Here is a 72,089-nt window from a genome sequence, read left to right on the forward strand (position 1 = left end):
AGAACAGGTGAGGAGAAAGAGTACCTCTACCTGTCCTGCCAGTAAGACCAGCAGGAGATTATTGCCACACAGGGGAAGACGAGCACTTGTGCCCTGGCAAAGAGCTTTCCTGGGAAGAGCAGAAAGTTCACTTGAACAGTTCTGAGAACCTAATTTGGAAAAACCAAGTGGGACTGAGCCGCGCTGCACCGAACCGAGTCGATCACGCAAACGCGATCCAGACTGGGTGGTAAGCAGTGGACTGGGAGGCAAGCAGGGCAAGCCGACCCGAGCCAGTCTTGCAAATGCGACCAGGGGCTGGGCAGGAAGAGCGAGCCAAGCCGATCGCACGAACGCAATCGAAACTGGACAGAGCAGAACTTGTCTACTGTGAGCTAGCACTAATTTCCCAAATGCTGAACTCCTTCAAGGCTGAGGATTCTCGAGAAGAAGGTTTAAAGGGGAATTCTGTGTCTGCTATCCTACATGTTCGAACCCCAAGGTTCAAGACACGAGGATGAAACCTGCCCAAGCAACCAAAGCAGTTGGTGGGCAGTATCAAGACACCTGGGCATCTCGGCAACCAAGACACCTGGGTGTCTCGGCACTTCCTCTCGTCCTGCGCTTCTCGCCAGGAGAGCGCTCATGATTCATAAAATTCAGGTGACCTACAAGACTCCCAGAAATCGGGAGTGGCTGCTTTCAGTTTCCTAAGAAATCGAAAAGAGCCAGGCACAGAACCAGTCTTAGATGCAGACTTCTAAGACTGGCAACGAGGGTGTGGCCACAAGAGGCAGCGCTCTCGAGGCCCCCGAAATGCGAGACCCCAGAGGAGAATGCGAATCGGTTCCCGCCTGAGGGCGGGAACAGCCAACAAGAGAAACTTGTCTCCCAGATGAGTCAGTCCCCTAGAAGTCCCGCAGGACTCCCGAAGGAAATCTCTTCCCTGCATCTTATGGTGTTCGAACTGATAGGATCGAGACACCAGGCTGGGGGAGCACTTGTAGTGCTGGCAAGCTGAGACACCTGGGTGCCTCGGCCCTTTCCCTCACACTGCCCCTGAACTAGGCCGGGGAGACTACTCCAGACCAGATCTGGATACTCGATATTCCACAGAATCTTGAGCACTCACACCAGTTCGCGAATGAGCACCCAAAGCAACACCCATTTTAGAGGCGGAACCTCTAAGACTGGGAACGGGAGCGCAAACCGAGGTCTGCGAACTGGCGGCTCCTGAACCACAAAACCTAAGGCTATGCAAATCAGTTCCCAAACCCGAAGGTCGGGAAGAGCCAATGAGAGACCCACTGCCACCTTGGAAGGAGGCAGTCCCTAGACGTTCAAGGGCATCAAGGGGGAAGAAGCAGACTATCTGGTTCCCGGGACCCCCTCGAACCTCGGGAGAGGAAGGGAAGAGGCAGCAAAAGACAAAATCGAAAATAAGTTGAAGAAGATGGCAGCTACTTCCACAGGGCGACTTCCTCCACCTTCACTCTGACACCTTCTACAGGATGGTGGACACGAAACATTGTAACCTCAGGGCAGTTAGTCAGGATCACAATGGAAGCGGTCCAGGATAAGACCACCAGGAGAAGGAGCAGGCATGATCAGGACACCCGATGCAGGAGCTACGGAAGTGGTTTGGAAGGCAGGGACTACAGCAACAGCCAGGAATGTCAATTGAAAGTCACCAGCAGCGATAGGAATGTTCAGGACGGCTGCGGCAGGAGACCAGGAGGAGCCGCCCAGAGACTGTCGCCGAGTCAACAGGAGCATAACACAGGAAACAGCAGGAGCAGACAAACCACAGATATGCCAGAGGCAGTGCCACAGCATACATGAAGGCCAGCAATGACAGCGATCAATTCACATCGGCAGGAACAGAGTCAGAACGATCCCAACACTGTAAGAACATTGGGACTCCTTCATGCAAAGATATCCCAACTGAGATATCCAGTCAAATACTGCTGTGCCTACTATGCTCACTGTCAACCTGAAAGAAAAAGCAAAGATGAGTAGAAGAAGGAGACTCCTCTTGCTCCGAGGGGAACTGCCCTACACAGTGAGAGGCGGCCCCTGAGAAGAGTTCCCTGACAACGGGCCCCCACCCCGGTCTTTGCCCGACGAGTGAGAGAAGAGGGTGAAGGAGAGATAAGGAAGAACTTACAGGGAGAGAGAAGGAAGGAGGGAAGGGCACAGGGAAGTGAAATTTATTGACGACGCCCGCAACCCCCACCCCCGCAACTCTCCATGGCGCTGGCAGTGAAAACAGCACTCAGCACAAGTAGAAAGGTAGTAGTCATGCCCTTGTACACGGAGGGTGGGAGCCCAAGAAGGGGAGCAAACTTGTTACATCCCGATCATCATAGGGGAGCGAAGATGTTACATCCCAATCTAATATCTCCGACGTACAGGGAAACGCCTTCATTATCTAAATAAAGGGCTACTGGAAGAGAAGCATTACCACTCGTTTATGCCCCTCTAAATAAGCCCTTGGCCGCCAAACCCAAGACACTGACGCAAGGGAACAACAGCTTAAGCAAGGCTATCGCAAATTGTGGGTTTGTATGTTAACAAATATCAAACACGTAATATATACACAAAAATGCAGAAAGATTCCACCGGGATAATGAAGAGCTTAACAACAGTCAGGCAAAGAGATCCGAAAACGCGTCTGCAACGCATGATGGCCAAAAGCAAACTGGAATGTTTACATCCAGGCAGGCGGGTATTCCCCGCCTACCTGACGGTAGTTACTGCCTAACCACCTTGCTCAAGAGTTTAACAGCCATGTCCAGCTTCGTCATAAGTAATTCCTAATGTAAAGGACCGATGGGTTCTATACTGTTTCGGAACAAATTGCCTTTGAAGGCCCTAATTGTGGTTGACAATGCTCCTGCCCATCCTCCAGGCTTGAATTTAATGTTATACTCTACTGTACAGGTAAAGTTCTTGCCCCTTAACATACCTCCTCTCATCCCATCCATGGCCCAGCAGGTCATTTCAAAGTTTAGGAAACCCTAAACCAAAGAACTACTCCAGGGATGCTTTGAAGTGACCTCTGATCAGAGCTAACCCTCAAGAGTGCTGAAAGAGCCATTTCAACATCCTCCACTACATAAGACAAGAAGTCTGCTACATGGCCCTCAACTCTGCCTAGAGAAAACTGTGGCCAGATGCTGTTATGGAGAGAGACTTTAAAGGCTGTGAGGCTGAGCCCTGTTGTGGAGGATACCGTGTCTCTGGGAAAGTCAGTGGGGTTGAAGCTGAGTGATGATGATGTGGAGGAGTTTGTGAAGAAGTACATAGAACTCACCACAGAAGGACTATTGGACCTTCTGAGGGAGCAGCAACAAACATCACTGATCACCCTAACACAGCTTTAGCAAACTCTGATTGGGTTACTTGGGTGGCTTTGCCACCCAAGTAGCCCAATCAGAGGCACTGACAGCCAAAATAAATAATGTGGTTGCGACATAACCCAATTAACCTTAGCTGAATGGCAAAGCTACCTCACTTTAGGAACACTGTAGAATGCAAGCAAAAACATACGTCATTGGACAGGTTTCTAGTGAGAAACACAGGGAGTCTCAAGATGAAAGCAAAAGAAAGACAGAAAAGAGATACAAACCCAGAAGTACAGCTGCCTGCTAATTTATGGAAGGGGACTCCTCTTCCAAACAATAACATCTCTCCTCTTCTTCACTTTCCACTTTCCTCACCACCTTCCTTCCACATACACCAACTCAATTACTGTATAGGTAAAGTGAAAACAAATTTGCATCTATTTTCATCCACTTATTTTATGTTCTTTTTTTTGTATAATTTTTATATGCTAGGCTTGTTATATGTGAGTTAAAATGCTTTTACCTGCTGTATTTTTGGGAGGTCTGAAACAGATAAATCCAATCCCATTATTACTCACAGCAAAAATTTGCTTGGTTAAAGGACAATTCTGGAATAGATTAAGTCTGTTAGCCAAGGTATGACTGTACTGAGAGGTCATTAAGAAAGGAAAGAAAATTAACAATAGCAAGGATGAAGCAGGAAAAGACTGATGAATTAGCTGCCGGTAAAAAAAAAAACCCATACGCAAAATGAACAAAACTCTGTGATGTGTGTATTAGGTCTCTACTCTTCTAAGCAGGTGAGAAATGGGTACTAACAAAAATTAAATGAGATTTTTAACCAGAGTGACATGAATTTGAAGTTCATATCACTAATGAGGAAGCTGCTAAGAAATGTGGTATCCCAGGCATGGAATGCAGAATGATATCTCACAGATTGGGAAAATATGGGCATGTGACATGAAGGGAAGCGGTGCAATCAGTTAGAGAAGAGGTGCAGTCAGTTAGAGAAGTAGAGTAAAAATATAGCAACAAAGCAAAAAACATGTGGGAAGCCCAGAAAATAATGGAAAAAGCATTGATCAAGACTTGGACCAAATGGAAATTCGGGCAAAAAGTGGACAAAACAGAAGAGAGTAGAGAGAAATCATTTCACATCTAACTCTGTAATCAGACCACCTGATAAAAAAACAACAGACCAGTACAGGACACAACCAACTAAACATGCTGTGATTTGGCAACAATAAGCCACTACGGCTGCCTGTACTGCCATAGTCTCATTGCAGATCTTTGATCACGAGTCATGGGATTGATTGCATTAGGAGAGGTTTTAAAAATCAGGGTCTTCCAGATACTCCTAAATTACTGCAATTTGCATCCATTGTTATTTAGGTACAATAAAAATAAGTTTACTTGCTGTATGGATATACTAGTCTATAAACTCTGACCTCAAAAACAAGTACAAAACATTAAAAAAAAATTCCTCTCTTACATTCGTAATTTAGTAACTGAAATGAAAGCAACTGGCTTACCTGATAAATCTACTGAAGATGAATTTGAATGCAAATACCACTGGGTTTAGTAAAGGAGATGATTACTGAACTGTGAAGTGTTGTTCTAGTTGAAGATGAACTATCACATTGACGAACAGGAGAGAATTACAGCAACCACCATACTGCAAGGACAATCTGTTAAATGATATTACATAAACAATGATGAAATAACAATAAAAAAAATCTTGGAATTCCTTGTGCAGTCTTCTAACTTCACTGCTTTTGTTCAAAACTGAAAAATACAGTTGATTCATTATAAAATAAAGCAATCTGCGGCAGCATACAACTTAAAACTTGATGGAGTTTTATTATCTCAAAATTGAACTTTTAACAATATGTTACTTATGCACTAGTATTTGCAGCATGACTGGTTAGTAAAAAAAGATATTCTTGAAAAAGCACCTTGCCATTTCTCCCCTGGAAAGTATCCATACCACAAACCCCTACCCACTACATCATCAAGCAATTTCAGCCACAATGAGAGAGGTTAAGAAGAAAGAATTCACATTAAAATACAGTACAAGAATTGTATTTTAGTAAAATAAAAATAGTTTCCTAAATAATACATTCACATAATCACAACCCTCTTATTTTATGTAATCTACCAAGATGCTATTTAAATGGCAGGCAAGTAGGACTCTGGATCCTTGATGAGGTTAGGTTAGTTCAGTTAAGATGAAGACTTAACCTAGCCTTTGTGATCATGGGTGCTCAAGGCACAATTGGTGTCCAGACTTGTATAATACCATAAGACCATTCAAATTTAGGTAATACAGTACTAGAATGCTATAATTCTCAGTCCACATCAAATTCAATATCCAAAATGGTCAAATGAGGGCCATGTTGATTTTTCCTTATGGAATATAGGAGACGAGTAAATAAAAAGTTATGTATTTATTGTTCAAGTATAAATGCTGGAAGATGATCAGCAATTGTAGTGCTTGCGTTATTCAAAAGTATTTATAGTTGTTTTTTTATTTTTCAGTTAAGTAATAATTACCTACATTTTTCAATCAAGTAAAAATCACTATTTTTGAAAGTAAATTGTATTTTTCCTAATTATACAAACCTGAGGTCCTTTACATTAGGAATTACTTTCAGCGTAGGCTGGAAACAGCTGTTAAACTCTTCAGCAAGGTAGTTAGGCAGTAACTACCGCCAGGTAGGCGGGAATACCTGCCTGCCCAGATGTACTGTAAATATTCCAGTTTACCTTTCGGTCCAGGTTCAGATTGAGGGGTGGCATGAGGTGGGCATAATATGTAATGTAAACAACCTCAGGTTTGCATAGTTAGGAAAAATACAATTTACTTTCAAAAACTGTGATTTGTTCCGACACGATACACAAACCGTCGGTCCTTTACATTAGGAAGACTCACTGGCTGGAGGGAGGAATCTGATTGTCCCCTGAACTGACTGGAGTTCTGCACACCTGGGCTACCCCTACCGGTCGCAAGAGCAAGGAGTACCGTGCCTCTGACATATTGATCGGAGTGTAGGAACTGCAAGATCAAATGTCAGATACTGGACCTTTTCACGAGTGAGGAAACGTACCTCATACGAAATAGGCTGGAAGAATCTAGGGTCAGAGGCAGTAAGGAAAACCCGAGATAGGGTTTCCCTTATTGATAGTCTCTCCTTCCTCCCCTTGCTAGAGGAAGGAGTGGAATTGCTTCTATGATTCTAGAAGAAAAATAGAATGGGTGCTTGATGTGTAGTCGTACCGCATCAGCGCCAGGTCCAGCAAGTATTGGTTCAAGTCCTATTCTCATCCTGGAGGAGAAGTAGAAGGACGGGGATGGAGGAGGAAGAGAGGCCAGTCACTCTCGGTATCCTTCTCACTTCCAGAACCAACATCTTGGGTGAGATGCTACTAGTCCTCTTGAAGGAGCCGGGTAAGAAAACAACTTGTTGAGCAGCCGCCACAGGGCCAAGGAAAAAAGGGTCCAAGGACCTGTGGGCAAGACCATAGGAAGACAAGAGTGTGGTCTATGAGACTACGTCTTGCTTCCAGACCAACAGAAACTTCCAGAATGCGAGGGATGGACCAAGCCATTGACTTTGTGAGCTCTAGGGTGGAAGGTACCGGTATCGTCGTCGTCAGCTGCCGAATACCTCCTTCGATCGTTTCACGAAGCTAGGAGGAAGACGTATCCTTAGACACTTCTTCCTTGGGAGAGAGAGTACTAGCAAAAATGTCGACGACATCCAGGTTAGGAGTCTCGAGCCTTTTTGGAAAGTAACACAGCTCCCTAAAGGACAAAGTAACGAATGATCTGGATCATCAACACAAAGTCCAAGGAGGAGGGAAACAAGAAGGACTCGAACCCGACAACAGATGCCGGAGGATTTGGAGTCCACCTACGATATCCGAGAAGGAGTTGAGGTATTGATCCCCTTCACCTGTTCTTCCATCTTCTATGCCAAGGCTGGAGTGAGATGAGAGATGGTCCTAAGAGGGCACATCTCTATCCAACGACTCTTGTAAGGGTGCATGTAGCATGGGACAGGAACATTAAACGAGAGTCACATGCCAGCCTGGGGACAGTTCCCTGGGATAGCAAGACCGAAGAAGCGTCTCATCCGTAGCTAAATCTTGACTGAGGAAAAGAAGGCTACTTCAGATAGAAGACTAGGTCGCAAGGCCCTAGGTTCTTCACAAATGAAAGGGAGAGAAGCAACCCTCAGAGGAGAAGACGAGGAAGTCCGGACTTGAAGAGTGACTCTGACCCGAGGAGAAATTCCATCAACAACGCCCACCAGAGAAGACGCCGCCATTCCCTGAGAGTGTTGCAGAGGACTTCAAGAGTTATCCAGCTATATCCGCTGCCGCTCGGAGAGAAAGCCTACGCTTGCAAAGGAAGCTGGAAGGTCTCCCAGTCCCGAACACACCGGGATGTACTTTCGGGATGTACTGCCTCAAGAACCGCTTCTTGTGTTGCTGCTACAAGAGGTTGGGTCAAGCAGAACTCTTCTCAATGCCTCGGCTATCAGGTCAGGCGAGAGGCGAAGTCTTCCGGCATCTGTCTGTAACTCGGGGTGAGCAATGCTTGAGAACCCCTAGCGAAACAGGCAAACACAGAGGGAAAAATGTAGATATCAAGTTTCCCAGAAAGACAGAATGCCTCGCCATAGTGGCCATTGGGTCTAGTATGAAAGAGCGAGAAAAACTACCGACTTGTGCAGGGAAGCAACATAAAGGCAGTAGGGATTTCTCAAACGAGCAGTCATGAATCTTTGAGTGAGCAGCATGTTCCGTCCTGATCACTCAAACCTGAGGCCAAGTTCGCCTACTAATACATCCCCACCAGGGATGCATCTGGTTAACTGAGAAGTCAAGTGCACTACAGAAAACTCGAGTACCTGCAAATGCCGACAGATGAAACAGGAGGAAAAAAAACGATTCCCTCTTGTTTGTCGACAAATGCCACTACTGTGGTTTTGTTGTTCAATGAACCACTGAGTGTTGCAAAACTCATCCTGAATTCTCAGAAGGCCAAAAGGCTGCCTTGAGCCCAGGATGGTGATGAGAAGGTACTAATCATCTTGGTCCCACACCTTCAAGACAAGCCTTGAGCCCAGGATGGTGATGAGAAGGTACTAATCATCTTGGTCCCACACCTTCAAGACAAAGTCTTACAGGTGTGTGCCTGTTCCTCGATCAGTGAATCCATAAGCTCACACAGGATGTGAGAATATGCAAGCATAATCGAAGGTTCCTTCAATCAAGCATTAGCCTAACTCTTTCCTCATACTTCAAAGAGGAAAGAAGGATGGAGGAATGGAAGCAGACCTCCATTCTCCACCATGGGGAAGCTTCTGCAAGATGACAGGATACCGAGACAATTAGCTCTAGCCGGGCTGGCATTCCCCGAATCGGGAGCACAGGAGAGGAAGCGGGATGGAAGTTTGATGAAAAGAATTGCTGAGACCTACGGGAAATAGATGCTTCTCCTAAAGGAATCCATTCCCAGGTCTTGGCAGTGTCGCTGCCAGGTCCAGAAACTCGATAAGTATCATTTCATTCAGGAATCTGCAGTAGGAGAACTTTTTCCCGGTTGATACTTCTTTCTCTCTTCCCTTCTTCCCTCCTCCCTTATGGGAAAGAGGGTGGAAAGAGACAGTTATGTGCACTCTCCTAGAAGGGAAGAAGAGGGCTATGTATTTTGCAGTCTTCTACTGAAGCCTGGGACTTCTTAGGAGTTGAGGGGGCGCTGGCTTGAACTCGAGGTCAAGTCGAGATGACTAAGACCCCAAGGTCTTGGCCATTGTCCAAAAGACAAGGCAGTGCCCTAGTACGAACCTTGATTACCGAGGTATCTAGCAAATCTTTGCAAGAGAAAGGCAGAACCAAGTAAAGGTTTGTTCCTAAGGGTCGAACCAACTCGGGACTTACGAAACCGGAAATCCAAATTGGGACAAAGTCCTTCTTCTTAGCACCAGAATTGCCCACAGAACTGCAGTCGGCCAGACCCTCCGAGGCAAGAAGAACTCGTATTCTGTCAGGGCAGGGTAGGAACTTGGTGACTTGACCTGAGTGAACCCCTTGTCTGAAGAAAAGAATTCATCTGGTCGAGAACTCTCTTGGAAGCAAGGACACTCTCAGCCCCTCAGAAACTGCAAGGGTTGCGAGTGATGAAGATTATTCATTGGGGGAGCTGCGGTTCTGTTCCAGGGATCCTCGCACTGACAAATCGGCGCCAAGTTCTCCGAAAAACGAGGGCGACCGCAACTTGAAGAGGAAGACCCTCGCTCCTTCCAAAGTGTGAAACTCCTGTACCTCTCCCCTTGGAGGGAGACCTTGACAGATCCTATGAAACCCTCCTCGGCTACCTGGTTGTACTACGAGGCAATTGGGGGATCGACACCCAAAGCACGCCAGGAAGCCAAAGCACGCCAGGAAGCCAAACTCCGAAGAGCTCTCTCTGTCCGTCTCGCGCCTCTCGGAACAACCGAGAGGAAAAGAGAACAGGTGAGGAGAAAGACTACCCCTACCTGTCCTGCCAGTAAGACCAGCAGGAGAGGCAGACCATGAGCGATAATCAACTGAAGGAGATTACCGCCACACGGGAGAAGGAGAGCGCTTGTGCCGTGGCAAAGCGCTTCCCTGGGAAGAACAGAAAGTTCACTCGAACAGAGCTGAGAACCCAATTCGGAAAAACTGAGTGGGGCCGAGCTGAGCCGCACCGAACCAAGCTGATCATGCGAATGCAATCCAGACTGGGAGGTATGCGGTGGACTGGGAGGCAAGCGGGGCGAGCCAAGCAGAGCCGAGCCAGTCTCGCAAGCGCGACCAGGGCCTGGGTGGGGCGAGCAAGCTGAGTGAGCTGAGCCAGTCTTGCAAGCACGACCAGGGGACGAGCCGAGCTGAGCCGATCGCGAGAACAAAATCGGATCTGGACAGGGCGGAACTTGTCTGCCGTGAACTATTGCTAGTTTCCCGAACTCTAAACTCCTTCAAGGCTGAGGACCCTTGAGAAGAAGGTTCAAAATGGAATTCTGCGTCTGCTATCCTGCAAGCTCGAACCCTAAAGTTCAAGACACAAGGATGAAACCCGGCCAAGCAACCAAAGCAGCTGGCGGGCAGTATCGAGACACCTGGCGTCTCAGCACCTCGATACCCAAATGTCTTAGCACTTTCTCTCGTCCTGTGCCTCTCATCAGGAGAGCACTTGTGATTCATAGAATTGGAGTGACCCACGAGACTCCCAAATTCGGGAGCGGCTGCTTTCAGTTTTCTAAGAAATCGAAAAGAGCCAGGCACGGAACCAATCTTGGACGCAGACTTCTAAGACTGGCAACGAGGGCGTGGCCTCTCGAGGCCGAGCCCTCGCGGCCCCCGAAACGCCAGACCCCACAGGAGAATGCGAATCAGTTCCCACCTGAGGGCGGGAACAGCCAACGAGAAAACTTGTCTCCCGGAAGAGAGTCAGTCCCGCAGGACTCCTGAAGGGAATCTCTTCCCTTCTTCATCTGGTGTTCGAACTGACAGGATCGAGACACCAGACTGGGAACCCAACCGAGCACTGGCAAGCAATCGGGGAGCGCTTATGGTGCTGGCAGGAAGAGCTGAGATACCTGGGTGCCTCGGCCCTTTCTCTCGCACTGCTCCCAAGAGTACTCTCCAGACCAAATCGGGATACTCGATATGCCATAGAATCTCGTCGGAGCGGCTCACGAACGAGCGACCAAAGTAGCCCCTGTCTTAGAAGCGGAACCTCTAGGACTGGGAACGGGATCGCAAACCGAGGTCTGCGCGCCCATGGCTCCCGAAACATAAAACCCAGGGCTATGCGAATCGGTTTACTAACCCAAAGGTTGGGAAAAGCCAACGAGAGACCCACTGCCTCCTTGGAAGGAGACAGTCCCTAGACATCCAAGGGCATCAAAGGTGAAGAAGCAGCCTTCCTCTCCCTCGGCTGACGAAGGTCTGTCCGGATTCCGGGACCCCTTGGACCTCGGGAGAGGAAGGGATGAGGCAGCAGAAGACGAAATCGAAGATAAGTTGAAGAAGATGGCGGCTACTTCCACAGGGCGACTTCCTTCACCTTCACTCCAACATCTTCTATAGGATGGTGGGCACGAAACATTGTAACCTCCAGGGAAGCTAGGCAGGAATGCAATGGAAGCGGCCCACAACACAACCACCAGGAGAAGGAGCAGTCACGATCAGGGCAGCCAATGCAGGAGCTACGGCAGCGGTTCAGAAGGCAGGAGCTACCGCAACGGCCAGGAACGTCACTTCCACAGGGCGACTTCCTTCACCTTCACTCCGACATCTTCTACAGGATGGCGGACATCGTAACCTCCAAGGCAGCTAAGCAGGAACACAACAGAAGTGGCCCCGGGCACGACCACCAGGAGAAGGAGCAGACATGATCAGGACAGCCAATGCAGGAGCTACAGCAGTGGTTCGGAAGGCAGGAGCTACCGCAACGGCTAGGAACGTTGTTTCCACAGGGCGACCTCCTTCACCTTCACTCCGACAACTTCTACAGGATGTCGGACATCAAAACCTCTAGGGCAGCTAGGCAGGAACACAACGGAAGCAGCCCCAGGCACGACCACCAGGAGAAGCAGCAGGCATGATCAGGACACCCGATGCAGGAGCTACGGCAGCGGTTCGGAAGGCAGGAGCTACAGCAATGGCCAGGAATGTCACATGAAAGTCACCAGCAGCAACAGGAATGATCAGGGCGGCTGGGGCAGGAGACCAGGAAGAGCTGCCCAGAGACTGTTGTTGAGTTAACAGGAGCATAACACAGGAAACAGGAGCAGATGGACCACAGATACGCTAAAGGCAGTGCCACGGCATACATGAAGGCCAGCAATGACAGCAATCGATCCACATCGGTGGGAACAGAGTCGGAACGATCCCGACGTGGAACTGTCATTCCAACCAGGTACTGTGGTTGGTCATGAAGCAACCATGAATGAACATCGGGACTCCATCATGCAAGATATCCCTGAGATATCCAGCCAACTACTGCTGTGTCTGCAGTGCTCACTGTCAACCTGAAAGAAAAAGCAAAGATGATTAGTAGAGGGAGACTCCTCTCGCTATGAGGGGAAACTGCGAGAGGAGGCACCTAGAAGAGGTCTCCCAACCGTCGGCAGGCCCCCACCTCCTCCTGGTCTTCGCCCGACGAGCAAGCGAAGAGGGCGAAGGAGAGATAAGGAAGAATCTACAGGGAGAGGGAAGGAAGGAGGGGAGGCCACCAAGGGTGCCGTGGAAGCGGAGCATATACCGACGACGCCTGCAACCTCCCACCCACCACAACTAAGCGCAGGCAGCAAAAACAACACTCAGCACAAGTAGGAAGAAAGTAGTCATGCCCCTTGTACATGGAGGGCAGAAGCCAAAGATGGGAAGCGAATTCTTATGTCCCGATCAATGTAGGGGGGGCCAAGATACTACGTCCCAATCTAATGTCTCCGAACGTACAGGGGAACGCCTTCAGTATCTAAATAAAGGGCTACTGGAAGAGAAGCATTACCACCCAGTTACGCTTCTCTAAATATACCCTTGGCCGTCAAACCCAAGGCACAGCGCAGGGGAACGACGGCTTATGCAAGGTTATCACAAATCTTGGGTTTGTATTAATAAATATCAAACACACGTAATATATACACAAAAATACATTAAGATCCCACCGGAATAATAACAGCTTAACGACAGTCAAGCAGAGAGATCCGAAACCACGTCTGCAATGCATGACGGCCGAAAGCAAACTGGAATGTTTACACCTGGGCAGGCGGGTATTCCTGCCTACCTGGTAGTTACTGCCTAACCACCTTGCTCAAGAGTTTAACGGCCGTTTCCAGCCTACGCTGAAAGTAATTCCTAATGTAAAGGACCGACAGTTTGTATATCGTGTCAGATCAACTATAAATTCCTTGGCTAAAGCACCCAAATGTTTGCAGACTTCAGCCTTTCTTAACAACAGTTTCTTCAGTTTAACAACTTTTGCCCTGTGTGTAAGAAGTGTTGATGGAGACCTCAAGTAACAAATGGTTCTTTATACGTCTGAGCCTATGGTAATCCCCTTCCACCAGTAAAAGCCTCTCCTCCATGTCCCCATTGGCAGTTTAGGACCCAGTGAGGAAGGTCAGGTTAGGATGAATTTCTGCATTTCACTCTTACAATTTATGATGATCTAGGTTGGGTCTACAAATCCAACCCCTCAACCTCCTGACATCATAGGTGGGGTTAGGATAAATTCCAATATTTAAAGCTGTGACTTTTATTATATTCTATGTTATGCTAGGTATGGTCTTGGGCCCCTGGCAGGTAAGGACCTGGTACCCTAGGTTAGGTCAGGTTGACTCTCCTTGCTACATTTTCATGCCTTATAAATTTTTTTGGCAATTGTTCCTGTGATAAGCATGAGTTATGTACTTTTTCAAATGATTGTGCAGTGATTTATGCAATTCCCATCTTTCCAATTGGTTTTTCTCGCCAAAAAAACTTAGTTTCCCCCTGTTGAATAAAAGGAGAAAACAACAACAAATGGTCTGCATCAGAAACAGCGGTTAGACATGCAAAACACACATTATAACCAGTTAAAAAAATATGTTGCTTGGTATTAGGGTCGTCTACATATAAGATCTAGGCAGGGGAGACAAAATCGAGTAGTTTACCACACAGCTTAGGCTGTATGACATTGAAAGAAAATGACTGATATGAAGTCACTGCCTAACTGTCATGGTCTTGAAAAATAAATATTGTTTATATTCCCATTTATAAACGTAACGGAAACACGAATAGCCTAAGCCGAGAGCTAGGCCATTTTGTTTCATTTTCAACAATAACGACGCAACCCAGTTTTCATATTACTAAAGTTCTGAGTGCATAATGCTTGTATAAGTATTTAATGCTTTTATGTTCAAATCCTAACAAACAGCTTTAAGCGAGAGAGATTCGACCATGTTTCAACGCGGAGGTAGTATCAAATCGTGAGATTGTCCTCTGCAACATATCGGCTCAACAGGTTAGACTAAATTACTTTACCTATGAGAGTTGAACATAAAATTATAACCCTGCATTTAAAAAAAATCATACCAAAATGCATACCTTTATTACAGATGTCTCGTGTTGGACAGTCTTATGCACTAAGCATCTGATTGCGATATCATGATGAGCTTGCATGAAGTTAGAGGACAAGGAACGAGCGCTTAAGTCAAAGTCCATTCATCAGCTGATAACGGTAAACATATGACGTAATAACCAAGATAAAAATTATGAGAGGGACGTTTCCTTTGCATAGATCTCCTCATAATCATTGAAAGTCTTACCTGTCTTAAGATCTTGTATTAGAATAAAAGATATTGTCGTAGACTCATAAAAACACATTACTACTTATTTGCTTGCCTACTCATTAGAGTGAAAAAATTAACGATTTCGTAAAGATACAATGGAGTGAATTTAATTTCTTGCAAGAAAATTTTGGTTAAGCAAATACATATAATGATCGATTGGTATCCCCCGCAAAAATAGGAAATAATGAAACCGATATTCGATAACATCTACTACCAGAGAGAGAGAGAGAGAGAGAGAGAGAGAGAGAGAGAGAGAGAGAGAGAGAGAGAGAGAGAGAGAGAGAGAGAGAGAGAGAGAGAAAATTATCTATCCTTTTGACCAAGGACTAATGTTGGATTTATCGTTTTTATTTTTTTGTTCACTATATTCCAACTCAAGAGAACTAGCACGGGATATTATATTATTCATAAATAAGTGAAATTCACAATTTCTGTATAGCGTTATTTCATTGTTTTGAGCATATTCTGATTTCATTACGTTTGTTTTTCTTGAATATCTCTTTAGCCACACCCGATATAGGATGCATGCTATCAAGATGACTTTGTAAATTTATTAGTGTTTTGTGATCAAAACAACACCAGCTACGCCTTCTAATTATGCCAAGCTTTTCTAAACCCCTTCTTCCATATTCTTCACGATAAAAGCCATGAGGGCAAACACCTAAATCAACATAACATTCCCCTGTAGCACCCCACTAATTCGAATTCAATTGACAGGACTTCATCAACAGACTGATTCTGCTTCGTTTCTGGATAATATCAATTACGACACGAGGTGATCTAGAAAACACTCAAAGGAGAATTAGATAGAAATTAGGCCTACTGCTCAGAACAAAAACAAATAACACATTAGGATTTTACGTATAACTCTAGTATGAGAAAGAAAAAATCTCCATTGAGTATTATTATGCGTGATGATGTAGGTTCAAAGGCCGCATATAATCTAGAAATGTGATCTCATGTGCCAAAGGCCAGGTCTCTGGAATAAAAACTAAAAGGTCATTTAACATGCAACCCTATAACGCATTTCGAGAACGTTTTCTGTTCAGATTTACACTTCATATTTTCCATTATATCGAATATTTCAAGCACATTTTCGCAACAGCGACATGGGTGAAATCCTTTCATTAAAAAATTAATAAAATGCTTACTTAACACAAATAATTTACGACTTTTGCCAGAATGGAGGTTATAGAACAGGATTTAATGAGTGATCTTAAATTATAATGACAATGTCACGGTGAAAAAATTAATCGGATTAGCATTAGATAACAGGCTAAAAGTTTGTCATTTAAGCCTTTCTCTGTTTCGACAAGGTATTTTAAATAATCGTGCCAGTGATAATGACATATTCCCTGCGATGATTTCTATACTAAAACAGAAATTTGTGTTGTATAAAATTAACTTTGTTTATTCTACCTTTAATCACACCAATAATCGAATGTATTTTTCTTTTATTTTAGCTCCCCCTTAAAACGTCTCCGTGAACGTTTTTCTGTAACAAACTCAGCTGTGTTGTGATTACGTCATCTGTCAACAAAAACGTCATAGGTACCAATTACTGAATTGTCATTGCATTTTGTGTAATTTTGTTGGACGTAATTACTTAATTGGTGACTCATAACATTGTGTGAGTAGATGAGTTAGATACTTGCCGTGTAGGGATAACATATCTCATTAAAGTTATGTGTAATTCAATACTGATTTGAGTGGATTTATTTATTAATGACCAGGCAGGCCTAAGGTCGAAAGTTCCATCAACAGGACCTTAGCTTTACCTGGTCCAGCCAAAACCGGTACGGCAGTGCCCCTAAGCAATTACGATAAGTGTCACTTCGGGTCACTTGCAGTCATTCATCGGGGATCGAGGCGTTGACCATTCCATTGACCAAAATAGTTAGGAAGGAATAGCTAGGGTGAATTATGAATCTGGTTTTTTGTTTCTTTCATGCACAAACGTATCTTGGCTTAGATTCTAGCTGCTTAGGCCTGTCTTGCGGACTGAATTGTTCTCCTGAGCCTGTTAGTTTTCCGTCATTATCGATACCCAAGTGAGAATATAGAATAGAACTAAGCAAGAGCTCCTCATCGGGTATTACTTTGGAAATTAATTTTTCCTATAGTATTGTGGTTGCTTATTAAGAATTTACCATTATTTTTCGGTGGTCGACTGTAATTAACCTCAGAAGTTGTACGCTGGCTATCCTGGAATGCTATTGCGCATGTGCAGTGTTATAGGGGAGCTTTTGGTGAAAAGTGGAGTTTCCTTCACCGGGGAGTCCGGGGGCTGGAACCCCTGACTAAGTAACATGGCCTTTTAGGTTAGGTTAGGGTACATTAGGTTAGTATAGTTCCTTTTATAATAGGTTTCCGTAGCCAATTCCTTCTTAAACATATGGCTTCCGGATGACTCCTGTATGCGTGGAACCATTCCATAAAAACAACATAGTGTTCCGGTATTTCTCCCATTTCCAAAACCCGCATTCCCAACGGGTCCCCCACTCATGTTGGGTAGATATGAGGTTAATGATAAATGACCGACAATAAACAACACCACCCCCTTCATTAGCAACACTAAAAATATAGGAAAAATCGATTTCCAAGGTAATAGTCCGTGCACAGCTATTGCTTAGAAATACTGAATACAGACCCGAGGAACCATACTGCCAGTGGGGAAAGTAGGGTGTAGCCTTTTAGCATATGTCCAGAAATTAAGGGGAACCCCAGTGGGAAATGCAGCTTTTTGTTTGGTGAATATAAAAAAACGAGTGCAGTGCACCAGTCAGTAGGAAATGCATAAATCACAACATATAATTTGAAAAAATATAGTTCGTTCATGTCAACAATAACATTCATCCTGAAATAAAAAAAAATTACCATAAGCAAGGGCATTATAGCCTATCCTATACAAATTGCAACCATATATTTCAAATCCCAATACTTCTGTATTCCTGATCATTATCAGGATGCATCCTAACCTAATCCAAATTCAGGTGCTAGCTTCCTTTCCTGGCCAGGAGGCAAATGGAAACTGCCCCATGCCCTCCACCTAACCTGATTAGAACACTGTGAGTTAAAGGGCAGTGTACAGGGATGCATGCCAACCTAACCTAACCAAGGATAACAGGTTCTTTTCTAGCCAGGGGGTGAATCAGTGGACCATAAATTATAAAAATGTGCACATGCTTACGTACTTTGGATATTTATCTCTTGGGCGCTTGCTTACATACCTTGGTTATTTGTCCTCATGGAGCTTGCCCATGACCTAACATGACCCTAAGATTAGCCTTTAATTTCTTGTTGGGGTTCTCCATTATTATTAAACTTGGGGGGTGGTTGGCAGATGTAATAGAAATGAAAATCGCCATTGTCAAAATCACATAAAAAACTATCAGAAAAAGTAAATTATACATTTAAAATCACCCTGAAAAGTAAAAGTAATTTTCAGAATCTAAACACACTCAGTTATGATATTGTTTCCCTTTCAGAGTGGTCAAAATCACATCAAAAATTACCAAAAAACCCCCAGCTAATTTCTTTCTTAAAATCACCCACCTTAAATGAAAGCATATCATTTTCAAAGCCTGGTTAGAGATAGGCTAGTTTATTTCCCACTGAATAATGGTTTTGACAGAATAACACTAGATGGGTTAGTTTTATATTATACAAAAATTTTTTTATACCACAAGAAATGGTCTTCACAAACTACAAGGTCTAAATTGGGTTATGTGGGTTATCAGATCTTCATAAATAAAAGTCCAGCATAAGTCATCACTAACAAACCAGCAAAAATATACCCATCTCTGTGACTAAAAAAAGATATTCCTCAGTTTTTATCCATGGCGATGTTTTCTGGCTTGGCACTATTGATCATTTGATGGAGAACAAACAAAAACCAATGTATATTCATTGTGTACCTAATGGTATCATTTGTAGAGAAAGCATTAGTTTGTTTTGCTTTATTTGGAAGATACTGTGTACCAAATAATACACAAGTAATATGTATAATACTCGGTATTAAACTACTGTTGTCAACATTTCAGCTTACTAGTATAAGTGAGATGCCAGGCCCAGGACAAAATGGAGAGGAAATAGAACAAGTAAACCACAAGGATGTAATCCATGGAGAAGCAAAGGAAAATGCAAATGCTACTTCATGCCCAAACACACCCCATAATGTGAAAAAAGATGCTTGGGAATGGGAGGAAGTGGAAATTGACATCGAGTGGGGCATTCTGAGAGGAAAGCAAAGAGGCTCAGGGCCCCGTCTCATTCTGGGTAAGAGTGGTTTGTGTGTTTTGTTACTACAAGTGTTTATGTAAATATATGCAAAAACTAACTTTTTCCACAGTGTTATTTTCTACTGGTAGATGGCTCCTGGTATCTGGGTTACTAAGTGTTCCAGGTACTGACCACCTCTCAGTATACTACGATATTTGTTTAACATAATCCAATCAGTTTACATCTGCCTAATTCTGTGGCCATCAGCTTGCTGGACAAATACCAAAATCAGAAGAGGAGCCCCACTTGGCAGGTATCCCTCTGGGCAGCTTGTATGGTGGTAATAGTGATAAAGTTATTCATTCTATGTCATGTTCTCTTTGTTTTGGAACTTTTTAAGTTTTAGACCTTATTTCTATTTTTTTTATTTCAACAATATTACCAATGGGATTTCATTATTTATCCAGGGTTGATAATTTGTACATATTACCCCAAATCCTCAAATATTTGTGTATTTTCATTATTGTAGTTGGTTAAAAGAACTGTTAGTGCATTGTTGCTACCATGCTGACCCTTATAAGTACACTTGATTTCTTTGAATAACTACTGTTCATCATCCTCTTGGAGTAGACATTTGTCATTATTGTAAATTGCTGTTTTTCTTTATTTTATTGTCTTTGAATTTATATCTATTCATGTGTTGGGATAAGTTTCAGCTGTAATGTTATGCGGTAGTTAATGCACTTTATTACAGTTCTGGTAATTATCATTGTTTTGCTCAAAGTTCAATTACCTTGTTCCACATAATTTTTTAGTTTTGCTATTTCAAGTATCGTGTGTGTGTGTGTACATTTACTCCTGTGTCTTTTAGATGGTGTAATATGGGGCTATTTTCTGTTTAGTGAACTTTATTAGTTTTAAGTGGCTCTGTATCTTCTGTACATATTAGGCCATTCGGAGTTCCCCACCAGAGGGCAATATTGCCTCACTGGATGTGAAAAGCTTTTCACTAATTTATGGTGCATGTAAAAGAGACGATAGACATGTTTCTTGGCAGAATTATCATAATGATTCCACCTCAGACCTTGACTTCCTAGAATTGGCACCCATGGCCCACTGTGCAGAGTGGGGCACCTTCACTGACCATAAATAACAGCTAATACTGTTTTTGCAAGTGGATGTTAAAGCCATTTTACATGGGCTGATAGAAGAGAGAGTTTTCTCTTTCATTCCTCAGCCGCGCCTGTACTTTCAGTACATAGATGTCACTTTTGTCTCATTCCAAACTGATAAAGTTGCATTAGTTAAACACAGTTTTAAGAACAGTTCATTCCTTAAATTTACATATGAAAATAACATCTGTGGTAAACTTCTGTTTCTCAGTGTGTTAGTGAAGCATGAAGAGAATAGTTATATCACCTCCATTTATACCAAACCCAAAAATGATGAATTTTTAAGAATGTAGGGCTTTATCTGATTACAGCACCAGGCATGAGACCCACCAAAAACTGGATAGAACATTTCAAATTTCAGCTAAAAACAGCTTTAAGAAAGCACATGAAAAATGTTGTAATGCACAGAATATACCCCTCATGGCATTGTGAAAACTTTTGTAGTGCAATAATACATCCAGAATACAAGCTAGAATATGCCATGTAAACCACCATAAAAAGAAGTGTAAGACCCACTAAAGAAAAGGCTAAAATAGAACTGATTATATATACTATGGAAATAGTAAAACCTGAAACCTCGGTATGAATAACAACTTAAGACCAAACTAGAGGACCTTAAAAAACAAAATTTGGTATACCAGTTTTTATGCCCTGTTGGGGGAAGCTGCCCCAGCATTTACATGGGAAAACCCACTAGCAAGGGCTCCCATGTCACTTCAAGGAAAGTTCAGTTTTTAACCACTTCACACAACTCCACAGAAAAAGACCAAGTACTGTATGCCTAAAACTAAAATATATCAAGCTTCATATTTCTTCCACCTCATTTATGAAGGCCCTTCTCATCTGTTAGCAGACACCCCCTTGAACACAACAAATGAAATCCTCCTACCAATCCTTAGGAATAGGATGGAGGTGGGAATTAGAGATATACAAAACTTTTTCAGTTAGGAAAAACACATATTAGAGAAAATATGGAAAGAAATCACTACATCTTAAGACTAGTTGCCAGATTGACTGACAGATTTCTGTAGATGGCTCAGATTTAACCACTTTTCTGTGTGCATCAGGTAATATACCCCCTGGTTCCATCTGCCTCATTTTCATAGTTGGAATTGCTTGAGAATGGAAGAAGTTGTCTATTGTTTTATACAGATTTATGCTCATGAATTTGTGTTCTTGCAGAATTTTGTAAATAAAATATAAGAAACAAATAAAATAAAAAATTTCTAAATAATTCATAACAGCCCTTGTTTTGAAAAGAATAATAAAATATCCATTAAATGCAATAAAAGAATACTGTATATGCTATCATGCAAAAAGCAAAAAGACTTACAGAGCCTAGTAGTACTGTATGGATACATTGTTATTGCAAGAGAAATATAGAGGTGTTACTTTTACTGGAAACTGGAAGTTTTCCAAACCTTACACCACTTTCGTAAATATAGCTCTGAATTAGATGAAGATTCATTTTAACTTGAGGTATGGGATAGCTATCAAAACCAAAGCATTCCTTAGGTGGAAGTCATGGCTTGAACCACATGAACACAACTATTATTTAATATTGCTTCAGTTAACGAATACATTAGGTTAAGTAAACACTACTGTTTTATTGTGCTTGGGCCTAGGTTTGGGTAGTTACATAAAAGTGTTAAGTGTATGAGATACAGCCAAGCTAGAATCCATTTAAAGATAAAGTTAGTCACAATATAAGGTAGGCAACAATTTGGATTTACCCTAGCCATGATCTACAAGTGTATACAGGTGTATAGTAACACCTTATCTTAGCAGACTTCATCTTAATGGACTTGTATACTTGTGTTATATTATTATCATCTTTTGGTATGCTACCATTTGGGATGTGATACATTTTTATATAAATCTTGTAAATTGAATGTTTTAGTGTTAAGTACAGGTTTTTTTAGGTTAGCAATTATATATGTAGAATTGCTGTAGCTGTATATCTAGAAAATATTCAGTTGAAGGCTATGATATAGGATCTTTGTTACTTAACAGACTTTCTTATTTATCAGGAAGCTAGACCCCCAAAATACCTATTAAGTTGAGGTGCTACTATTAGTTAACGGTTTTGTAAGGGAAAGCTCAAAGTGCATACACATGGAAACACTGTTACTTCTGAGATAAACATCAAACAACCAAAGCCCCAGCTGTAAAGTGAGTGATTGGGAATACATCAAGAGTACATCTTGCTCCCACAAATAATATTAATCATTTTGCTAAATTTGATTGTGTTGAACTTTTAAGTACCAAAGTGAAAAAGAAACCTACTGAGCCAGTTTATTAGTTATTTACCTTCTTTGTAATGTATAACAAGACCTCTGCATTACATCTCAAGCCTTTCACAGGGTTCTGTAAAGGATTTATCAAATGAGAACTCAAAATTAATGCAAAAGAAGCTGGAGAATCTGGTTGAGAAGAGACCAGAGGGAATGAATGAAAAGCCATAGATAGAAAGCAGTGCAACTAGGAGCCAAAGTGTCGCCACAGAGAAACTTTAGTGCTGTCTATAGTGTACCACACAAGGCACATGGTAGGCAGTATCCCAACCCTTCAGAGGCTACTAAGGCAGTAGTGTGTCTTTTATATAAGTACATGTAGAGATATTTGTCTAGTGTGTAATACAAAGGATTTGATAAGAAAAAAGAATATACAGTACTTGGTTCACAGAAGGTTGTAGATATTTTAATGTTTGTAGCTGCTGTTATTGCTGTTACTGTACAGACTTGAGGAATTACAGAGTAAGGTTGGTGCCTTTTAATTTTTTTTATTTTATTGTGTTGAAAAATCTGAAGTTTTAATTGATTAAATACTTTTAACTTGCCGAATTTTATTTTTTCTTACAGGAATACATGGATGGTTAGACAATGCAAACACCTTTGATCTCATTGCACCCATGCTTCCCCAAGGTACACAATTTCTGTCCCTGGATCTTCCAGGACATGGTAATTCAGACCATTTTCCCCCTGGCTTTATTTATGATCCAAGAGGGTACATGGGAGCTGTAAAGAAGGCAGTAAAGGTATTAGGTTGGGAACGCTTTATTCTTCTTGGCCATAGCATGGGTGCTGTTGTTGGAATTCTATACACAGCAGTTTTTCCTGAAGATGTTGAAGCATTTATATCCATAGATATTATAAAGCCCTGGTCTTCTCCTCCAGAAAAGTATGCAGCCCAGTTCGCTAAATATTTTAATCAGTACTTTGATCATGAAACCAAAGCACGTCAAGATCCATTAGTATACGAAGAACATGAACTAGTGAGAAAAACCATCGAAGGTAGCAAGTCTCTTGATGAAAGAGGTGCAAGAATATTATTAAACCGAGGAGCAAGAACAGCTGAGAATGGGGGTTTGATCCTGAAACGTGATTTACGAGCTAAAGTTTATTTCATTGGCTTCGTTTCTTTTGAAGCCTGGGTTGAATTAGCCAGATGTATTAAGTGTCCTCTTCTCTTTGTCAAGGTAATGTACAATTTTTCTCTTGTTTTATGTATATTTTAGGCCAGCAATATTTTCTCATAATTATAGTATTTTAATTGCAATACTGATGTGACTCCTGGAGAATATACTCATAAGTCCTTATGAAGTGAATTAGAATAATTATGTTTGACGTATTGATAAGAACCTTCAGGGAAACATTTCCTAAAGTTTTGTGTAGATGAAAATAAAGATGAACATGCTCACTTAAGATTGGGATTTGTTTTAACACAATTTATCTGTTTACAAATGGCTCCTGTGTAGAAAATATTCGAACAGACACACAATATATAAAATAAAAAAAGAACTTCCTTTTGGCCAGATATGCATCTGAGATCCCCAGAACTCCGGTTTTGGATAAGTCATTCCCTCTATGTATCTGACAGATTGCATCTACAGTATTCAGTGTAACTCCCAAAATTTTATAAAGATGTACTCATTACTCTCATTTTCAGTTAGTTTTTACTTAGGAAGAAAAATGCCATGAAAAATTACATATGTGTTGGTGATGGTTTTGAGCACATTTTCCATATTTTCTTAAAGCAACCTTTTTTTTTTTGGGGGGGCATTGGGTATAGGAGTTTTTAAGGGTCTGCTTTTCACAGTTCCTGGCTAATGTGAGAATTTCTGTCCCTTGAACTGTTCACTGTTGTGCTATTTTGTTAGATGTAAGAGTGTTATAAATTTTTGGAAGAGGGCAATCATTTTGGTAATTATTATCTAGTCATTTTTGGTGTTGAGTGCTAAAGTAAGTTTACAAGTATACTTATGCTATTTTTTCGTATTCTTTGAGTGTCAGTCTTTTTGCATGAAGTTTGTATATTTCTTCTCATAGTGTTTGATCAATTTGCATAGCTTTTTGTCTTTTGAGTTATTTTTGGTTAAACTAAGTGTATTTTGATACTGCTTGGGATTTAGCTTCCTGGTAATGTTAACAGCATACCATTATTATTATCATCATACCGATTACCAGGATTTGAATTTTTGTCAGAGTGTAACCATTTTATTTTGGATGATTTACATGTGTATGGCTTTGGTTGTTCTGTACATAACTTTGTACTGAGTTAACTGATTTGTGTAAATGTAAGTACTGTACTGTATATTCGTACTCTTGGTAAACTGTGCCAGAGCTTTATTTAGTCTTGAGGGATCCCCACTTGCTATGTAGTACAAGTAGGGGCCAAGTTTCCACACCAGAGTTGACATGGGGTTCCAGATGCATATGCTGCCAAGGGAAAGCATTCATCATTTTCTGGAATGTGGCTAGAAGTGTGGAGTACACAGGGTAGGCATTGTAAAATGATTGGTCTGTACTGATAAAATAAATTTTGTTTAGGAATTTTCATAATTACCTGAGGGGATGACTTAGGACATTTTTCTTGTAGTATTAATGACTCGGTTCTCTTCTAGCACCGCACCACACTCGGCCATTCATATGGACCATGCTAATTATTTTACAATTTTATTTATTTCTGTTTTAGGATGATGAAGTGGCGTTACATTACAGGGTGTTAAAATATATATTTTATGGCTGAACCTGCAGTGACTGGCAGAATGAGTAGCTTCTGAAAATTCATTAAAACAAATGTTTAAAGATGGAAATATTAATATAGTATGCTGTACAGTGTTTTGAATAATGAAAATGAATTTGAAAGATCACTTTAGTTGTTATTTCTGTCCATACAGTGTTTGCCTGGTCATTCCCCAAAAATGATAGTACACAACAAAGGATGAAAGTTAGTGACTTGACAAAGTGAAATTCAACGTTTTTAGTTGCACTGTATTTACGAATATCGGTACTACACCGCTAACATCTGTGAGGCAAGTACAGTTAGTTACTAATTGTCAACATTTTCAGAAAGCTGAAAATGTGCTCACTTGAGGTGGCAGTCATTCATTTCATGCTTAACAGTATTTTTGAATGTTTAAAAGTTTACAGCAAATAAGATTTGTATTTGAAATAAAGTTTGTGCATTTGCCCAAGTCATCTATATTCACAAATTCATTTTCTTTTCCTTCTTTGCCTGTTTAGTTTATTTCTCTCTTTGGCATATTGGTATTGTATGGAAGTTTGATTCTGTCCTGGTAAACTGCAGCTTTTTCATTAGCCAGATTCTTACTCTAACAAACATTTAGCACCATCTATGAAAAGAATAACACAAGAGAATTACTTTATCTAAATATATGCATTGTTTTGAAGGTTTTATTAATTTTAAACCTTTTAGATGTGGTGAATGCCTAGTCCAATTTTTACTGCTTTACTTTGTAATGAGATTTTAGTCATCATAGACCATATTAAAATGACTAACCTTCAAAGAATGTTTGTCAGTGATGTTTATTAGTACAGTATATTTCCTTTTTTTTTGCATTTTCCAGGCAAACGAAGGACACAAGTATGAAACCCCAGAGAGATATGACATTATGTTAGCAGCTTTTGAACAAGATTGCCATTACTTTTCCTGTGTAGAATTAGAAGGGAAGCACCACGTCCATCTTACTCATCCAGAAACTGTTGGAACATACATTAACTCCTTTATAGAAAAATGTGATTCCATGCTTCATAATGGAGCGAGTAATGTTAATGTATAAGGAAAAGTAAACTGTATATATCTTGCAATATCACACGTTAGTAAGTGCAATACAAGATTATAATAGGTTTGCTAAATAAAATTTTCATGTTTACCATTTGAAGTTGCTTTGTAACAGAAAAGTCAATGAAATGTGAAGAAAAATAAAAATTGACTTGACAACTCACAAACTGTTTCCTTAGATAACTTAACCTGGCTGGTGGTGGCACCTATTGCAAAAAACAGAAGACATTAAACACTAGGTATTGAGAAAACCCCCTCCTTGATAAGGTCACCCATAATTAGCAGTTTATTTCTGGCATCAATAACCAGGGTCTTAAACATTGACCTGTTACTACTCCCAAAGAGGGAGTAAAAGATTAATCAAGACCTGAATTTTTTCTTTTTTTTTTATTTAACCCTAAAGTTCAGGAGATTTTGCTTACATTTGGTTAATGGGAAGAAACCTTAAGAGTATGACTTTTCATGCACTAGGTGTCAACAGAAAATGCTTATCATTAAGGAAAGATCATAAATTTTATCTAGGTATTTTCCATGTCTCCCACAAAACTAGATTTGTTCCCATGAGAATAAAGGCCTTTTTTTTTAAAGAACAGATAACCTAAGGCAACAGCTGGTTATGTAACAAACTAGAAAACAAAATGTTCAGTCATTTAGTCTACATCTCGGATACTACTTTGGTCATGGAACTTGTCGTGGCTTTGAGGCTCCTGTTGGAAATTTTAACAGGATTTATGTATTTGCATTTTTTCAGTAAGTGAGGGATACTTGAACAGCAACAATTTCGTTTTAAAACTACAGATTTGATGATACAACCATTATTATCATTCATATAAATTACTAACTCATCTTTACAGTAACAGTTAGGTTTGGATATTACAAAAACATTACCCTCTCTAGGTTTAGAATGTCAAGACTTCTCAGAGAAGTGTCTGGGCTCCATCCTGCCTTCCTGCTCTCTCCTTCCTTCTTGGTGCTGTACTTAGACTGCTGAAGGGGAGGGATGGCCAATCTTCTCCTTTGAGTTATCCATAGGGATTTCCCTTGGGTGTTCTCTTCTCTGGAGGAAACACCTCTATGTGACAACCTTCTTGTGATCAAAGCTGTAGATTGTGAAAATTTGTAGCTGACCATCAGTTGGACTCACTGGAGGTCAATCTAACTGCCTTCCTGACAACGGGGCCATCCAGGACTATGACGACTCCTATTGCTAATGTTAACCTCATGCTAGGAAATGCCGACATGTTGACAGAGGGTGTTGGCAAATATCTGTAGCGGTTTGATGGCCATCGCGCACACTTTCACCCTTCTCCAGGCAAAAGCTCTAGCCTGATTGTCCTCTCAGTCTTTCAAAGGATTCTACATAACTACCCTTCCCATTCCAGCAGGCACTGTAAAGTGTTCAGAGAGTGCAAAGCACCTGCTCTTCTTGCCCATCTCCTGGAGCAGTAACTGTGGTGTACATACATGCCCCTCGTCACTGGTTTTCAGGCCCTTTCAACAACCAATGATTCTGTTTTAGAGTCTTAGTTGCTGGAATTCTTGCCTGGCCAACTACTCAAGCCTTCAATGTGTCTGTGGTGGTGTCAACAAACCTATTCATGAGACTGCTTATAACTGAGTCCCTGTGTTCAGTGCTGGTTGAACAAATTTATGTGCATGGTCCTCTGTGGAAATAGGACAACCTTGACTTGCTGCACTTCACTTGACTTGGGGCTTTGTGCATGACCCTCACCATGATTGTCAAATGCCCTTGTCATAATGTGCTTGGCCTGAGATTGACCTGACCCAGGCACCACTCCACATGGGCGGTAGTGCAATGCTTTAAATCATATGAAAGAGTATACGGTATATCCCATGGTCTTCTTGGCCCAGGACTGTGCAAACAACCTGACCCATACTTGGTGAAGGTCTGCATAGTTGCACAATCAGCACTGCTCCTTTTGGAAGATTTGGTTTCCTTACACATTTTCCTAGGAGCACCATTATGCCTTGTATTACTCGGGCTATATTAAAGTAATGTGTTATGATGAAATAAATGTAATTCTTAAAAATATAATTACCCTCCAATGAACCTACTGTACTGCACAGCTTGGCTAACTGGGATATAAGTGATCACACAGATATAAGCTAACCTATATGGTCTTTGTGTGGCTGCACAAATCAGTTATGATAAAATAATGAATCCGTATAGAAAAATTCAATTTTGTCTTTAAAAATTACATTTTCCTGTGATGGGCCAAAGGATAAACAAATTAATCAAACATTTCATTAAAAAAATTAACATACATATACTGTTCACCAAAAGATACTAGATATACAGTAATTGAAAAAATACATAGTCAAAACAAAATGTTTAAAACTAATTATATACATATAATATAATGGTAAGCATTACAAATGAGCAGTTTTTGGAAGATTATCATTTGTCTCATTGCTGATTTGTATATACAAGTATTAACTCTTCTGGGAGGAGGTGTTCAAATGTAAGACCTTTCAAAATACTATCAACAGAATTACCAGAATGAAGCAAACTTATATACCTGAATGTCATTCTACCTACTTTTCCCAAATTTTACAGGTCTAGGATTTAGTTATTCTACCCGTATAAAGCAGACTTATAAAGAAACACAATTAGCAAGCCTTCATATAGTTTCTTGTAAATGAAAAGTATTGAAATGACACAACAGGGAACTACGGTGATGCTGATTAATGAAGATAATTTAACCAGCCCTCTAAATCAAAATGAGCTCACATTCCTGGTCAGAGTCATTAATTTGGTTATTTTTAAAGGATTCTTTTCACAAAAGTAAGAATGGGCTATATTGTCATAAAAGTAAAAATAATTTACATAAATACAAAACTATATTATTACATCATGGAGCCAGATGTACACTTCTTACTGTTGACATGTAATGCTGTTCCATGTCTTCAACTGGGGTCTAAGAATTATTTACATATATTAGTTTTGCCTAAAGTTACAACTGATACAAGCTGAATTTGGTAATTCAACATGAATATTAAATTTTAAAGTACTGTACTGTATTACAATGAAGCATGATAAAATAGTGAACAAAAGATAAAATAGTGAGCACATCAATACACATCTGTTTTTTTAAGGAATGTTGATGATTGAGATTCTTCTGCAGCAAAAAAAAAAAAAAAAAAAAAAAAAAACAACAACAACAACTTCTCACATGATTTCAAAGTAACTATTTTGTGATCTTTTAATGTGTATATCCGAACTTCGAATCCTTAATTCTTTACATTTATATTTTCAATACCTATTTTTTAGAAATAGGATAAATTTACTGAAAACTAAAACTATAAAGAAATAATGAAAGTTACAAAAGCATTAACAGACACAAAAAACTACATACAGTATATATACATTCAAAAATCTTCTTCAGCAAGCTAACTGACTATGAGACAGTTAACCATTCACAGCTATCACAATGCTGGCTTTATCTCTTTCACTTGACAGAATTTCCTTATTTGTTTGGATCCTACAAGTCAGTGCTTAAGCCCACCATAGCATACACAACTTACAACAATCTAGAAAATTAACAGCACAGTCAGCAATACTTTCAAATGGGGGTCACCAAAAAAAAAAAAAATATATGAGTAACATAGCGAGAACACAGTGCACATACCACTGTGCAAAGATTTATATGAAAAAAATACACTTTGTTACCATGGGAATACTACAAAATAACAATTATGAATCCCACTCCAGAATAAGATGTTTCTCATAACTTTGCTGCAATGTATGGTATACTTCGGCTTGAATTGTTATATTACACAGGCAATATATACTCTCATTACAGACTCACTTCAACAATGAAAATCATATACAACTTGCTCATTAATACACTTCAAAACATTATTTAAATTCTACTGTCACATACCTTATTGGTGCCAAGAGTTGGGTTAGAGTATTGTAATTTATCACACAAACCGTAAGGCATACCTTGCAGTCCAAATGGAAGGCATATGCCCACTTAAAAATATTAATTAAAAATTTAAATTTATATTATCAAAATCCATAATAAATGATATAAATAGTAAAATTTTTGTGGGCTAACACAAATTATATGCAAATAACTAAAGCTTTCACTGTCTGCAATGGCTGTATTTAGTAAACCGTACAGTCCACAGCTGATCAATAAATTACAGGTGGAACAATGAAATTCTGCCACACTATTCCGAACAGATTAATGTAAACTTAAGTCATATACTGTATAATTACAAAAAAGGTAAATTTTGTCAGTTATGCTTGCATGCTAGGATAATTACAGTATTTTAAATCCTCTTAGATGAAAATTACTAAAGCTGTTATCACTGCAACAATTTTAACCTTCTGATTACCAAAGATAATTAATATCTAAACTAATGTCTCCAATTTGCACTCTAGGCAAAAAAAAAGTACTGACTACAAGAACTTTTAATGGAGAAGGGGAATGGGATCCTGAAAAGTGGGAACTAAATATCAATGAAAGGAAAACCCACAGAGATGCCTGATCTTTGGTGAGATACCCATACTAATGACTATCTCCAGCCTGTCTTAAAGCAACATTAAGACATTGTCATGACTTATTTAGGAAGATAATATATTTCCTGTTACATTTATTTGCGAAAACAGTACAGTGATAGTGCTGGCTACACAATGAAAGCTGCACTTAAAGAAAATCCATTTAATCAAAACAAGGAAAATCTATTACGACTAAAAACAGAAGGAATTACTTTTCAAATTGTGCTATGTATTCCAAAATAAAATTACAGCAACGTAATCTCCTTTCAATACCATTCCTATTCCTATTATTCTGGATACAAATCCCTATGCTGCAGTACCAGGCAGTGAAGAACATTAATACACAACCCGAGGAGTAGAATCCACAATGGTAAGAGAACATGATAGGAGGGAAAATTGTCAGACTTGCTTTCCAATTTCAAACATAAAATTACCATAAAAGCCATCTTCAGAATAACAGCACACACAGGCCAGACACGTTGCAAGATTGCTGACACTCGCTGATGAGCTGTACGGTGGTGAGAGCCACCTGAGCCACCAACTGCTGTGCGACACTCATTAATCATTTTTATACTTATGTATATGAGTAATATTGCATCATAAAACCACATAGGTATGAAAACAATGAACCAGTTCCACTTTGTTCTCTGATCTAGCCTCAAAGCCAATAGAATAAGAAACACTAAAAGAAGAAACCAGGTGAACAGTGCTCGGTGTAACATAGCCATGGCTACTTCAAGTTTTTTGCCTGAAAGACAAGGAATCATTCAAGTGCCGTCTATATTTATATTTGACTGACGTGCAACAGCATATCGATATGCCATACATGGATCTTACTATTTAATCCAATATAAAATACTGCTTTGCCTCTCAACTTTTTAAAACATTACATACATTTGCAGTGCCAACCTATAAATATAAAAAGCTAACAAGTGACAACAAATATCCTAATATAATGCAGGACAACAATCTATGCTTCCATTTATTACATATTGACAACTTGTGGTCTACAAACTGCATACTTAATCAAGCTCTCCACTTTCTTGTAAGAATAATGCTGCTGCTGTGCTTGTCATCTCGCTTGTCCCATGAACAATGCCCAGTACGGGTATATCTGGCTGGGCCTACATTCACAATCTAAAAAGAAAACATGCCTTACAAACCTAGTACGGATACAGGTATGGAGGTAGGGAGGGTAAATTATATAATGGAGAGGTAAGAACTTGAAAAATAAATCTTAAATTAAAAACAGCATTGGAGGAAAACAAAATCCACAAGGCCCAAAAAGAGTTATGGTGTACCAGGCACCTTAATTTCACCTGACCTAAAGACCTCCCGTGGTCCAGGTTGTAAGCACTGTCTAGTAAAGTGTTAACGATAACAGAGGAACAGGAAGACAAAGACCTAAAAACTCCAGTAGCTGGACTGACAACATTTAGAGTAACTAGGAAACTAAGAACTTAATGAAGTTGCCTATAATAATGTGCATGCTCAGGAAATACCTCCAGCCCAACTCCAGAAGAGAGAAACTAACCACTGCCTCTGAAAACATTAGTAGTTGAACCTCTTGCCAACTTGAGGATAGACCCTCAGTCCACACCAGGCAACCCACACTCTAGCACAATATGGTTATGGTGTCAACATGAACATCGGAATCATGTGGAAGCTTAGAAAACTAGCAAGTGGAAGTTCTAGAAGAAATTTCTTAGGAATGAGTTCTAGGGAAATATGCTAAAGAGGCAATAGAACCTAAAATCACTCCCCTTAAGACACCAACTTACTACTAGGAATATCCTATATTCCTTGGATCCTCTAAACTTGATAAGTATCTCTCCTCCCAAAAAAAAGAGAGACTTAAGGTTTCATAACCAACTAATATTGCTGAAAACACCTGCCAAATCAGTCAGAAGACCTGAAAGTGTTGAAATTAAGCCATTCTGGCATACTATTTCTTGTTTAGTTCCAAGTCACTGTTCCTATCCAAAACAACCAAAGGAAAATTCACAATTTATTAGTTCTTAAAGAAACTCCTACAGTAAGTTGAAAAACAATAATGACATTCTGGATAAAAAAATACTTATTCCATAAAATTATCTTATTTAGTTATATATATAGCACATATATTATATATATATATAAATAATATATAATAGGATAAATATACAATCTTATATATTATGTCCAAATAATATCTATATTATCTATATATTCTATATAGTATAAAGGAATAAACAATAATGACATCTAATTATATAAAAATACTTACTGATCTATATATATCTATATAATCTATATATATATATATATATATATATATATATATATATATATATATATGTATGTATGTATGTATGTATATGTATGTATATATGTATGTATGTATGTATGTATATATATATATCTATCTAGATAGATAGATATATATATATATATATATATATATATATATATATATATATATATATATATATATATATATACCTACATATGTGCATCAATATATATACACCTAGAGAAGGGAAGTTAGTTTGTTTAATAATATTGCTACTTGTCTCTACCCTACATACATACTTATTGAAGTTCCTCAGATTGCTAAAATTTCTGGATTATTGGTGTAACAGACCTCCTCCAATACCAGTTAAACTCCCGAAATTCTAGATCTCCCTACAATGAGGCATCTACAGAACTGGAACCTTCTTCCCATGAGAGCTAAAACTAACATCGAATCTGATAAGAGACCACCTGTTGACCCATGTTCAGGTAACAGGAAAGAACCCCAGCCTGATTCTTGCCTGGCCAAAAAAACCTCCCAAAAATCATATGACCTTGATGAGAAGACCTCTGCTTTGCTAAAAATAACTCCTATAAGGACTGAAAACCTCTTAGAAGAAATCAGCGGTGATAAACGCTGCAAATAAAGGCAAAACTTCTCTGCAAGAGACCCTGAACAATGAGAATATCTTCAACTCCAAAATCAAAAACCTGCATGAGGACTAGGCCTTCCCCAATGCTACCCCGATATTTGGAAAGAGAACCTTAGCTTACAAAGTAGTTCTCTTTCTCCAGTATATGTAGCCGATCCAATATGGTAAAATTAAGGAGGGGAAAAAACGTCAGGAGACTCCTCTTGTCCTTACCCGAGCAATCCTATTGGAAATCAAATTCTGGTGCTAGAACTGGAGCCACTCATGCTGGAGCTGGTGCCCTACCAGACCAAACAGAGGAAAGGGACAACAGGCACAGATCTGCACCAATTTCTGACATGGCCCAATTCCCTGTCAATCCAAACGACAACGGAGTAAGACAGGACGTGCCAAGGACTAGGCAAGAAAAAGCAGGGGTGTTGAGCCTTCCTCCAATGCAGGAAACAACCCAACTTACCAAGACTCTCGTGAGGGTAGTGCACAAAAGAAAACACCAATAATAATAATAAAATCCCACGAAATTTATGCCAATTGAACATATAAAATTGCTCCATCCTATCAAATCTAATGCCCTGAATCAATGGGAAGCTCATTTGGAGTAAGAGATTGAAGAGAAGCAGCAGAGAACCTAACCAATTACTAAATGGGGAAGCAGACAAGACATGCATCCCTTTTACTTGAGTCTTACTAGTATTATCCTCTATACTAGTTGTTTCTACACCCTAACAAGCTCTCTTGGTTTATGATCAATTACTACATTTCGTTCAAAAACGATTCATATAGGTACCAAATCATAACCTTTCCCTCAGCAAAAACATATAAGGGTCAATAAAACTGGAATAATGCCTATTATGGCAAGTCTTACCTTACAGGTTCTAACCAGGCAAATATTTAAAAATAAAAAAACAAACCAACAGAAAACCGAGTGCATCTGTCGAGCTCCTACCGAAACCAGCGACAGAAGTATACTGATCGGCTACAAGTGTTTGTACCTATTGGTCCCCTGGTGGGGGGATGGGGGAAATAGATGGATAGAAGACAGATATTCATAGAAAACCAAGCGTTCTCATTTTTTGTTTCAATCTGTTGCACTACTGCTGGCACAGATGTAAAAGCTATATAACAGAGAGGTAAGGTTCATTTCAAAAATTATACTTAATGAGATGGGACCAAAGAAATCAATCAAAAAGGTTTTTACAACGAGGAACTACTGAAAAAGGAATAACTTACATCACATATTTGTCAATCTTTAGCAGGTACTTGGCAGCATCAAGAAAAATTACCACAAAGGAAGATGATACTGAAACTCATGCTGAACAAGATTTAAGAGTCAAGTCAAGGGTAAGTATGTTAGAAGAATATGAGATAAATGTCTGAGTTCATCAGGGCTATCACTGATTATTACAGTAAAAGAAAAAATCCTAATTACAGAAAGGGAGGCAACATGGAATTATTGCCAGCAAATGACCTGGTGTTAACAGCAGAACCTGCAGTGGTGGTCATCTTAGAAATGTTCAGAAAGATGAATATTGGAATGCAGAAGTGTGGACCCAATAATCAATGTATGCAAAATAACAATCATGGAAATCAGAAAGGGCGCAAAGGAAGAATGGCCAAACTCTAATGTGGTAAACATGTACGGGTAAATGTAATGTCAAGTATTGAATATAATTGGCACAGAAGTTGCAGGTAATGATGACAGCTAAGTTTAAATGGAGGTAAAGATGATGGTTAAATTTAAATGGGATGAGGGATTTTTGGTACCTGAAATCTAAAAGAGAAAAGAAAAGGAGAGAGGAAAATTATTTTATAGTAGATGAACATGCCTTGGAAAAGGTAAATATAATTTCTGTTTCTTGGTGACATGGAATTCTGAAGCTGAAAAAATAATCGGTAACACCCTGGATAAAGTGGAAAGATACTGCCTGGCTAGTAGTGTTCAGTATTCTAATAGTAGTATGTTTTTTTATGTGCTACACTGCCAGTCTTTGCATGTTTACAAAATATTTCCATTCCTGTCAATTAAAGTTCTAAAGAAGTGTATTTCATTTATGCAGTATACCTTACTGGAACTTGTTTATATGACAACTGTGCTTTTACCATTTTAAAAACAAAATGCAGTTATCAGTATAAAGGGAGGGTGGTATTCATATTTTGGTTACTAATTCCAATGTTAGTGATACACAACCAAAGGAACATTTACAACGAATCCTTTTTTTGTTTCATCAAAACCCCATTAACCATTATACACCATTATACACATTCGCATTTGTGGTCCTAGGATATCCCCAGACTCGACATTCCTTTGTTAAACAGATGAAAATATAGCAGTCTCATGGCACATGTGCCACTTGAACCCCCTCAGATATTTGTCACTATCTTCACTTTTCTTGAATATGCATCTGCATTAACAGCTCTCTTCAAGATTTACTAGGCTGTTTCCTCCCTGCAGGCTTGCCAATTTCCAGTGTCATTCTACACATTATTTCATTAATTATGTATTACCTAATTCACCTTCATTTTTTATGCCTTTTCACTTTCCTTGCAAAAAGATATAAAAGTGTTTTCTACACCTCAATCAGTACTTTTGGTTGCCTATTCACCTCTTTGGCCTCTGATTTATTGGCTTCATGATGATAATTTACTGTAAGTACATGTCTCTGCATTTGCTAGCAATACTCCAGAGTTTTCAATGTTTTGTAAATATTATTTATTAAATTTACCACTTGTTTTGGTGTCAGTTTCTTAGCAATCACTGGCTACCAAGCAATTAATAGTTAGCCCTTGAAATCAAACATTCTCCAAATGCCATGTGCAAAAATTTCAAAAGAATCTATGGATTCAGAATAAATTTACAATCAACCAACCAAATAATGTGTAAAATAACCACAGCAAATGAAAATGAAATGCATAAAAAGGTCAGAATAGGTACATATCAAAACACAAAAAAAGGATACCATAATTGACTACCTAAAATTAAAAATACTGTACACAATAATGTCAATAACACTGTATAGTAAATATAAGAAAAAATTTTTCACTTGTGTTCACCTCCTCCATTACTATCTTTACTGTACTACTATGAGTGAATGATAGTTAACTCCTTCCTGGGCTGGTAAACTTTTGGTAATTTGTTACACAAAAGGCTCTCAAATCTGGGGACATTCAAAGACCATGAATGTGAGCATATATATGACTGATTGACTGATGGGTTTTTGTTAATATTTTCATAATAAAATTACGTTTCATATATACTTACCAAGTAATTACATAGCTATACTTTTAACCTTGCGTGTGGCAGCCTTTTATTTAAAAATCACAGTAGCACTTGGATAGGTAAGTGTAGGTGACAAGCCCCACCCACTTAACAGGTAGTGTTGGAACGACGAAGCCGGTAACGTCATTCTGTTCGTGCCCTTATGTCCAATAGAGGGGAGGAGGGAGGGCTCTGATTCTGTAATTACTTGGTAAGTACATATGAAACAATTTTATGTAATTACCAAGTAATTACACAGCTGAGTCCCACACTGATAGGGGGTGGGATGAATGGACATATTCTACTCCAAACCATTACAGTGTGATAATGACTTTGAAATAGAAAGGATGGCTAGCACAGAAACAATGCTTGTCATTCTTTACCTGGTAAGAGAGCTACTGCAGGTGAATACTGCCTCTGGTTGGTACTCATCTTAACCTGTAGTGGCATGGCAGTTGAGCCGAGGGTCGCCTCTATATAAGTGGGAGTCTTGCAACGGAGGGTAGGCCTGATCACTGAGTGACATACATATATAAAAAGTGCCCTTGCCCTGGGCGCAGTACCAATAAAACAAACAACCAGACAACGCTGTCACCTACACTGACAAAAAACCACTACCCAGCCACTAAGACTGGTGGGCACTCCAGGTACAAAGTACCCCAAGGCTCCCAAAAACTCGACACCTTATGTCATGGCTAACAGACAGGAGATAAAGAATTCTTCCTATGCTTCTTATGCCAATACCATGCCAGCCACTGATAATGGTCCCAGGATACTTCAATTCTCAAACACTGTTTCGACTTCTTTTAAGTAGTGAGACGTGAAGCAAACACTGTTTCGACTTCTCTTAAGTAGTGAGACGCGAAGATCGATTTGCACCTCCAAAAGGTCAATTGAAGAATGGACGAAAGGGACAATTATGCTTGGAAGCGAGAGAGGTGGAGACTGCTTGGACTTCATGCACTTTCATTTTGAACAAAGGCAAAATGTCCTCCTGAATCTGAGAATGTGCCTTGGAAATCAGGTCCCTTAGGAAGAACATCAAGGCTTTCTATGAAAGAGGGCGAGAGGGATTCTTGACAGAACACCACAGATTGCTGGATGGCCCTCTGATCTTCTTTCCTTTGCAGATAATACCTTAGGGCTCTGAAGGGGCAAAGGACCCTTTCCTCTTCCTATGGGCCCAGGATTTCCATTAAACTCTTAAGGTGGAAGGAATGAAGCCAGGGTTTGGATGGGTCCTCATTCTTGGTGAGGAAACCTTGGGTAAAAGAGCACAATGCATCTCCTTGGGAGAAGCCAACCCTCTTGTCAATAGCTTGCAGTTCACTTACACCCTTTGCAGTTGCCAAAGCTATGTGGAAGTGTCTTCCGAGTGAGGTCCTTTAAGGAAGCGGAACTGAGGGGTTCGAAAGGAGGGCCTGTGAGCCACTTGAGCACGACGTCTAGGTTCCAGGAAACCAGGCTGGCCTTCTGTTTAGAAGTGTTAAATGACTTGGTAAGGTCATTAAGATCCAGGTTTGAGGACAGGTCCAGACCTCTGTGCTTAAAAACCGAGATCACGCTTGAACAGCCAGAACCCTAAAAGGGCAGGTCTGGTTAAACAAATCATTTATAACTAAACTAAAGCACAGCTCGATATCCTTTAAGGGTGGACGAGGACAGACCTCTAGAGGTCCTCAGATAGAGGAGGAAGTCTGCTATTTGTGTTAAAGATGTCTCAGAAGACAAGATGCTATGTCTGAGACACCATCTACAAAAAACTGTCCACTTTGCTTGGTAGACGTCACTAGAAGATTGTCGTCTGCATCTCGCGACACCTTCTGCAGCTGCTCTTGAAAAGCCTCTTGCTCTGACCACCTTCCCGACAGTCTGAAGCCTGTCAGAGTAAGAGTGGACAATCTTCAGTGATATCTCTTGAAGTGAGGTTGTTTAAGTAGCCGAAGAAGGTCCGGGAACCACTCCTTCATGGGCCAAAATGGGGCTACGAGGGCCACCGAGACATTGTGGTGTGAGACTAACTTGTTCAGCACTTCCCTCACCATGCTGAAGGGTGGGAAGGCTTACGGATCCAGGCCTGACCAGTCCTGTGGCATGGTGTCTGTCGCTCATCCCAGGGGATCCGGGGCTGGAAAGCAGAAGAGAGGAAGACGATGGTTTCTTGAATGGTAAACAGGTCCAATGTCAGTTTGCCCTATAATTTCCAAAGGTCAAGACAGACAATGGGATCTAAGGTCCACTCGGTGGGAAGGACCTGCTTCTGACGGCTCAGTTCATCTGCGAGAACATTCAGTCTCCCTTGAATAAACCAAGTGACCAGTGTCACTCGATTTTGGTCTGCCCATAGAAGATCCTTTGCTGCCTGGCAGAGAGAAAAGGAATGAGTGCCTCCCTGCTTTCGGATATACAACAGTGCGGTGGTTTTGTCCGCATAGACTACCACTGTCTTGTTGTAGATCATGGTCAAGAAGCACTGAAGGCCTAGATGAATGGCCTTTAACTCCCTGACATTGAAATGAAGGTTTCATTCTTCCGGGGACCATGTCCTGGAAACTTCCTGACTTCCCATAAGGGCTCCCCAGCCAAGATTCAAGGCATCTGAGTTAAAAATCTAGGTTGGAGCTCAGAGGAAGAACTTTCCCTGCAAAAGTCTTCCTTTGGACGTCTACCACTGGAGGTCCAATTTGATTTCCTGAGAGATGAGAAACATGACAGAGTCCGGTTGGGTTTTCCTGTCCCAGTTGGCTCTTAGGTAGAATTGGAGGACTCTCATGTGGAGTCAGCACAGCTTGATGAAACGTCTCTTTGGATGCTAGAGCCCCTATTAGGCTCATCCACTGATGGGCCAAACAAATCGAGAGGGCAAGGAAGCTGCAGATCATCTTGAGGCAGTTGGCGATTTTCTTGGGGGGTGGAAAAGCCTGCAAAGTCTGAGAATTGAGAATCATCCCCAAATAGAGGATCTCTTTGTGTCATGGCTAACTGGGACTTTTGGAGATTTACAAGTATTCCTAGTTCCTGAGTAAGGTGAAGAATGGTCTGCAAGTCCTTTGTGCACTTCTCCTTCGAAGGGGATTGAAGAAGCCAGTCATCCAGGTAAAGGTTGATGTTGATGCCAATCAGATGAAGCCATTTTGTGAGAGGGGCAAATACTCTCGTAAACACTTGAGGTGTCGTGGAGAGGCCGAAGCAGAGAGCCCGAAACTGAAATTCTTTGCCCTGGAAGATGAACCTGATATACTTCGTGGAGTCCGGATGGATGGGGATGTGGAAGTATGTGTCTTGTATATCCAACATTATCATCCAATTGCCCGGGTGAATGGATGATATGACAGACTGATTCATCTCCATCTTGAACTTCGTCTTCCTTACAAAGAGACTGAGGGCGCTTACGCTGAGGACTGGTCTCCAACCACCCGATGCGTTGGGAACTACAAACAGATGATTGTAGAAGCCCTCTGTGCATGTGCTCTTGACTTCTTCTATGGCTCTCTTTAGAAGGAGAAAAAAGACTTCCTTCAAAAGGGCCGAATGCTTCTCTGAGCCTTTTGAGTAGGCCATCAAGACGATGGGAGAAGTGACCAAAGGAGGGTTCTTCATGAAGGGGATGGAGTAGCCCTCCTTCAGAATCTTGACGATCCACTGGCCTGCCCCTCTGTGACTCCATTTCTCCCAAAAATGGAGAAGTCTGGCTCCTACTGGGGCACAAAGTACTTCTTGTTCATTTCTTAGGCACAGCCTTGGAAGAGCTCCTTCCCTTGATGGCTCTGGCTGGGAACCAGACATTGGAGTGAGGCCTGAGTTGCAACTTGGGCATGCTTCCACAAAAGGGATGTTGTTGAAACGGAGAGACCATCTTAGGCACAAACTATGACGACGAAACCTTGGGGCGCTTGGAAGACTGTGCTAAGAGGTCTTGAGTTTATTTCTTCTGAAGGTCCAAAGTGGTTTCTTCCACTACTGACTGGGGGAAAAGGTGAAGAGAATCCAAAGGCAAATATAATAACGCCAACCTCTGTGACTGTGCGACTCCTCTGGTGGTGAAGGAGCACTACAGTTCTCTTTTCTTCAGAACCCCGAAAGAGAAAAGGGCCGCAAGTTCCACAGAGCCATCCCTGATGGCTTTGTCTGCTCATGACTTAACTCCAAACAAATCTGTTGCAAAGTGCTAATCCATGTCCTTGTGGTCTTCGATCTTCTTGGCAAGGGTGCCTACTGTCCAGTCAAGAAGCCAAAAACCTCGAAAAACTTGAAGAGGTTCTTGGCTAGGTGGTCCAGCTCTGTCGAAGACAGCATAATCTTTGCCAAAGCGAAGGCCGACCGACGGGAAGAGTCAACGAGGCCGGAGAAGTCCCCTTGGGAGGAGGCAGCGACTCCCAAAGAGGGAGCTTCCCCGGTGGCGTACGACAGGTATCCCCTCTTAAGCAGACGAGAGGAAGGATGGGCGAAAGTAGGTTTACCTTACTCCCTCTCAGCAGACACCCAGTCTCCAATTTCCTTGATTGTCTTTTTAGACAATGCGAATAGAACCATCTTGGGAACCCTGGAGCTATCTTCTGGGAGGTTCCTCAACAGGAAGAAAGAAGCAGGCGAGACCGGGGCAGCTGGACAGGGAAAAAAGACAGAACACTCGCCAACAGGTAGTGAAGGAAAGCTGCATATGCCAAAGGAGGAGCAGGGTCTTGGTTGAACTCATCTTCTTCTTCAAAAGTGATCAGAGACGGGGATAAGTCATGAGCAGGCTTGGAAGATGGAGCTTTCTTGAGGAAGTTCATGATTTCAAACAACTGTTGCTTGATGGGTGCCAAAGAAGGCTCATCTTGTTCCAAGGTGGGCACTTGGCGCTCAGGAGAAGTAGACAGGTGACGAAGGGTTGGCGCCGGACGCTTAGGAGCTGGTGGTGGGTGTTCGGGAGGAAACAGGCACTTAGACGACAGGCGCCTGAAGTGGTCCTTTGGGCGCCTGAGAACCAAAGGAGGGCGCTTAGCGGAAGGGCATTCCTGAGAGAATACTTCTGGCAAATCCCATGGGTGAGAAGGAAGTCGTGCCGGAGCAAAGGTGGAGGGATCCACAGTGTAGCTGCAGGAAGGCTGTGGACTGCAAAGTGTCTCCTTGTACTGCTAAACAGGCAGCGGAGAAGAGCAGCCGATGTTGTCCGCATGCCTCTTCAATGGCTGGAACGAATCGAGAAAGCGCCTGTGGTAACTGGAATTGGAATCCAAACTTGACAACAAACGACGCACAGCCAGAGACAGGCCTTTCCAACAGCCGCCTGTCAACACCTGGGTTCATACAACAGGCTTGAATGAGGGGGCAACTACCCACGGGAAAACCCCACCAGCCTCCCTTGGACCTCCGGTATGTCTTCTCCCAAGTTTAGGGGAGCGGGACAGTGACCTTCGTCTAGAAGAGCCAACGGGACAAGTAGCCACCTCCTCCACTTGCACTTCACTAGATACTTTATCACAGAACACTTTGTCCATCAGGACTTTCAGGGACACCCCTATCTCAGACACAGTATGCACTACTAGATTCAACTTCTTATCAAACCTGGATTCAAGGTTGGCAATGGCATCGGGATTGGAAGCATGGGAGCCAGGCACAGGAGTAAGTGGACTGATAGTAGGAGGGCTGGGAATAGGGGAAGAAGGAATAGCAGGACTAAGATCTGACTTAGGCTTAGGGGTAGAATCTAAGCTAACGGAAGCCTTACATTCAACCCTTTCTCCTCCAATCCCTTTCAAGCTTACTAAGGTGAGATTCAAGAACCTTCCACTTTCTCTCATTTCACTCCTTGCACTCACCACAAGTATTCTCCTTAGAACATACTTACCCTCTACAATTACTGCACCTAGTGCGCGAATCATAACATACCTTAATCAATCTAGTTCTACATCCTTCGCTACAACAGCGAACTCTAAAAGCACTCGAATCACACATATCTGATTTCAAAAAGCTAACAAATGCAAACAAAAGCTTGAAGGCTATACAAAAGCGACAATACTTCACCGAAATCCAGCAAGAAACAACCAAAAATCGGTGAAAAAAGCTACAGCAGACACTACGATGTTGACCATGTGGCAGCAAAACAGAATGACACTACTGGCTTCATCGTTCAAACACTACCCATTAAGTGGGTGGGGCTTGTCACCTACTACCTACAGTAACTATCAAAGTGCTACCGCAATTTTAAAATAAAAGGCTGTCGCACGAGGTTAAAACTATAGCTATGTAATTACTCTGTAAGTTACTTATATGTAAACAAGTTTCGTTATAGCAACTCTGATTTCTACAGCAATAAGCTACTAACCTGTAAAGCAGGGCAATGACTCATAAGAAGGGTAAGGTCTTTCTGAGTGAGCCAAGCACCACAACCTTCAAGGATCACTTCCTCCAACACAGGCAAGTGTTTCTCCAGCCGGAAAAATGGTGAAGTGACAACAACCATACGGTTCTGAAATATTTTGAAAGAATAGGTAAAAAATTTTACAATAAATTTTGTTTCCAAAGTACATATATCTCACTTCTTATGCATAATGCCTGATATTAAACAAACTAATTATTAGAGGATATTGCTCTATAAAAAAAACTTGCCTCACTACTAGGAAAAAGTCCTTTTACTCATCAAAAAGTCTTTAAAAAATGTCATTCCACAGCCTAAGTGAGCGAAAGCTTCAGGATGGCATATTCAATCATAATCAAACTGCATTTACCAATACTAAGCTAATTTCTTACTTTGTAAGCCAAGTTTTTTTTTTTATTTCTCCCACCTAATTTTATGTTCATAAACAGACAACATCACAACCAGCAGTTTAACTAACAATTTACTTTTGTAATAAAACCATGACCTCAAGTGGAAGATTTTTCAAGCTTTCCCAGGGTCCCTTACCAGGACCCAAGTACCTCCACAAAAAATCATATAAAGCTCTCACAGCATATAAGAGCTCTGAATAGATATTTGCAGATGTTTTGTTGCATTTTGTGTTGCTCAATTCATTCACGCTTAGAAGGTTATTTTCTTCTACATTCTACTGTAATGCTAGGGTCGTAAGACGTGTTTCCTCTTATATTCCAAGGCTATGGTACATATTAAATTTGCTCATATTTCTTCTTTTCTAACTTTTACCTGGACAAATTCAATTTTTTTCACTGTACAGGCAGTCCCCGGTTAACGGCGGGCTCAGTTAACAGTGATCTGGTTTTATGGGGCTTGTCTAGTGACGAAAATCGTCAATTTTCGGCGCCGAAAATTACCGATTTCTGCTTATCGGCGCTGATAATTGGGTATTGGCGCCCATAATCGAAAATTGGCGCTTTTTGGCGCCGATAACCCCCGAAAATCGTTGAAATTGCCAGATTTTCGGTTATCTTCACACCCTCAGAAACGGAACCCCGCCGATAACCAGGGACTGCCTTTATTGGATATTTGACAGACTAAAGCTTTTAATTTTTTAATCTAACATAAAACTGGTAGCTGGTAACTTTGCCACACTGTTATGTTACCTAGTATCAAAAGTTTTTCATTTCTTTTCCTGTGAGGCTGAGGAATGGACTTACCAATACAGTAGTAATGATGATGATAATGCTCAAAATCACCCATTTTAAAGGACATGTAATATTAATTCAAAGTGCCAAGTGCCATTTCTGACCTGGGCTGCTGTTTGTATTTATATAGTCTTTATTTATTTATTGTTTTTCTATATTTTTCTTTTTGACATGGAAATTTTATTCCAAATAAGCTTTGTTGGCAAATCTGTAGCATTTTAGGCATAATTCATATAAATATTTGCTAATTACAATAATATTATTAAACTGTATCATCAAAATCCAGTTTATGATGTTTGAAATATTTTTATTCTTCAAATGAATTCCTTCTTTGTGGTACTAAACTCATGAATCATCCATAATTCTCATTAATTTAAAGTTATGGACATGGCAAAAAATGGTTTTCACGTTATTGCAAAAACTCAATAATGCAAGCACTTATTACAGACAAATTATTTGTTAACATTTCATTTCCCCTACCTAATATGCCACAGTCTCAATGGGATATGCTACAGACAGGACTGTGATCAGGTTCATGGTTTATGTAATAAAGGAGGGATGGGGGTGGATGGGCAAGAAAGCGATCATGGTTTTATGCCAATGGTTACATTAATTGTGCCAGGTGATCACGGTAGATTGACTGGCATCTGATCCACGTAAGCCAGGGAACTGATTAGATGATCAAAGGTATTTTGCTATGCTGAACAATCATCCTAGAGGGACATAATCTAAATCTGGAGCATTTCAAGGAAGTGTAACTGACAGATATCCCAGGAACTGCTGATAGCATTTATGGCAGAAATCAGGTCCTATCAAGTTGATACAGTCCTATGTGCAGCTCTAAATGTTTTCTCAGGGCAGCTTCTAAATGTTGCATGAAATCCTTTTAGAAAACACCCTAATGTATGTGCCTCAGCATTTAAAGATGGGACATAGGAAGTAACAGACCACAACTATTCCTAGCGATATCATGCTATTCAAGGAGGAATAGCTTTTCATCAGAATGCTCAAAGCTTTTTGTTCTTGCAATACACAGTGTAATATATTATCCCAGGTTCAAATAAACGTTGGGGTATATTTTAAGCGTAGTTTATTCCCAGACAAGGATCCATGGTGATACTAACAATTCAGTTACAGAAACTAGACTCGGCTGTTATACAGAAGGCACCAGAAAACGTTAACAGTACAAACCATAAATACATAATAAAACCTTAACAGCAGTTCTCCATAATAACAATAAACAACCATTACCATTGAACGGACATACATAATTATACAACAAACGACTCAAGTATACAACAACTTTTTTTTTTTTTTTTTTTTTTAACATTAAACGAGTCATCGTACATATACATAAATAATGATTTACAATACAAAGCGTACAGTGTTCTTTCCTCAGTCTGTTACTTCTTCTTGGGCCTTCACTTTGAGTTCGTCTACAGATGTATATGTTTCCTCTTTAATATCGCCATGATATTTTTCGAAGGTATATCTACGATTACGCCAACAAAGTTTTCCACTTGATGAAAGCCTGATGAAATAGCATCTGTTTCTCGGTCCGACCTTGACGATTTCACCGATCCTATCCCATTCTTTCGTTGCAGCGTCTTGTATTCGGACTTTATCTCCTCGATAAACACTTTAAGATCTGTTGCGATGCATTGTAACGTGTAGTATTAATCCTCTCTTTCTCTCTCCTCCTCATCTCTGCTGCTTCGATATCCTGGCGACTATCAGACATGAGAGCGCTATGGTGAGATGGAACCAAAGATCTGAGATTATGTCCAAACACCACTTGATTTGGGCTCACGTCCATCTGCATTAGGGTGTTCCTTAATTCCAACAAAGCCTCATGAAATCGCTCATCCATCGTTGCATTTTCAAGTTTGGTCAACAGATTCTTCACTTTCTTTACAATAACCGGCGTGTCCATTGCTACTGGGAAAATGAGGTGAACTTGGACTCCATTTGATTCCTCTTCCTTCAAGAATCTCTGAAATTCGCAGCGCTGAACTGAGGTCCCCATCTGTACGTATCCGTTGAGGGTAGCCTGTAAGGGACATCATTTTGATCATTGCATTACAAACTTGTTTTGCCGATGGGCTGTCCTTCCATTGTTGAACCATAGGATATCCACTTAGACGATCGGCGTAAGTCAAAAATGTTGGCCCTTGAGGTAGAACAAATCTGCAGACACACTTTCAAAGGGACGTGTTGGCAAAGGGTCTGTTTTCAGAGTTTCTTTCCCCAGGCTTGGCAAATGGCGTTGACAAACTTCACATTTCTCAATCATTTGTGTTATGTCATTGGTGATACCTGGCCAATATACGCACAATCGGGCTCGCTGCTTTGTTCTGGTTATTCCTTGATGGGCTGCATGTAGTCGTTCCAAAACCCCTTTCCTCTTTTGTTTCGAATAACTAACCTTTTCCCAAACAGGACAAGATCACCATCTATAGATAATTCATGCTTTATACTTTTATACTGCTTGACACATGGTGGTGAATCCTCATGTTCAACGGTGTCCTCCATTATAGCATGAACCAGCTTTACATAATCTAGATCATTTCGTGCTGTTTCCTGAAGTTCGTCGACAATAAGGTCAACAACTCTTCCGTCATCGTAAATTCTCTGTCATCACAAAAGAGAAAAGTGGTAGAAGTGGGCGGTGATCAGTGATGACTGTAAAATGAGGGAGACCATGCAAGTATAATTTACATTTCAGTATGGCGTATTTGATAGCTAAGGCTTCAAGTTCTATCATGGAATATCTTGTTTCCACGTCCGACAAAAACCTACTTCCACAGGTGATGAGCTTCCATCCTTCTTCGTGTTTCTGAAGTAAGCTGAATCCAAATCCTTTCAGTCTACTTGCATCCGTCTCCAAACGTGTCATCCTACTGGGATCGAACTGCGCAAGAATCGGTGTTTCAGTTAACAACCCTTTAACTTTCTCAAACGCTTCACAATGTGCTGGTAACCACTGAAACTGATTTTTACTCTTAAGAAGATCTCTCAGCGGTGTGCAAGTAGCACTAATGCGAGCAAAATGAGCCAGTTGATTAACCATCCCCATAAAACTTCGCAGTTCAGTGATGTTTGTAGGAGTTGCAAACTCTGTAATGGCTCTCACTTTATCTGGGTCTGCTTCTCTCCCTTCTGCGGACAAAAGAAATCCAGCAAAACGAACGGATGATCGAGCAAATTTGAATTTAGCTAGGTTCAAAGTTATACCATGCTCTACGCAACGATCAAGAAAAGCACGAACATCCAGTATGTGTTCCTCAAGTGTGCGACTAGCAATAAGAATGTCATCCACAACTTTATGTGTTCGCTCCAAACCGTCTATAGCAAGATCCCCTTTGAAGTTGTAGCTATCACCAGTGCTGATAAAACCCATTGGTGCTCTCTTGTATCTAAACCTACCCCATGGCGTCAGAAATGTTGTCAGATCTCTAGAATCTTCATGCAGTTCCAACTGCCAGTATCCTTTAACAGCATCCAAAACTGTAAAGTACTTTGCATCCAATACAACTTCATTTATGACATCATGTGGGATTTTAGCATTATGTACAATTCTGTGGACTTGGGAGTTTAGCAGTAAGGTCAACCGTCATTCTAATTCCACCTGCAGGCTTTGGAAACAACAACAATAGGATGACACCATTCAGTTGGCCGATCTCCAACTCGTTCAATAATACCCTGTTTCATCATGTCTTCCAGTTCTTTCTTCACTGCTTCATGTAGTGGGTAACTCACTGGCCTTGCAGCATATATTGCAAAAGGTTTTGCATCTTCCTTGAGTTGGATTTTCATTGGTGGTGTTTTCATAGTTTGCAATTTGCCCTTTGGTATTGAAAACTTCTTTGTAAGTGTGCAATATCTGCTTTTCCATAACTTCAATGTCTCGGTCAGTGGACTTTATACAATGACCTAGAGCAGTAACAGATTTATCAATAGCTTCAACCAACTTCTTTGCAGGTAAAGGGAAGTCTTCATGAACAATACCAAGGTTCCTGCATGCACGAAGGGATAGATACATATCATCAAACTTCACATCTCTGCAAAATATTATATTTTCCATGCAATGCATATCACCAATCTTCAGCAACAAGTCAATTCCGGCCAATAATTCTCAGTCTCTTCCCATTAACACTCACAAGGTGTTCCTCGTAATTCTGCAGATCCTTCCTCCGTAGTCAAGAGAATGCAACATCCCCATACCAGCAACAGTCATCTGGGCACCTGTATCAGCAATCACATTCATCTTAGCAAGATAACCTGTCTTGGGTGATGAAATTCAATGGGGAGTACTGGCCGTTCCTGGCCACGAAACGAAATTTCTGCCATATGTTTTACCTTTCCAAATTTTGGTGACAGTGCAGCTTCTTTTCCCTTCTTTTGTTTTTTCGCAAACTTTACTAAAATGTCCAGAGAATCCACAAGTAGTGGCAGGTTTTCCCTACTGCAGGACACAATCTGCCAGTCTGGTGAGGTGGAAAACCGCACTTCCGACATTTCAGTCGCTCCTCTTTAGGTGATCCACGGTGAATCCTTCCGGTTAGTACTCCTGCTTCTACCACGCTGCTTGAATCTGGCTGCATTAATGGCACTTTCTGTACTGAGACGCTTGTCTTCTCTCTCTGCTAACTTCGCGGTTACTGCAAAGAGAAATAGTGTCAGCAAGGCTAAGAGTGGGTTTTTACTTAAAAGCTCTTGTCTCGCTTTCCTCGCCTCTGCACACCACCAGATACAATGAGGGTAGTGATCCACTCATCAGAAGTCATATCTGCAAGGTTGGCGTCCTCTGCTCGCTCACGAAGATCAACTAAAAAGTCATCAAAAGACTCACCAGCATCTTGCTTCTTCTGACTAATTTGTATCTGTCCACTGTAACATTCCGCTGGTCCTTGAGATGCTTTTTAATTTGCTCAATTACCTCATTCAGCGACAAAGCCGTGTCTAAAGGAATCTCAACCGCATGATGAACCCGTTATGAAATCAGGCTTGCAAAACGACCAAAAGGTGGCTATTTGATCCTCCCTAGGTTTCTCACTCAGCTTTGCAACTTGAGCATAGTTCTTCCAACTGGCTTCCCACCTTTTAAATGATTTTAAGGTAACACCATCCTCAAGCAACTCTGAGGCCGTATAGAAATTTTCGCAGGAATATTTCGACGGGTTCCCCAAGAGTATCTTCTGCCCAACTAGGGTAGTAGATCCAAATCGGTTAAGAAGAGCAGTAAGTTCACGATCACGACGTTCCTGTTCACGATCCCGGGCGTTCCTGTTCACGATCCCGACGTTCCTGCTCAGCGCAAAAATCGATCCTCCTGAAGTTTCATCTGCTGTTGCAGCATTTGCACCATGATCATCATTGAATCACTTGAACCTGTATTTGCGTCCTCGTGTTTCATGCTTCCGTCATCCGTTTCAGTCCTTTTAGCATTTCTAATAGCACCTTGGAGGAGGCTGTTCAGTCTCACTGTACTGTCCTTGGGGCTGAAAGGCACATTCAAAACACGGAGATAATTCACAATCTCGTCACGAGTAAGCTGCTGAATGTCCTCTTTCGTTAAAAGGAGTGCCTCTTCACCGAGTTCCAATGCAGTAGCCATTGCAAGTCTTCCTTTCCAATGGTGTATTTCGCCACGTGAGACCTCGAGACTCACTGCGCCATGTAATATATTATCCCAGGTTCAAATAAACGTTGGGGTATATTTTAAGCGTAATTTATTCCCAGACAAGGATCCCATGGTGATACTAACAATTCAGTTACAGAAACTAGACTCGCTGTTATACAGAAGGCACCAGAAAACGTTAACAGTACAAACCATAAATACATAATAAAACCTTAACAGCAGTTCTCCATAATAACAATAAACAACCATTACCATTGAACGGACATACATAATTATACAACAAACGACTCAAGTATACAACACACAGTAAAATTATTTGTCTGTTTGGGTTAAAGGGTGTGACAAACTGCATAATGATTTCTCTTTGAATCTATTCATCCTCTTGGGACCTGGAACTTGTACATGCATGGAAGAATAGCTTCACAGGAGAATGCCTTTTCCTAGAGGGGAACAGGGGGGAGGTCACCAGGCACTGTTTCTCTAGAACATTTGTCAATACTACTCTTTAATGAATACTGTACAGGTAATATGAATACTGGACAATAAATTCAAGATCTTATGACCACAGAAAAGGGAATCATTTGGTCAAAAACAATTTTATAAACTAAACTATACTAATGTCATTATTTTTAATACCTCCGTGTATAAGGCTTGGCAAGTACCATCATCACCATAATAATAATAATAATAATAATAATAATAATAATAATTATAATAATAATAATAATAATAAAAATTAACAAACCTGAGGCAAATTGAAGAGTGCTGAACCACACAAGGATAACTTCTTCAGTGATGCAGGAAGGGCAGAAAACTTAGTCGTGGATGCATCTATATAACATCGGTGAAGATTCAATTCTTGTAGGTGAGGACATCGGCGTTTCAAGCTTGTAAGAAAGGCTTCTGAAATACACTGCGAGCCTGCAATAAAAAAGCTCTTCTTACTGACCTGATATTATAATATTCAAGACAAGTCATTTTTTCATAATAAAAAATACAAAATTTTTATGAAAAAATAAAAAATCTTTAAATTTAAAACCAAAGATTCAGTGTGCCTTGTTGCACAAGTTAGGGATTTGGCCACTTTTAGGATTGGTTCTTTATGATATATATACATCTTTACTTATAGATTACAGTCCCCTACAAGATGTAAGAAAAGCTTCTGAAATACTCAAGAGAATCTTTTGCTCTACAAGAAAAATCCAAGTTACATTGATAAAAAAATTTCATAGATTAAAAAAAACTCATAGTGGAAAATACATTTTTACAAAAAATCTTTAAATTTCAAAGTAAAATGAGACCTTGTTACCTCAAATTCATAGTAGTTAATACCCTATATTCCTGGAGGAGCATTGCTATAAATGCTATGAAAGAGGAAAAATCCTCACTGTGGTTATGGCCAAGAAAGTGGGACAGCTCTATACTTCAAGGACCCATATGCTAACCAAATTTTATGGAATTAAAAAACTTGCCCTCCCAGGATACCTGTAATCTGCCAATATGGGATATATTTTCACAGCCTTCACTGAACATAACACAGGATCTTCAATATTCCTTGCTTCAATGTCAAACAAGGTAATGTGCCTCAAGAATGACTATGTATATCACAAGGCTTAAAAACTCTTTCCATTACCTTTCGGGTGTAGTCGAATGCTGGCTCTAACAAAACCAGTAACAGTGATTGTGCGGGTGTGAGGTCCAAGGAATCTTATAAATTTATGGAGAAACTGCAGACTCAGAGGTGTTCGTCCAAAATTCACATGGCGCCACAAAGACAAGTCACCTACTAATCGGGCAAACCGGGGATGAATGCTGAAAATAAAAATTTTAGTTATGCATTATTAAAAGTTCAATAAAAATATGTCAGGACAGTAATTCATAACTCTTAAAATAATAAAACTGCTTATCAAAATTTTGAACTCTCATATGTCTGTTGAACATTAACGAAGAAAACATAATGCCATGGCTCCCTGTCCAGCAAAAACAAGATTACAGCTACTAAATATCTGTAGTACTGAACAGGCAGTCCCAGGTTATCGGCGATCCGGTTTTACGGTGCTTGTCTAGCGATGACAATAACTGGATTTTTGGCGATGATAACTGATTTTAGGCACCAGTATGCACCAATACCCGCTTATCGGCGCTGATAACCAAAAATCGGCACCGATACCCACCTAACAGAGGTGCTGATCCCAGTTTATTGGCGCCAATAAGCGCCGATATTCATTGATTTCCAGTTATTGGTGATTTTCGGTTATCGTCACACCGCCAGGATCAGAACCCCCGCCAATAACTGGGGACTGCCTGTATTCACTGAAAAAAACAATTAAAATGGCATCAATATCACAGACTTTCTAAGCAATTTGTATTTTTTGTAAGTATACAAGCCAGACCATTTTATGTAGGAGTGTTCCTCATCCTGAGCTGGAATTGGTCACAAACTTGGGAATAAACTGGTTAGCTTGAAGTAGTCACATGAGTGGGGGAAGGGGGTTAAGGGGACCCTCCACTACCCTGCTAAAAGCAAGCACTTTTTCCTTTATCATCAGGGCTACATAGAGTGGTTGAGGTAGGATTATGATAAAACATTTTGGTTTGTATACCTCAGAAATTGTTTTATTTGTTCCTACAAGAATACAAACCATCACCTTTTAGGTAAGAGCTTATCTCCATAGGTAGGAGGGTCTCTCAATTAACTGGCAAGTTGAATCTTAACCCAGAAATGCCAATTCCTGGTCATGATTGTCAACAGGGGAATTATGACTCCTGTAACCTCCTACACAATCTAGAGTGTAAGACTGATAGGGTCCTGAGCCAAAGTGAGATGTGCCTGGACTCTCAATCTAGGGAATCATTGGAGTACCAAATGTTGCCCTACAAATTGGGCAGCTAATAACTGATGGGTCCAGTTGATAACCCTACTGGAACTACCTTCCCTTTGTTAAAGGGGAGAGATAGCTGTAGTTCCTCAGTGTAAAAAGAACTTTTTTGACTGACTTCCTTGGCACCAGGCCAAACTGAAAATTGTTAAAGAATTTGTACTTAACTTTTCCTCCAGGCTTTCTCCTAAAGGTCTGTACCATGCTTCAATAACCTTATCGAATACTTTACATTTTATACTTTTTACACTCTAGATATTCCATTGTAATAGATTTTCCCACTTTTGGTCCAATCTCATCATTTATAATTTTCTCATGTATTTCACTTACTTGTTCAGATGACTGGTTCTCTGGCTGCTTTCATCAAAGGGTTATTCTTTGCTCATAGTACTAGGTTTGTAAGGTATGTTTTCTTTCCCAATGTTAATGAAAGCCCAGCCAGATATACCATACTCAAGATAGCCTAAGCAATAAACAATGAAGGGAAACCAGGAAAATCCCACCTTCCCTACAGTCAGGTTAGGTTAGTTAGTAGAATTATGCATCCCTGAATACCACTCTATGGCACTCGAAAGTGGTCTGCACCAACAAGAATCAAAAAGTGCATCACACACATTAGAATAATACATTATGTATTTAGTGTGAAATTATTACTATACTATATGCATATAACTTAGGCTAATTACCCAACTGTTCAGTCTGAATCAAGACAATCCAATCTTTGACAACACTAGGATGGCTTAAGTACACAAGCCTAAGTTAAGATTATTTACCACTGATTAACCATGAGACTAAGCCTACCCTTGACCTAAACTACTCAAACTTGACCTGGCAAACGCATACAAGATATTGTAAAATTGTGTACACAGGTTAAAAATACATGGTGAGTAATCTAATAGTGTTAAAATAAGCTGTGCCAAAGGATAAAAGAGTATGAAAAAGGGAGGATAATATTTCTACCCTCAAAACTTCTTCAACATCAACTGACAAGCTAACACTTTGCTGCCTGCTGAGTTATGTGTTTCTCCTTTGACCCTCCTGAATGTACTTTGGTGCAAATGTACACAGATGTGTGTCGACCTAGGTTCCGTCTCAGCAATCATAAAATTATCCTTAGAGCCATATTTCAACAGAGATGCACAGCCTAACCTTAACCTGTGGGCCATTCCCTGACCTGATAGGGCATCCCTGACCTGATAGGTCATAAGACCTGTGACAAACTAACATTGGTGTTTGTTTACCATTAAATAAACCATCACATTTTGTCAGACGTCACTGTTACTGACAAGCAGAGAAATCTTATTTTAGTTCAAAAGAAGGGGGCACTACTTTGCAGTTAACACTGTGTCCACTATGGCTACCACTGGACCAATGCCACAAAACCATATTCCAACTCTAATAAGTATGTGGACGCTATTCTGTGTGGTATGTAATCTTTTACTTTTCATACTGGATAATTAGGCAAACTAGTGTTGTGCTATTAAAACCATATTCAATTTTGAAAGGAAAAAATTCCCACTAGTAATAACCAAGTCTGTGGCCATATTTAAGTACAAAACCATTTAAGTGTGATAAGAACTACTGTATATTCCATCCAGTTGCTGAAGAAAATAGGACAGATTCTACGCTTCTATTTTTAAAGGTAGCTGGTTTAGAAAAACTGCATTAGGATCCTGAGACTAGACCTTTAAGTTTGTGGTGCTGTTGTATTTTAAAGGTAGCTTGTTTAGAAAAATTGCATTAGTATACTGAGACTGAATCTTTAAGTTTGTGGTGCTGTTATATGTATAAGACTGGTTTTCTGAACTTCACCTTAATTGACTGGTGTTCCTTTGCTTGTGAGATAATAATCAACTTGGTGTGTGGTCAAACCTGTAAAATGTGTCCAAGGTAAAACCAACAAAAATGATAAACCTAAATTTGCCAAAAGCAATTAGTTTAATGTAAGATGAGTTGCCGAAGGCAAATATTTTTGGTGGCATCTTTACAAAAAGCAAAGTGTTCTCAAGTTTCTGTTTATGATCACAGTGCAGAAACATTAACTGGCATCATTTGCAAGCATACTGAGCCTAGGCTTGCTGTAATTTCAGGTTGCTGACAGGCTTATGATTGCTTATGGACATTAACTCTTGAAATTCAATCACTGCTTTGGCTTTGTAGATCCTGACCCTAGAGGGATAGCAAAACCTTGTGCCAAAATATGGTTGCAGAAAAATGACATTTTTATAATAAAATAAAGTTTATATATACTTACCCAGTAATTACATAGCTATTAGTTTCTTTAACCGGCAGCTCAAAATTTTGAAATCGCAGGTCAGCTAGTTTATGGTTATGGTGACATGCCCCGCCCACTTTCAGGGTGTAAGAGAAGGTACAGCATAGAGAAGAGCTTCAATTTGTTTATGCCCTTATGTCCAAGTGAGGGGAGGCAGGTGAGCTCCGATTATGTAATTACTGGGTAAGTATATATAAAACTTTATTATAAAAATTTCATTTTTATATAAGTAACTTACCCAGTAATTACATAGCCAATTCCCACATTGAATGGAGGTGGGAATGTTGGACATATCTACCCCAAAAATATTATTAATAGTAATCAGTTTGAGAATATAAATTTGCTACCACTGAATTAATGTTGTTGAACCTTTCCTGATAACAGAGCTGCTACAGTAAGAGACTGCTTCTGGTTGGCGCTCATCTTTTTCAGTAGAGGCGAGGTGGTAAAGCCTTGGGGGCCTACTACTACAGTGGGTACTTTGTAGCGATGGACTAAATTCTGATGGCTAGCAAAGTACAAGATGCCCCTGCCCAGGGCGCAGTACCACACGAAATAACCAGAGTAAATAATCAGCATAACCACCAAAAATCAAATTAAAAACACCAATACCCAACCATAAAACCAAAAGAATGGAGGGTAAGCCAAGTACATAGTACTCCCAAGCTCCCCAAAACTCAACACCCTAGGCAAGGTGAAGAGACTGAAGAAAGGACATTGCTCTCTATGTTTCCTTCCCCAACACCACTCCAGCTGCGTAAAACGGACCCGAGGTACTGCATTAATTGTAAGTTGTCTCGATATCCCTTAAATAATGCGATGCAAACACCGACTTGCACTTCCAAAACGTCGCTTGTACAACCGACGTAAGGGATAGATTGCGCTTAAACACCAAAAACGGACCCAAGGTACTGCATTAATTGTAAGTCGTCTCAATATCCCTTGAATAATGCGATGCAAACACCGACTTGCACTTCCAAAACGTCGCTTGTACAACTGATGTAAGGGATAGATTGCGCTTAAACACAAAAGACTTAGCAACTGCTCTTATCTCGTGGGTTTTATCTTTAAAGATGAGAGAGAGTCTTCGTTCACCATGGAGTGCGCTTCAGAAATCAGATTCCTCAGAAAAATGCCAGGGCATTCTTAGACAGGGGTCTAGAGGAATATTCACAGAACACCAAAGGTTTCTCCAAGTACCAAAAATGTCCTTCGTTCTGTGAAGATAAAACTTAAGGGCCCTTACTGGACAGAGTTCTTTCTTCTTCAGACAGACCCACTATCTCGGACAAGTTCTTGATCATAAAAGAACAAGGCCATGGATTCGATGGCGATTCGTTCTTAGCCAGAAAGTCTAGGGAAAAGGAGCAACTGCCCTTCCCTGAGAAAATCCTATATTTCTGCCTAAAGCATGGATTTCACTGGACCTCTTAGCGGTGGCCAAGGCAACCAGAAAAATTTTGACAAATTATTTAGTCATAGAGAATAGGATATTTACTGATGAATGTGGGGAACTGAAATGTCTCAAGTCCAGGGATATGTAGCCTAAGTCCATCGACATGTATTTATTTTTGGATACCTGCACCTTATAAAATGTATCATATGCTTTGTATGAGCTATTTGTTATTATAATCTCATTCCCTGTGCCACATCTTGTAAATAATCTCTTATATTACAGTTTGATAAATTCTACATTAATTTAATAAACAGCTCATAAAAGTGGAGGACAGACAATAGATAACTGCAAATGAACCCATGAATCATTTGTTCTTCAGTTAATTGACAGTTTTCTTGAATAAATTGTTTTTCCATGTCATAGCCTAGAACTAACTGATTTTGAATAAATAGCCTAGGTCAGCTCATACTTAAATGTAGTACAGTTTTCACATCCTTTTAGGATAGGACCAGTTCCTTGCACAATAAATAATCTGGGAGTCACATATTCAAATGTTAGTTATCCAGCTTATCTTTATTGTAGGTTGGTTATAATAATTAAAAGAATGCTACTGCACGCTTTAACAAATTGGTCTAGCCTACAAAGGCATACGCCTAGCCTAAGTAATATATACTTATTTGTTTCCTATAATATCAGAAAAACTAAAGACCTAAATGTAAAGGAGGAGGCCACATGAAGACATCAACTATAATTCCTTGACTGAGGAACATAAAAAGGGATGTACAAAATAGAGTACAGGTAAGATGGTAAAACTTGAAACTACCACCGAGGACTGGTTCCTGCCATTCAACGACAGGAATATTTACAGCCTCTTGTCCATGTTTTTGTTTATGGCATTTACTGCCATTGTTTTATGTTTTACATTCATTCCCAAGGAGCTAGTACTAAACACGGTGCCCATTTTACATGTATACTGGAAGCTGTTGAATTAGAAGGGTGCATAGGCCACAGCAGTAGTTTCAAGTTTTACCAGGGCTGGTTCTGAACACGGCATCCTAAGGAACTTTCACCACGTCTAGTACGAGGCCCTTGGGGATGCACATATAAGCATAAACCAAAGACAGAAAATCTCTCATTGTCTCGCCTCTGCTGCATTATAGGCTATACACCCATTTCTCTACTGTTTGGTCAAATAATTTTTTTTAATACACGATATCTTTGTGTAGCAGTCTCCGTTACATTTACCAAACTAAATATGGCCTAAGATAAACAGAGGCTGACATACCTTCGCCTATTTAGGGGGTTTAGGGGTGCCCTATCATTCTGCATTCCGCCCAGGGTTTGGGCCTATTGGCCATGGCCAAGCCTTAGTTACTACTAAATGTAGAAATAAAGTGCTAACGCAATTCACTATGATGACCTGGTGTTTCATTTGTTCATACGAAGACATCCTACGAAAAAGGCATCCGCGATTATGGCAGGTCTGTCCTAAGACAAACTGTTGTTGAGGCAAAGCACCACACACTTACCTACTAAGTTTATGCAGATCAACTGCATATAACAGCGAAAATATCTTCAGTAGTATACACTCAGGGAGATCTAATAAGCCGACATTGGACATCGTACTACACAAACACACATATTTCCCATAAAAGCCGTTATTTTCTTTCAACTGTGCCGAAAACGTTCAGGGAACAATTGTCACAGACGACCGCCTTGGCTGAGTTGGTCCACTCGGGTCTGGGGCGATATTTTGTAAACATTGGCGAGCTAGGAATGGGGTACGGGCGTATCTACAATTATTAACAATTGCACAAACTAACGTAATTTTGTTTGTTTATATATATATATGTAATATATATATATATATATATATATATATATATATATATATATATATATATATATATATATATATATATACTGGATTTCTGAAGGTTTTGCTGTTGCTATCGACAGACGTATCCACAATTCGCTGTTGAGTTAATTAACAATTACACAGTACACACATTAACACTATTTTGTATATATATATATATATATATATATATATATATATATATATATATATATATATATATATATATATATATACAAAGACTTTTTGAATTTTAAAGGTTTTGCTGTTGTTACTGAGAAGTCATACACAATCAAAAAATTAAAAGTTATAGTTCCACCACAGAAATCATTATGACTCATCACGAGAGACCTTTGATTGTTCACTATATCCTTTGACAATAATCATACAAATAAGAGAAAACTGAAGTTAATAATTTTAAAAAGCGAAATTCAGAAATAAGATAAAAGGGTACGACATAAATGAACACGCATTCAAGGAAAATAGCCCGAAACCAGAGCGGACAGGAGTGGTAATTTCACCAGCCTAAACACCATCCGTAAACAGATAACAGATTATATTGCAAAATCAATAGTTTCATTAACAAAACATGGGAAACGCTCTCTCTCGTGCGCGCGCGCAAGGGCGCGCCTTCCAAATAAATTTGAAAGCGTCTAACCGCGCAAAATGAAAAAGATATCCATATTACGTGTTAAAGGAAAATACACACACACACACACACACACACACACACACACACACACACACACACACACACACACATATATATATATATATATATATATATATATATATATATATATATAGAGAGAGAGAGAGAGAGAGAGAGAGAGAGAGAGAGAGAGAGAGAGAGAGAGAGAGGGTTGATGGAAAACAGACCCGGGCTAACATTTAAATTTCGCCATTGTGTGCAGGTAATAAACATTGTCTCCAGGATATTTCTTCGGGTATAGTCATTAACTTGGATTACGGTGTCGGCCTTAACCCAGTTAATAAGGTGACCATATTTAAGTCAAGGGATGGCCAGAAAGTTATTTGTGTACCCTTTTAAGACTGCAGTATTTTAATGCTGTTTTTGTTCTTATAAAAATACCTTTAGATGTTCGCCCAAATAAACTCCAGTGCATTCTGAATATGGGATACCGTATATTATTTTATTATCGGCTGTAGAGCTATTTTAATAAACATATTTTAATTTTCCAATTATATTTTAAAAAATAATCCTTATTTCTAGTTTCTTAACAATGGATGGACATCTAAATTATGTTCATGGAAAGTAAGCAAGGTATGTTTTTTTACTGACTTTTTTATCGTGATTGGCTGTTTTCTAGAAATTTTAAAGTTGCCCTAAAATTCTTAAAGATGTTTTAATTTTCCCTCTTTGATTTACTCACATACACACACACACACACACACACACACACACATATATATATATATATATATATATATATATATATATATATATATATATATATATATATATATATATATATAATGTGTGTGCGTGTGAGAATGTGTGTTTGTGTGTAAATCGAAGGAGGAAAAATGAAAACTTTTAACGATTTTAAGGCCACTATAACGTTTTGGAAAACGGCCAGCCACAGTAAAAGGAGTCAGTAAAGAACCTACTTCGCTTACCTCTCATAAATATTGTTAATCCAGTATTGAGAAAACTAAATAACTAAACATAAGGGTTATTTTTAGATGTAATTGCACACTGAAAAATTCGTTAACTAGAAATAGCACTACGAACGATAAAAATACACAGTATCCCATGTTCAAAATGTAATTAATTTTATATGGGCCAAACATTTTTTTTGTCATATTTATAATAAAAAAAAGTATAAAAACCTTATTTGCCGTTTTATTTGAATCAGACTTATCTGAGATCATTTAAAATTAAAAACGTTTTATTTGAATCAGACTTATCTGAGATCATAAAAAAACAAGTAAAAAATGCGCCAAAGTTTCTTTGGCGCAATCGAGTTTTCTGTGGTCTCGGTATAATGCTATGTGAGCCGCGGTTCATAAAACTTTAACCACGGCCCGGTGGTGTCCTATCCTATATCGTTGCCAGAAGCACGGTTATGGCTAACTTAACCTTAGATAAAATAAAAACTAATGAGGCTAGATGGCTGCAATTTGGTATGTTTGATGATTGGAGGGTGGATGATCAACAAACCAATTTGCGGCCCTCTAGCCTCTGTAGTTTTTAAGATCTGAGGGCGGACAGAAAAAGTGCAGGCAAAAAAAAGTGCCGATAGAAAAAAGTGCGGACGGACAGACAAAGCTGGCACAATAATTTTCTTTTACAGAAAACTAAAAAACTGACCTCTTAGGAAGCTATGATCTGTATTAATACTATGTATCTGTCCTTTTTATTTTACGAGCTGCCGAGGAGCAAGAGCCCGTGCCAGCACAAGGCTGGCTTAATCTAAATAAATTGACATCCCTTTTTATTTCATTGTGAGTCTGACGATATCAAAAAAGACGAAAGTGCTTCAATCCGACGGATTTAGGAGGAGAATCTGACCCAGGGATTTCCTTGGTCAGTAAGTTGTTGCTACTTCTTCTTCGTCCCCTAAATCCTTCCCCTATCAAGAGAAACCTTTTCCCTTTGGGAATATTCAAATCTGCTCTTAGACTGACCTTGCAAATCAGGTTTAACCGTCCGACTCGCGTTTTCATTGTGTTTACGCTTGTTGCTGGGCAGTTTAGCAAAGATCGCTCATAATAAATGTCGTTTCCTTTTATGTAGCTACGTGAATTTCAGTATTTGAAATCACTAAAAGTACTGTGGACTCTGTCAGTTTCAATTAGAGGTGCCTTTTATTTCTAATACTGCATGTTATTCATTTGGATGGCGTTTCTCTACAAACGCTTTTGTTATGTTATCTTTTTTACATTTCTCTTATTAATCTTCGTTTTCTATGTTTAGTACAACCAATTGATTTTTAAAACCCTTATAAAATGATTCTTTGCTTCACCAATGCTTCTTTGCTTCACGTAAATCCTATATTTTCCATAATTATAATTAAATCTTTTAAGCAAATGATTTTTCTTTCTAAACAGAGTTAATATACATATACACTATATATATATATATATATATATATATATATATATATATATATATATATATATATATATATATTCTTTGAGAATTGCTGTAGTGGCATCAATGAGTTTCTTGCAGGAATCTTCAAAACGGCGGAGTCTTTTTCGATCATCAAGTATAAGTTTCTGGTGGAAAATACGCAAACTTCTTTCTCCCATTTATTATTTTTGTCACAACAGCTGTTTCATCACTCTGTGGCATTGTCAAGCGACTACTGAATTAAATTCTGTTGCTGTTGTTCTTTAAGATTATGCCAGCCTGGCACGGGTTCTTGCACGGAATTACAACCTATTTATATCATCGTGTGGAGAGAAAGTTTGTCAATGACCTTTAGACCTGAGTACTGATTGGTCAAGGGATTACAAGCTTAACTAAAATCAAAGCTTTGGCTACAAAGAGCATGTATGACAAGAAAATGCATTATAAACAATTTAGTATTTCCTTAGATTTGTATTTATAATCCAACATGTTACAAGTCTGTTTGCAAGTGCAAAAGTAAAATGCAAAAATAAATAAAAATTCTGATACTGCATGCAAAAGATACATTTATAATCATGCATGTTTTGATGATGGTACAGATATAAAAATGTCTGCGTATACATGGCTGTGTATACAGTAATATTAAATCTGAGTGCATATGTACGTGCAAATCCATCTTCCTGGGCGCTCTCGTGTCACCAGACAGGCGCGGTGTGTCCGGGTGTTGGGGGGTACGCTCTCTTGCCCCTGTTTGCTTGCATATTCCTCCTGCTGCTGGAGGGGAGTATATGATCCAACTCTCTTTGGATATTTAGGGTCGGCTTCTGGATGGCGATGCTTACCGCTTCGAATATTAAGAGGCGGCCATAATTGGCCTCTCTGTGTATGACCTGGGTGCCTTCGATCACCTCTTGTAGGATGGCTTCCTATCGTGGGCATCTATATAATGATGATGAATGGATGGCCCTTGATGATGAGCCAGCATACGTCTCCGAAGGGTCGTTGTAGTGTGCCCGATGTAGTTTTGGCCGTGAGATTTACACATCTCCTCTGGACAAGTGAATTTGTAAACTGCTTTCGTGTACAACTCCTTCGGTCCTCCCGGAGCGGTGCTGTTCTTCATTATTAGGCCGGCTACCAAGTTTGGTGTACTGTAGACTCTGAGGCTTATTTTTTGGTACAGGGCTTTTGGGGTTACACCTCTTCTTATAGTGCGCGGCATTCTTCCTTGTATGCAGACCCATAATGTAGGCGATGGTAAATAATCAAACTCTCCTCCTTTTTCGTCGTCGTGTTGGGTTAATAAATTCGTCAATTTTCTATTTTTTTTTTTTTTGTTTCAATAATTTGGTCTGCATTCCCGTTATTTGTAAGCAACTGACAAATTCGGTCAAGTTCGGTATGTGTGTCTCTCCATGATGTGCAGTGTGTGAAGGTTCTATCTACATAGGCGCTTGCTGCGGACTTGAATATGCGTCCGGGGAGCAAATTCCTGAGATGTAAGCTAGTGTTGCACCAGCTCCGGTTTTTTTGCCATGCCCCTAGGTTAGGTTAAGTTAGGTTAGATAAGATTAGGTTAGAGTGGTAGTTTTGAGGTAATTTGGGTGTGGGTAACATAATGAGATTATTTTCAAGAAAATTCTATGGTTAGTTTTTAAGATATGGCGTCCCCCTTTTTTCAGGGAAAGGTCTCAGTACTCGGTTATGTCTCGGGAAAATGCGTCCGGGCATTCTCCCCGTGCGTTCAAGCAACAGCCAGTATTCGTTGCTTTTTATATATATATATATATATATATATATATATATATATATATATATATATATATATATATATATATATATATATATATATATAGATAGCTCTTCAGACTTTTCAGCTTCCTTGCAGTTGCGATGAATAAATGAATTACTACATGGCTTCAATAGTGCGTAGGACTACTTTCGAGAAGTCGTATATCGGACCGTTGTCCCTTTTTTCTCATTGATGAAATACCTGTAAACGTTGTATGCCATTTTGAATGTCGGGTTGGATCAAACGGTGACCTTTTAAAGATGTTAGCCTAAAGAATACGTAATCTTCAATCTTTTTTTTTTTTTGTGTGTGTGTGTGTGTTTGGCTTAAGCAGCTTAACCGTCTCAAAAATGACTTGTCTCAAGTTGATAGGAAAATTTGCAGCATTCGTCGAAACTTGTGGCATATTTCCAGGTTTATGACTTCCATTTCAACGGAAATTAATAATGATAATGATTTATAATAAAAAAAATATCTTTTAGCAAGAGAATATATACGACAGGAACTACCAATTTCTTGATTTAACTGGTAAAAATTATGAATCTGATACTTGTTAATTTGGCAGAAGCGCACTGAGCTGAAACCTTGAGTTTATGGTCATCACGTTTTAACTGACGTGGCATTTACTCATGCACACACACACACACACACACACACATAAACACACACACACATACACAGACACTCATATATATATATATATATATATATATATATATATATATATATATATATATATATATATATATATATATATATATGTATATATATATATGATATATACTTAAAGAGTATATAAAAGGATAATTAAATATATATATATATATATATATAAATAGTAATATATATATTTATATATATATATATATATATATATATATATATATATATATATATATATATATATATATATATATATATATATATATATATATATATATATATTTATATATATATAATATATGTATATATACATATATATATAATATATACATACATACATACAAACATGTATATACATACATATATAATTTATATAAATACATATATGTCCATATGTGTGCGTATGCTTGATAAGGGTAATAAAGGATCTAATATAACCGGCAATTGCACACACGAATTAAAAAAAAAAAGAACACAAGAGACGAGTATTGTATTTTTCATAAATAAAAGAAAAGGAGAACAGAAGATCGTTATATTTTGGGTAATATCGGTAATGAATAAGTACAATGCTCTCTATGTTTTCCCTTTGTTATATTTATATGGACTTTTTCCTCTAATAGATTTTCACTTCCTCAGATTCCTCTTCCTTATCTTCTTTCAGTTTCTTTCCTTCTTCCTGATTCTCCTTTCTTTTCCCTCCGTTGTTCTTTTTTATATTTCTCCTCAGTTCTTTCTTCATTATCTCGTCCTTATCAAATTTCTTCTCTTAAACTTCTCTTCACTGTACTTTTCTTCCTTTCTCTTTCCTCTCCTTCTCCCCGCGTACTTCCTCCTATCGTTGCCTTCTCCCTTTCATTCCTCTTCTTTTCCTTTTCCCTCCTTCCGCTCCAACCACTTCCTGTTCTTCCTCCTTCCTTCTCCCTCACACGGTCTATGGACCATGCTCCCTCCTTTCTTGTCTGGCCTTTTCATAGCTCCTAATCCCATTATATCTCTCTACTTCTCTTTTCCTCTTCCTTGTCTCTTCCCATCTCTCTTTCTTCCCTTTTTGACATTTTGCCTCATCTCCTATCGTTGTGTTTTCCTGAGTCAGCCTCATTAATGTCATCTGATTCCTGAGTAGCTTCTTATGTAACTTTACAGCTCACACTTAGACCTAGTGCCGTCAGTGCACCTCATGCGGTGTACTGTAGGCATTGCTTAGGGTGCGTTCACACCAAATGCGTTGCGTCGAGTCGAGTCACGTCAATTCATTTGATGCAAATCATTTTGACTAAACCCTGTTCACCCCAAATGCGTCAACTTAAGTCAGTTCTGTACTCATTTGCATCTTATTTCTGCGACAGTGGCACAGTAGCTCTTTATGAGAATGGATGCATATTCTCTTGGTGAAATTAATGCTTTGGTGTGGCTTTGGCGTCGCAAACGTAAAAAAAAGTAAGCCTAGAATCTGGGTGCATCATTTGAACACCAATTTGGCAGTTTCAACCATTTATTCCCTGACCTTGTAAATCATCCAGAAAAATTCTGCAACTTTTCTAGGATGACAAATGAAAATTTCAAGAAGCTGGTCGAGCTAAGAGGACATTCCATTAAGAAAAGCAAAGCAATACTAGATACAGGCGGCCAATTGGAACTGAGGAAAAAATGGCCATTTTTCTAAGGTAAGTTTTATTTTTATTGAATTGTACAAGATAACTGAAAGATACAATTCTAAATGAATTAGCCAAGACATCAAGAGAAATAATAGAAATAATGTATATATATTATATAATTATATATATATATATATATATATATATATATATATATATATATATATATATATATATATATATATATATATATATATATATATATATATATATATATATATATATATATATATATATATATATATATATATATATATATATATATATATATATATATATATATATATATATATATATATATATATATATATATATATATATATATATATATATATATATATATATATATACTTGTTTCATGTTGAAATACACTAGGTGTACGAGAGAGAGAGAGAGAGAGAGAGAGAGAGAGAGAGAGAGAGAGAGAGAGAGAGAGAGAGAGATCAACGAAGTTATTTTTCCAAGGTTAAAAGAAAACATTGAAATTTCGAGTATTTCATTACCAGGTAATTTTGGGAAGAGCTCCACATTTATTTTTGAGGTTTAAACCGTGTAAAAAAACTTTAATATCAGATTTTTAGACTACATGAAAAGTGGAAAACCTACCTAACATAACAGATTACATGATTATCATAAATGATAGGCTTATGGAAAGAAAAGGGATATTGATAATTTAGGCTATTTTGAGTGGCTAATTTAGGTTAGCCTATAGTCCATAGTAATATACAATCAAAATGTATTGCTCAAATCATAATAAATGGTTTAAAGTGAATAAAATTTTTGACTTTTACCTGTGCATGTCATTGCAGCAATAACTTTACATAAAGTGGCAATGAAGTCACGATCATGATGTTTGGGGTCACTTTTTAGCATCACAAACAGCAGGCCGCTCCCGAACCAAAAGTTTATCAGTAGTTCGACCAGCATAGTTCCTGATCGGCACGTGAGACTCACTGTGACTGGCGTCAAAAATAGTTCCAGCTCTGTTTGTGACCTGACACGACGCGACGTGACGTCACTCGATGTATTCGGTGTGAACGGTTTCTTTCAAAGGCCCATAGAAAGCAGCGTTAAACTGTGATGGCGATACACGGTGAGTCATGAACTAGCGTGACTCGACGCGACGCGACGCATTTGGTGTGAACGCACCCATAATGTTCGTTGCAGCGTGCCTTCGGCCACTGACTGCTTCAACTTCTTTCGTTTCCTTTACTGTACCTCCTTTCATATTCTCTTTCTTCCATCTTACTTTCCACCCTTTCCTAACAATTGTTTCATTGTGCAACTGCGAGGTTTTCCTCCTGTTTACACCTGTCAGACCTTTTAACTGTCAATCTCTGTTTCAGCGCTGAATGACCTCATAGATCCCAGTGCTTGGCCTTTGGCCTAAGTTCTATATTCAGTTCAGTTCAGTTCAATTCAATTCACACTTAGACCGATAAAAAATTATGTACAGTACAGTAATTCGATTGATTCCGCTGCATTATAATGTTGTGTAAAATGTTTTTATATATATAAAATGCCTTTATTTATTTGTATGGGATTTGTATATAGTATGATACTTCTGATTTAGCCATTGCCTGTTCATAGAACCTGAACCTTAGAGGGTTGAGGTCTAGATAGACCGATGATTTTTAACAGAGACTATTGGTACTTTTTGAATAGCCGTAACAGAAGATATAGTAATTCACATCCTGGCTCGGATACATTAACATTAGAAGGCAGGGACCATTATAATACTCAATAACTAGAAAATAACTAGAAAAAACACCACTGGAATATTTTCACACCTAATAGGCCGAATTACCCGGACACAATTTTTTTGGTTAATCCTAAAATGGATGGGAAAGGAGACCGAAATTATATGTAAAAAAATTTCACCAAGAAGAAAGGGTATATCTGAGTTCATTCGTAAAATTAACTACCTTTTGAGGAAATTGCTTGCGTACGCTTTCGTACAGTTTAGCTCAAAAACACGCCAATCATCTCGCTTTATTGCAAAACTGTTAGGTAATCTGACGCATTTAACTGCTGCAGTTGTTTATTTAACCTGAGAATTTCTTTATATTTTAAGCAATTGTAAACGTTATCATTCTGTCACGCTTGTCGCTCAAAACTCATGGCAGCAAAATAAAATGAGTAACCACTCCAATTACGAAACAAAATTACCTCTCTCTCTCTCTCTCTCCAGGAGTATCATGGAAAGAGATGCAAAACTACACAGGATCTTCCGGGGTACAATTGATCTTTTTCACTTGCTTTCTTGACTTGATAGAATTATTTGGAATACAACCCCAGTATTAAACTGTCATTCAGTAACAAGTTCGCAGTGAAATTGTACCCTCAACACACTCAGCGAGGCATCCACTATTATGTGTTTATTAATGTATATAGAGATTTCACACATGCACACGCACATGCAGACAGACAGACACACATACACATATACATACATAGACACATATGTACATATACATACACATATATACACACACACACACACACACACACACACACACACACACACACACATATATATATATATATATATATATATATATATATATATATATATATATATATATATATATATATATATATAAGGCTACTTCCAATGCATTGCATTTATGCCGTTGAGGGTCAATAATTTTAGAGTTGCTGTCTGCATACTTGTGCTGTGTAGTTTGGTGTTCTGCCACAAGGGCGGCGCAGAGCCTTGCGGCCATCTTGGAAAACCCTGAAACCGCTAAAATTAAATAGAAACTTAGTGTCCAGCAATTTTTTTTTTATGCTGGTACGTTGTGTAGCTTATTTTTCTTATAGAGAAAACAGAGTAACATTTCATTTCACAGGTAGGCAAGGCATAGTGAAATTTATTTACCCATAATCTTGTGCTAGTTAGACAAATGTCCTTGTTAGCAATGGATATACGCTTTCTATGTTAACATGTCATATATTTTCAGCATATTATTGTGGCGCGTAAGTGCAATGGCGACTTCAGTTTTGAAATCGCACCATCATTAATCTTATACATGTCACATAATTTAAAGGAAAAACGATATCGTTAGTTATTAAAGATGTTACCGAGACTATTCCATTACTGTATTCAAAGTGAAAAATAGTTGTATTTTTATGTCACAAATCCATTTACGAAACAAAATTACCCTCTCTCTTTCTCTTTCTCTCTGCAGAAGTGTTATGGAAAGGGATGCAAAACTACACAGGGTCGTCCGAGTTACTTGCTTTCTTGTCTTTATAGAATTCTTCGAAATAATTAACCCCGGTATGACATTGCCATTGAGTAACAAGTTCGCAGTGAAATTATACCCTGAAATTATATCCTCTACACACTCAACGAAGCATCCACTATTATGTGTGTTTATTAATGCATATAGAGATTCATACATGAACACGCACATACAGACAGACACATACACTTATCTATATATATGTGTGTTTGTGCGTGCGCGCATGTATGCTTATGTTTGTGAACGTGTTCATATAAACTGTAACCTTGCAAAATAATGCTGCGACCCAAGCGGCGGGCTTATGCACCAGTCATCTGACTCTTAATCCAGTCGGTGGGAAATTCAGAGGAAACCTCAGATGTTCGTCCGTTCGTAACAAATGCAAAAGCACCGGAAGACAGTCTTTTCGATATCAAAGATTAAGAACGTGGAGTCATGCAAACAGGTTTCATTTTGAGAGTTGCCATATATCCGCATCGTATAATCTCTGTTGCCATGTGTCTTATAAACCCTTTTGTTGCCTTCACACTCAGAAGGGGTACCGAGTGAACTCTGAAAACTTTTTTATTTTTTATTCTTTTCATAAACCAATAAGAACAGAATGGTGGTGTGAGTTCAACACGAAATTCTATTTCCTATGCTGAAAATTATTTTGATTTGTCAGGGTTATTGTAAGCTATCTCTCTCCTCTTTTATATATATATATATATATATATATATATATATATATATATATATATATATATAGGTTTTTGTATGTACATATATACATTTACATGTATATATATGTGTGTATGTGTATATAGGTATATGTGTATATTTATATATATATATATATATATATATATATATATATATATATATATATATATATATATGTGTGGTGAGTGCATTGTAGAACTTTGTAGACTAGCGGTCAGAGCGCTTGTCTCTAACTAGAGGGCAGAAGTTCAGATCTCCGTCGATGACGAAGCTATATAACCTATAACTACCTAGGCAGTGAATCATGAACCTGGTAATTACTAGGCTGTAGTGGGATGCCATTGGGGGAAGAAGAGTATTGGTCTGGCAACCTCAAAATAAAATATATGCTGGGAATCGGAACTTAGAAAAAATAAACTTCAAAAGGAGCGCTGTTCTAGCAACATCAAACTACAATAATTGCTGAGCATAGGAATCGGAAAAAGTTAACTTAAAAAAAAGCATTGGTCTAACAATCTCAAACTATAATGCTTGTTGAGAATCGGACTCTGCAAAAATAACCTTGAAAAAGTACATTGGTCTAGCAATCTCAAACTGTAGTGCGTACTGAGAATCGGAATCTGAAAAAAAAACTTAGAAGAGCATTGGTCTAACAGTCTCAAACTCTAATACTTGCTGAGAATCGCAATCTGAAAAATATAAACTTGAAAAAGAGCATTGGTCTAACAGTCTCAACTGCAATAATTGCTGAGAATCGGAATCTTAAGAATGATCTTGAAAAAGAGTATTGGTCTAGCAATCTCTAATTATAACACTTGCTGAGAATCAGAATCTGAAAAAAATAACCTTGAAAAAGAGCATTGGTCTAACAATCTCATACTGTAATACTGGCTGAGAATCGGAATCTGAATAATATAACTTGAAAAAGAGTGTTAGTCTAGCAATCTCAAACTACAATAATTGCTGAGAAACGGAATTTGAAAAGCTTGAACTTGATAATTCACGTCCGTTACACCACTCGTTTCCTTATCACCAAAGAGTACTTGGCATGTAGATATATGCAGATAAACTCTTTTAAATGACCATGCAAATACAAACGGAAAAATAATCATGCTGTGAGAACGAACGTGCCTTTCGGTAGCAGGAGCGATTCTCTGGTGGTACTATCTAAACTTCCCAATCGTTTACTCAAGACAAGTCCCGCTAGTTCTCTTTTGAGTTTCACGTGGCGTGACGAACTACTCAGGATATCGCCCAGAAGTTCCAGCTCGCCGTTCTCCAACAAGCTCTGGCAAGAGAGAGAAGCCGTCTGCTTCAACCTTGGACTGCTTTATCGGTGTCAGTTTGGACTGCGCCGTGCTCCAGGAGGTTATCACTACGGAGAGGCTGTCTGTCTGTTCCATGTATGGACATTGTTAAAGGTCTTCTTTCCGCTTGTGTATCGTAGATCGAGTGTGTTCTTGATTTTTTTTTGATAAGTTCTGGTAAAGCGGTTCCAGACAAGTGGTTGGTTAATTCATGCACATACAACGGTGAAGACTTGATGTTTGAATTTGTGAGACATGCAGTGAATTTTGCTACGATTTATTAAGATATTTTACAGTACCTTCCTGGATGCTTGTTTTCGTCGAACTAATACAGTAGAACTTGGGATTTCTCGATCAAATCTCGTGGTTATCAAATATGAAAACGTTAGAGAATGTTTGTTTTTTTTCTGATGTTCCATAATTTTTTTCTAAGCCTGAACTTTTTCTGGTGAAGAGGATTAGGTAATTTTACATGCATTTCTGAATACCCATTGTATATATTGCGTCATAGTACCATTACAAAGGTTTGTGAAATGTTTTCAAAAGATTTCAAAGCCTTTTATCTGAAAGAATTAGTTATCTACTATTGAAGGATCTTGCTTCGCAAATCTGGTATTTTAGATACTTAAGTCATGCGAATTTGAAATGATGTCTGCATATAATTCATGAAGTGCCAACTGTCACCAAGACAGTTCTGACTACTGGGAAGACGTTTAGCATCGTATCTTAGGTGGATTATATTTTATTTATTTATTTACTAATTTAGATCTATTTATTAATTTATTTAAGTTGCAAGTTATTACATTCTACTCACTGAAAATGAAACCAGCCTGCTCCATCATGCTGTACATGAAAAAATTACTCTTCAGTTCACAGTCAGTCTACCAATATTTATAATGTTTTTATCATAACAGGGCAAAATATTCTAAACTGGCTATTAGACTCCTTGATAAAATGAGAATTCTAACAGTAAAATTATTAATGATACTAAACAAATTCTACAGTTTGTGTTGTTTAGTTATAGCTTCCGCATTTTTAGTTTTCTGTAAAAGAAAACTCTTGAGATGGCTTTGTCTGTCCGTCCTCACTTTTCCGCCCTCAGATCTTAAAAACTACTGAGGCTAGAGGCTGCAAATTGGTATGTT

At 39.3% G+C, this 72,089-nt stretch overlaps 4 protein-coding genes across 17 annotated transcripts in view; 2 read left to right on the forward strand and 2 right to left on the reverse strand.

The window, feature by feature from the left end:
* LOC136856546 (serine hydrolase-like protein) overlaps positions 1 to 14,599 on the reverse strand; it is an 87,612-nt gene extending 73,013 nt beyond the window's left edge. For all 4 annotated transcript variants that reach the window (XM_067134409.1, XM_067134389.1, XM_067134401.1 and 1 more), the window contains exons 1-2: positions 14,454 to 14,599; positions 4,859 to 5,001 (exon numbers count right to left, since the gene is read on the reverse strand). The gene's annotated coding sequence lies outside the window, so the exon portion shown is untranslated. The remainder of the gene's footprint in view (positions 1 to 4,858; positions 5,002 to 14,453) is intronic.
* A 1,561-nt stretch (positions 14,600 to 16,160) lies between these two features.
* On the forward strand, positions 16,161 to 26,342 carry LOC136856573 (probable serine hydrolase). 10 transcript variants are annotated; one of them, XR_010858413.1, is made up of 5 exons: positions 16,231 to 16,328; positions 18,742 to 18,976; positions 22,953 to 23,569; positions 25,271 to 25,405; positions 25,961 to 26,342. XR_010858413.1 is itself a non-coding variant. In XM_067134473.1 (4 exons), the coding sequence occupies exons 2-4, from the start codon at positions 18,760 to 18,762 to the stop codon at positions 26,171 to 26,173; spliced, it is 1,047 nt and encodes a 348-aa protein (XP_066990574.1). In that variant the 5' UTR covers positions 16,161 to 16,249; positions 18,742 to 18,759; the 3' UTR covers positions 26,174 to 26,342. The 10 variants fall into 10 exon arrangements, 7 of the variants coding, with proteins under 7 accessions (XP_066990574.1, XP_066990601.1, XP_066990554.1 ...); XR_010858411.1 differs by having other exon boundaries at positions 16,246 to 16,614; XR_010858414.1 differs by having other exon boundaries at positions 16,273 to 16,494.
* Positions 26,343 to 28,427: 2,085 nt separating this feature from the next.
* Positions 28,428 to 58,375, reverse strand: LOC136856598 (F-box/LRR-repeat protein 12-like). The gene is made up of 5 exons (XM_067134527.1): positions 58,149 to 58,375; positions 51,703 to 51,881; positions 50,815 to 50,990; positions 43,194 to 43,337; positions 28,428 to 31,840 (listed from the first exon to the last, which is right to left on the reverse strand). The coding sequence occupies exons 1-5, from the start codon at positions 58,238 to 58,240 to the stop codon at positions 31,730 to 31,732; spliced, it is 702 nt and encodes a 233-aa protein (XP_066990628.1). The 5' UTR covers positions 58,241 to 58,375; the 3' UTR covers positions 28,428 to 31,729.
* Positions 58,376 to 70,784: 12,409 nt separating this feature from the next.
* Positions 70,785 to 72,089, forward strand: part of LOC136856605 (carbohydrate sulfotransferase 11-like) — a 14,866-nt gene continuing 13,561 nt past the window's right edge. The window contains exon 1 of one of the 2 annotated variants that reach the window (XM_067134536.1): positions 70,785 to 71,169. The gene's annotated coding sequence lies outside the window, so the exon portion shown is untranslated. The remainder of the gene's footprint in view (positions 71,170 to 72,089) is intronic. The other variant, XM_067134545.1, reaches the window with a different exon arrangement.

The sequence above is a fragment of the Macrobrachium rosenbergii genome, chromosome 3 (genome assembly GCF_040412425.1).
Source record: "Macrobrachium rosenbergii isolate ZJJX-2024 chromosome 3, ASM4041242v1, whole genome shotgun sequence".
In the NCBI taxonomy this organism is placed as follows: domain Eukaryota; kingdom Metazoa; phylum Arthropoda; class Malacostraca; order Decapoda; family Palaemonidae; genus Macrobrachium; species Macrobrachium rosenbergii.

What these genes read in the sequence shown, in the direction of transcription:
- LOC136856573 (XM_067134473.1), top strand. Translation starts at nt 18,760, where the DNA reads ATGCCAGGCCCAGGACAAAATGGAGAGGAAATAGAACAAGTAAACCAC. An exon ending in AGGGCCCCGTCTCATTCTGG is followed by an intron (nt 18,977 to 22,952) that starts GTAAGAGTGGTT and finishes TTTTTCTTACAG; the next exon opens with GAATACATGGATGGTTAGAC. An exon ending in GTCCTCTTCTCTTTGTCAAG is followed by an intron (nt 23,570 to 25,960) that starts GTAATGTACAAT and finishes TGCATTTTCCAG; the next exon opens with GCAAACGAAGGACACAAGTA.
- LOC136856598 (XM_067134527.1), bottom strand. Translation starts at nt 58,240, where the DNA reads ATGTCCAATGTCGGCTTATTAGATCTCCCTGAGTGTATACTACTGAAG. An exon ending in GATCTGCATAAACTTAGTAG is followed by an intron (nt 51,882 to 58,148) that starts GTAAGTGTGTGG and finishes TTTTATTTTCAG; the next exon opens with CATTCATCCCCGGTTTGCCC. An exon ending in GTCATTGCCCTGCTTTACAG is followed by an intron (nt 31,841 to 43,193) that starts GTTAGTAGCTTA and finishes TTTTCTTTTTAG; the next exon opens with ATTGTGAATGTAGGCCCAGC.